At 42.6% G+C, this 72089-nt stretch overlaps 3 protein-coding genes and 1 long non-coding RNA gene across 5 annotated transcripts in view; all 4 read left to right on the top strand.

Moving 5' to 3' along the window:
- Positions 1 to 22493: 22493 nt before the first annotated feature.
- LOC125760732 (uncharacterized) lies at positions 22494 to 28368 on the top strand. The gene is made up of 3 exons (XR_007418036.1): positions 22494 to 23959; positions 24540 to 25008; positions 27380 to 28368. It is a non-coding gene; the product is annotated as an uncharacterized LOC125760732 (long non-coding RNA).
- A 38-nt stretch (positions 28369 to 28406) lies between these two features.
- Positions 28407 to 53197, top strand: LOC125766167 (zinc finger protein 160-like). Of its 2 annotated transcripts, XM_049431868.1 has the most exons (4): positions 28407 to 29554; positions 29645 to 30005; positions 48326 to 49489; positions 49547 to 53197. In XM_049431868.1, the coding sequence occupies exons 1-4, from the start codon at positions 29547 to 29549 to the stop codon at positions 51536 to 51538; spliced, it is 3525 nt and encodes a 1174-aa protein (XP_049287825.1). In that variant the 5' UTR covers positions 28407 to 29546; the 3' UTR covers positions 51539 to 53197. The 2 variants fall into 2 exon arrangements, with proteins under 2 accessions (XP_049287825.1, XP_049287824.1); XM_049431867.1 differs by having other exon boundaries at positions 48326 to 53197.
- A 9939-nt stretch (positions 53198 to 63136) lies between these two features.
- LOC125762816 (ATP-binding cassette sub-family C member 10) lies at positions 63137 to 68470 on the top strand. Its single transcript, XM_049425319.1, has 3 exons — positions 63137 to 63440; positions 63506 to 66708; positions 66770 to 68470. Exons 2-3 carry the CDS (start codon positions 63607 to 63609, stop codon positions 68189 to 68191), a joined length of 4524 nt encoding a protein of 1507 aa, XP_049281276.1. The 5' UTR covers positions 63137 to 63440; positions 63506 to 63606; the 3' UTR covers positions 68192 to 68470.
- Positions 68471 to 68519: 49 nt separating this feature from the next.
- The window catches only part of LOC125762821 (xanthine dehydrogenase-like), a 5356-nt gene continuing 1786 nt past the window's right edge, over positions 68520 to 72089 (top strand). The window contains exons 1-2 of the mRNA XM_049425335.1: positions 68520 to 71501; positions 71559 to 72089. The exon at positions 71559 to 72089 is cut by the window's right edge and continues 783 nt beyond it. Of these exons, the coding sequence (XP_049281292.1) occupies positions 68829 to 71501; positions 71559 to 72089 (3204 nt within the window). The 5' untranslated portion in view covers positions 68520 to 68828. The remainder of the gene's footprint in view (positions 71502 to 71558) is intronic.

The following is a 72089-nucleotide window of genomic DNA, read 5'->3' as shown; positions in this document are numbered from 1 at the left end:
GTCATGCATATTTCGCGGTTTAACGTACGTAGTTAAAGTATGTGTCCTTTACATTCAGCTCAACCTACGTTGGGGTAGCAACAGGACTGCCGGCAAAGTGCGTTACAATTTTTAACATAAAAAACACAGATGTAAACCACCCGTACTGTCTGTCCACCTTACGGCGCAGACGTTCGCTTTGGGCAAAATAAAAAATTCGCTACAAAAAAGTGTCCTTGTTCAGGGAAAAAACCGGCAAAAGAAACATACACATACGAGAGGCCCTTTATTCAAGGTGTGGAAAAGTATTCTTTCGTCCCTTGCCGCGTACATAGTGGAGGTTGTGGAACTTGTTGTTCATGTATTTTTTTTGCTTTCTTTTTTTGCAACATGTTGTTGCGGTCGTGCTCTGGGCTTTGCTTTTGTTCTCTTCATTTTTCCAACCATGACCACCAACCAAAAGAACCACAACAAACCATAAGCAACCTTCTGCAAATCCACCTACCAATCGTACGGAAAACCCTCGGTGGGAAAGATTCGCTCCAGAAGGTGATGGTCAACAGCAACTAAAAAAAAATAAAAGGAAACGCCAAAGCGGGAAAAAATTATCCTTTCCAAGGGCGTCCTTCTGTTGGCGCGATGATGTTCTCAATACGGGAAACAAGATACCTTTTTTTTGTTAGCTTCGTACAGCCAACGGATGGTCACCCCGGATACTCCGTTGAATCGAGTTTGACTGGTGAATAAAATACGTTCCAAGTCGACACCGTTCGGAGTTTCTCTCGGTTTTTTTCTCAATTTTTCCCTTTTTCTCTTTCCCTCTCTCTCTCTCTCAGGTGGTGGTTTTGACTCCTGAGGTTCCGGGAAAGCATCGGATTTATGGTTTTATTTGATTTTAAATAGAAGCAAATGAAGATAAATGCGACTCCGCAGACCACAGTGACCGCAAGCAACGGCAACGAGTGGTAACAAAGTATACACAAGAGCACAAAAAAGAAAATCCGTACAACGTGGTGGGAACGTCTGTTTCGTGATTTTAGTGTTTACATTAGTAAGAGGATTTTTACAGTCCTCTGAAGATAGAAGATCAATTGTTTGTAGTTTCGCGTTTTTTTTTGTGGAAAATGATATTTTATTAATATACTAAGATAAGAATTGAAGCTTGACTGAGCTTGATCAATGTTTTGGAAAGAGTCATTAATATGAATCATCAATGAAAAATTCCTGGATTTAAAAGTTTATAAATCTGATTTGTCCTACACTAGACAATTCATTATTCTCGCCATTGGTTACACAAAATTGGCCACCACAAATTTTTCATCAGACACAAAATTCTGTGACTGATAAAATAAATTTGATAAGAAATGTGGAAGAAGATCATCAGACCTGGTTTTTCATCGCGAGCATAGAACACAAACAAAAACATTTCTTATCATGCCAACAACAGCACGCCACCGTGAGGACACGTGAGACGCACAAAACTACACAACCACATGGCAAAAAAAAAAGAAAAACAGTTTTAAAACTGAAGCACACGGAAGCACCAATCTGTGGTAGTCGCGATCACAAAAATGGCGTATGGGGGGGCGCTTTGAGGCAAAGTTTTGCCAACTTTCGTTCATAAGTTTTGCGTCTCCGCGTCACCACTGTGAAGCCTTTTCGCACACATTCGGGCCCATTTGCTGCTACACCTTTCTTCTCCTACCCCATTTTTAATAGGCACACTCGTTAGCGTCATCGTACGGCAAACGACCCAACCCGTTTGCAGAGGAACTTGCAAAGGGGGCTAACGCTTGAGTTACGATAAAAGTCGTAAAAACTGTAAGTTTAATGAGAAAATTATATATATTTTTCTCGTACCGGGATGGAAAAGTTTCTGCGGCATGTCGAGCAACCGGGATGGGGGGGGGGGGGGGGGGGGGGAAGGAAACTTTGGAAAGAAACACGGTGCACGGCAGTGGGCCACGTGGCGCAACCATGTTCCGTTGGTGGTTTCGTGAATTTTGTATAGTCTCATTTCCATTAACCTACGGGCGAAAGTTTGCGATCAATCCTGCCAAGATGGAAGAACAAGCAAAAGAAAAATAAAACTATGGCTGTTGATTATGTTGCGCTGAAAATGGTTGAAAACTAACCATTAAGGGGTGGAAAATTATAATAAAAAATGCATACCAATAAAATAAAAAAAATAATACAAAACAGAATCTCTTCTGTAAAATATAAACTCCTTCAATGAGGAAAACATATGCTAAAAATCATATTTGTAGTCCACTTACAAGGTAAATAGTGTAATATTTCGTTTCGGGACAGCATAAAAGAGAGAGCGAAACAACAAAAATCCAAAGCGCGAAAGATAATTGAATTGGAAAACGAATATCGCAAACATGAACATTTTCCGGGATGGTAAAAGGCAGAGGAGTAAAAAAAATCTGAAGCGAGAAGCCCGGAAAAGTAATGCTGTGAAAATCTATTTAAACCCTCAAAACTAAAACTCGAAAAAAAGAGAAATTATTACATTTTTTATATTTTTTGTTAATCTTGTACACACAATTTTAACGACTTGATATGAGGAAATTTTTTTGCAAAATATTTTCATAAAAAATATATGACTTTCATGCACGTATACGTATTACACACTGAAGGGTTCGGGTAAAGGTAGTTGTACCTCTCAAGCAACTGTGAGTCTGTGTGCCTGGAACGAGGTATAAATGGCATGCGAAGGAATATTTTATAATTATATAAAAATATGAATAAGAGAAGCATTCCTACAACTTACGGGCCGAGAAAAGGATTCTGTGGACGGGGTTTCACTTTTTAAATTCGGTCTGTAACCACTCAACCCAACCCTGAAGAAAGTGTAGCGTACTGTAGAATTTCGACCCTCGATGTTTCGGATGTTTGGCGGTATGGTATGGGTAGCTGGCGAATGAAATTCTTCTGCACCGTAAAGGAAGTATTTTTCTACCCATCTTCCCCAAAAATACGATTCCCAAATTCGTATCGCATCCAGTAAGACGGGCGGGCGGGGAATGGGGAACTGTAGAATATTGTATTTTTAGGGGAAGAGAAGAAATTTGAGCACGATTACTCACTCAGCCGAAGGAAAGCAAACGGTGAATACAACAAGGTGAAGAACTATGACTTTTTAATGAGCAGATCCCTTTTTCCGTGTTTGATTCGCTGTGCTACAATATGCAGGCTTCCATACGAAACATGAGTGAAAGTGAGTAGTGTTGTGTCAGCTCGCAGCAGGAATGAACTGGACAAGAGCGTTTTACTACTGTAGTAAGCGATCTCTTGTCGCGAGACAGCTCTGCGTAGGTTTTTAATTTTTAATTATGTTTTTTTTGTTGTGTAATTTCATTTTTCTTCTCTATTGTATCGTTTAAATATAATCATTGGGGAGAGATATCATTAGAAAATATTTAATGTTTTCATAGCATCAGAAAAAAATTGTCGTCTTGTCTCAACCGATAAGAGACGAAGCGACGATCGTGATCAAGAAATTCTATCTGTTTCATATCTACCATACAATATGACTAAAAAACCTAGTAGAGTTACTACTATATAGCAAACGTATCCGGGTATGTTCTTAAGACTTATAGAAAGAAATTTCGTCGTTTTAAACATACACAGTAAACGACGATTAGTACCATCAATTCATGTTATGTCAGAAGTTCAACGCTTTTGAACGACATCGCATCATTTAGCATTTGGTCCGAGGATGGGACAGTAATTTGTTATCCAATAGCAAGTGAAATATCATTCCATACCGCTGTACGTTTATGCTTAGTAATCCCCTGCAAACCGCAATCCATCTTTTGAAGTCCTTTCCCCCCCAACACCCATCGGTTGGAAGTGAGCACAGGCGTCATCATCATCATCATGCCAAACATTAGCGACTTCGACCGTTTCAACCGTTTCAGTTCCGCACCGTGTAGATTTACTTTTTACAGCACCAAAAAACCATATCTTTCCTGTATTCGAGTGCCTTGGCTTTCTTACAAGATACTACAGAAGTCGAAAAATCGATAAACAATCTTCCGTGTTAAGTATGCTTGCTCTGCTGATGTTTTGTGCTGGAAGGCGGAGAGTACAAGGGAATGTAGTAGGCACGAAGTACTGCTTGATGTTTCAAAGAATTGTAAATTTATGACTTAAGATTAAGATGAATGATTTTGCGGCACAAATGGCGCTCAAACAAATTGGGGATAAGAAACCTGCTTCCGCCTGCTTCGGTGTAGCGTTCATCTCGAAAAATGGGAAAAGAAACACGAACAGGAGTGGGTTTCTTGACGGAAGATTTTAAAACATGAATAATAGAAGGACTTTGAACCAATAGTTCCATGCTGGCTACTTTTGGGAAGTAAAAGGTAAGTGTGATAAATAATAGAACGTATTAATATTAATTTTAAATAAATAAATATTAAGATTTATATAAACATAAATAAATATGTTTAATCTAACACTTACAACTGTCACGTGTGCCTAACATAAGAAAAAAGATTCAGTAGTATATAGCGCAGCAAATAGTCCAGCGTTTGCTGTGATGTACTTTTCCGTTGTGATAGTAGTTGGGAAATAAAAACGGAACGAGCAAAAAATCCTTTTTCCCGCTATTGGGGGCGATAGGTACATACATATACTCAAACAGGTTTTATAGCTGCCGAGAAAGAAGACAGAGAAAGCGATAGAGAACGGCCATGGCAACAAGCGCGAGCTAGCGAGGTGGATAGCAACAAAAAAACCACCCACCCTAAGGGGTGGAAAAGTATATTCTGACAGGGGTGTGAGAGTTGGGAAAAAAAAGTACACGAGACGATAAAAATTTCTCTATAAAACTCGTCCGTAGCGCAGCACCCGACTGCTTGGATTCCGAAGGACGAACGAAAGGTGACGCCATCGTCTTTGCTGGAAAGCGCCGACGAGCATCCCTTGGCGTGGGGGGTGGGAGGGGTACGCTATTTAAATTGCGCTATCACTATCCCTGACAAGAGCGAGAAACGCACGAAGGGTGGAAATCGTTGCTGCCGGATCTGCCTTTTTTTTCTTCCCCTAACGCCACACCAACCCTTATTTCTCATTTGCCATTTCACTCCCACGCCCTCTTTTCTCAAACGTAAAGCAAAACCGCACCCGGTTCCGCACGCCGACCCGCCCGGTGGCTACTTATTCTTCGCTAGCGAGCAGCGCACTTTCTTCTCATTTGCTCGGGAGTATACTTTCTGCACGGCCATATTGACTGCTGGTGCCGTGGTTGCTGGCGTGTGTGGTTGTGTTTGCCTTGCCTTTTTTCGTACTTCCTTTTCCGCTCGCTATTATCTTCTCCGGACGCAATGGAAAGAAAAAGTTTCATTGAGGAAATTGCTCTATTTCGCTTTGCGCAACGGAGAGAAAACTCCGTAGCACGATCGTTAAACGAACCAACGATAACGAGCTATATTCTCGCAGGCGGGAACCGGGAATTCTTTTTTATATGGCGGGATGAGAACGGTGGAAATGTTAGGAGGGAATGCCGGAGGAAATAAATAGGGTAGGGTACGATAAAACAGGGGGACAAAAAAAAAATAGAACGTAACACAAATGGCCGCCAGTTTTCCAAGAAAACTGTATTGCAGTTTGTAACCCAAAAAAAGTATTATATGATAATTCGCATTAGTTTAATTTTTACATAAAAATTTGTAGATTTTGTAAGGTCTTCTCCTTGAGTGCTTTAGGATTTCCCAACACAACGGATTCAAACGCACACTTCAGTCGCAGGCCGACTGTTTTAAGTCTCCACTGAAAGCCTTCTTATTCGAGATATTTTATTGGCCCTCAAGTACTGGACTTAAAGTACTTTAAAGTGCTTTAAAGTAAATATTTACATGATAACTTAAGCCTAGAATTTTTGTTGATGATTTTGAAAATGCTTTAAACGGCTTTATGAGTGTTTCTGTTGTATGTTTTTTAAAAAGGTTTGCCTTCTCCTAGATGCTTTGTATATCGTCTTCGCAAGCAATATCCCAATATTCGATTTGGAAGTTTATTTGCCTGAACTTCAGGTCAGTTTTTACAAAAAAAAAATATTGTCTTATCCATTTATCCAAGGTTTTTGAACTTGAGTGTCTAACTGAGAACCAAAAGCCATAGATTTCCCTCAATTCTGCATTTTTCTCAATAGATAAAAAAGCCAAACCTAATTAAATTATTTCGATTAAGATGAAATCGACACTGATACAATATTTAAAAAAAACTAATTTAGGCGAAGATCTCCAACAAATATAATCTACTCGTGATTCTAGTGAGAATATTCTCGAATGAAATTCGCAAGGCCCAAGACTATTTGCTGTGTTATCTTATCTTTTCGAAATCATCAACCTCAATTAATTTAAAATGTCTTGCGAAGACGTAGATGAGCGTCAAAGACAAAACGCTGCATATTTTAATGAGCGTTACCTCTGCCCCCTAACCGATGCTGCCTCACAAATCTACATCCTTTTTGCGCGCACACACACAGAGACACACTGAATCTTAGCGAACCGAGTTCTTGCTTTTCTTTTAAAAGCGCAAACGCCCGAAAGATATGCTAATTATTACAAAAACTTCACACCGCGCCTTGTTTTTGCCTGTCACACCGCACCACATTTGTGATGGGTTTCTTTGTAAAATAAAACTCATTCTTCTGTAAGAGCCTATTACGGTAAACCTCCACACAACGGTCCCGGTTGAAGATGGCAGACGAATTTCAAACGATGCCAGGACACAGGCACACACACACATACGCACACGTACGGCAAGGAAGCACTAGCATTAATTTTCTTTTCATTTTTCCTCGCGGTAAAAGGAAAAGCTCCCATGCACACACACACACATACATATAGGAACACATGCTCAGATGGGAACATGCCCGCCAGCATCTTGCCACCATTGGAAGGCTCATTTACATAATTTGATATTACAGAAAATTCCCTCACTCGGTAACAATTCTTCTACAACAGGGTGGTAAAAATAGGGAGGGGGCCCCATTTTCCGCGAGTTCGGGAAACTTTTTACCTACGCGAGCCACACAAGGCACGAATCAGTCCTCTTGTCAGGTTCGGCGCGGTTCCGGCCAAAACACAAGCAGAAGAAAAGCTATCTATTACAGCTTTCTTTTTCGTGGTTTTTAGTCGTTTAAGGGAAATGAGAGCGGTTCTTCAATTATTTCCACAAACCGAATGCTTGAGCATGGTTTTGTTTGGGACGGGCTATAGGCAGGCGTGACGTTTTACGCGTCTAGATGTCCTATTGAAACGATGATAAAAATTGGCTTTTTTTGTTAAGGAAATAATTTAAGTTAAAAGCTCCAAAACAAGATAAGAATTATATTATATCTTAAAAGGAAGACATGTGTGCCAGCGTTCCCTCAGAAACATCCCTTGTTCTTCCCCAAAAACAAAAGTTAAAACACGAACATCAACGCCATTATTATCATCGCATTGGTTGAAAGTTTTTCCTTAGTTTTTTCCCTTTTTCTTTGGTTGAAAATTGCAGCTTTTTTCCGTGCACCAAAAACAAAACAAAAACAAAAACACTAGCGCAAAAGGTAGAGCGCGCGCACTAGCGCACTCAGATGGGCAGAAACTTTTTCCGACGCTATTAATTCCCATTCCCGCGCACTTGAAAGCGCCTTTTGATTCAATTTTGTGGCGAGCAAAACGTACGAAAAACTTTTGCCACCCAAACACCCGCTCTTAAACCGTACTCCGGTGGAGAAGGTTCCTTCAGGGGTTTTTTGAAGGAATGTAGAAAAAACGACGGGGGTGTTGAGGCGAAGGGTAACGGGAGAAAGTTCCATACCCACCTTGCGCCACCATCAAAATCGCTTCTTTTCGCTGGAGAATATGTACTAAAAGAAAGAAAAAAAAGGTTCCCGTAATGTTCTCCTGAGCGTGGCCGGACGGGTGGGAAGATGAAGGAAAATGCGAGAAAATGGGCGGGGGACGGATTCCAGCAGTAGTAAGGGTTTTGCGAACCGAAAGCAACTGCCAACCTTTTCCGCCCATTGAAAGAAGAAGTCCCTGTTGTTTTTTAAACAGCTCTTATATAGCACGAGAAGCACCGGCGTCTTTGCAGTGGACGGCACGGTTCCTGGTTGGTGGCAGGTGAGGGCACGATATCCTCTGCCGTCAGCATCTCTGAGAATTTGTTCGCCCGGAAAATGTAATGAAACCGTCGACTCACCCGAACCCCGAATGAAGTGCATGAAAAAAGGGGTAAATGAGTTACAAAAAAAAAACACACACACATACACACACAAATGTTGCTGCACACAAAAGGATACACTTAGGAAGGATAATGATGGAAGAAGAAAAAACGAGGGATTTCCTTCAAAGAACGTCTACCTACTAGGGGCACAGTGGCGTTAGTGGCGGAGTGGAGGAGTGCTTTCTCGAAAGTGGGTTTTTAGTATCGGGAAGGTTAGAATCCGGGCGCGTCCTTCTCACAGGGTTCATTTTTCGGATGGGGAGATCTTTTCTTGCGTGCTTCACCATTCCATTCCGACATCTCTTTCCACACGCCGTACTGCAAAAAAGGATCGACGAACGAGGACGGTTCAGTGTTTCTACCTTCTCACACCTCCCCACGAAAGAACCGCATTCAATCATTCTTTATCAACATGGTGGTGGTGATGGTGCGTGCGTGTGTGTGTTTACTCTGGAAAAGGAAAGGTTTTACTTTTGACGATGCCCTAAACGAGAACGTCTCCCATTCTCCCACACCCGCACACTTGTACACTTTCTTGTTCTTTCACGAGCAAACAACACATCAGCCATAAGGATTCTTATTATGCTGAGCTCATTCCAGCGTACCGTGCCTCGTCCGCATCCTCAACACAGATCTCATCTCCTTTTCAAATCACCTCCAACTGAACAGGAACTCCCTCACACACACAAAGAGAGAGAGAGAAGCGCAAAAGCTTAGTGGCAATAAAACAACGAAAAAAATGACGCAAAAGCAGTCAAACGGCACTTGAGGCGGAAAAATCATCCCCATCTCACTACCCACTCTGGCTGGTGGAGTTCGTTTCCGGGGAAAAAGCTAAGTTCCAACACCATTCCTTTACTCGGCACGGTTAGTGTTCCGTTCATATATACTTTTTCCTTTTTTTTTGCACTCTAAAACCTTTTGTGAAGGGACATGAAGCCAGTTGCCAATGGTAACCCTAAAACGGATGGACGTATAAAATGGAGTACGGGCCGCAGGATGTGGATAAAAGGAAAGATGAGATGGTTTTATTGCTAGCTATAAAGAAACTGAAGGCAACTGCTCTGTAGTAGATGACGAAGTACCGTCAATGTGGCGCTTTTCCGCCAAACCTCTTGTCTCGGGTGGTGATTTTTTTTTGTTGCTGTTGCTGTCTTCATTCAACGTCACCTTTACCACCCGTTGGGTTTACGTGTTTGATCTATCATGGTGAGACCAATGATGGGGCGTCTCCATTTCTGCTTGTTTGCTAAAGCTCCACCGTAAATCAAATCGTATGAAGGATGACAAAGAAAAAACAAGATTGAGATTGATGGTTGTTCAAAATGGTACAGATGTGACGCAATCGTTACGAAAAGATTACGATTGTAGTATCTAATATATTACAAACAATTAAGGAGTATAAGGCTAGAATAGAAGAATAGAAGAACTGTACCACAAAGGAGCAAATTAGACGCTTTGCTTTACTCAATCTTTTTCTATTATGTACTTTGCCTGGATCATGAATATAGACGATTTTTTTTATATATTTCTTGTCCAAAATCATTGTAATAAATTCTGCCGCTGGCGATTTTAAGATCACTATCCATCATGATCATGATATCCTAGGAGCTTAGTTTTTTTGGATGTGTGTCTTAGCGAGTTGAGTTATCATATCATCAGGAAATTGAAATTTCTTACAGTTCTACTCAAAATGGTTGAAGCTATGAAGCGTGGCAGGGGTCATTTAACACTAGAACTACCGGAACAGTCACTTTGACTGAAACGCTTCGTTTTCATCACATTATTTTTTGGGGTTAAACAATCCTATGGTAGTTGAAGCATTAATTTTACATACATATTCTATAGTAAGATTTCCAATAAACAATAAAATTTACAACAACTCTTCGAAATTGTTTAAAAATTAAACACGAACGAAAAACGCTTAAAACGCTTGATACTTCTAGTGAGTCACATTGAGTCACATGAGTGAGCGAGTCACATTATCAGTCATACGCAAATTCGTTTAGCAAATAAATAACTAAGTAATATTTTCACATTATTATTCCTCGATTCTCGTACTCAAAAATAAAATGGTTGAACTTTGTTCCAGTAAAAAAAACACTACTCTAGTATGCCATTGTAAGCATACATAACCATCGCATAGAAGTGGAAAATAGAAGTGAAAAAAAAGTTCTTCAACTAGTTTTTACTTTTTTATATATCTCTTCACCAGTAGAAGGATTCGTTACCGTTTAGGTTCACTTTTTATTTTTTTGTGGACTCTCTCAAGCATAACTTCGTTATCACTGCAAAAGGCCAGAGCTTAAACTCATTCTCTGGTTCTACCTTTTGCGTTCCAACCTTTTTTTTCCTCCCACTGTTTATGCTGGCTCTAATTTATGCTTCGGTACTTCCACAAACATTTCTTTTTTTTTCTGCTGCCCACCATTTTCCACCAACACCCAGAACACCGGTACAGCCGTGGCAAGCAATCAACGAATCAGCGTTACCGGAAAAGTTTACTTTTACGGGAAAACTCACCACTACTGTACGAAAATGTTAGTGCCGAGAGCTTTCCCGACAAGGGGTAGAAACGAAAAACAAAAAAATGGGGATCTCTCTTTTTCCGAACGTGAAACGTGTTTGGTTTGAATGGATTTTTTTTTGTTGCTTCCCTTTTTGGAGACTATTCTCGAGTGTGAAGTTTAGTTTTGTGTGCCGATGGTGTGCGCTCTTAAATGTGCATTTCTTTTTTTTTTTGTTGCTGCAGGTATCCTTATTTATCTACTACATTATGTATATGCATAATGATTTCTTGTTCTATTCCGGTGTAATGGTAGTTGTGAATCGATAAGGTGGAGAACACTAACACTGGTAAGGAAAATAATTCTAGGTAGGAGAAACATTAAAAATGGCATTTAATATATCTGCCACTCCGGCTCTAGTTTCTTCCTAGAATTAAGAATAAACATAAGATCTTCGAAGATTATGTATAAAATCTTAGTTTGTGTAACAAGTTCTAAACTTTCTTTTCAACCAAACGCATGTCGAATGCGTAATGTACAATTTTACGAAAATACAATGAACCGACCGCCATTGCGACGAACTCATTACTCAGAAACGTATAGAAGTTTCTTTGAAACTTTTCTTCAGCCGTGACAGTTTGAAAGATTACCCCCTGGAAAAACCCTCGGCATTGGTAAGAGGATCGCTTGAGTGGGATGATGATAACAAACAAGCAAACATCCTGAGGCAAATAACGGTACATCTTATTGAAATTCCGTCCCATCGCCCGAAAGGCAGTCTTCTTTTCTGTCTGCAAACATGACACACGGCATACAATTCTGGTCTGGTAGGTTCTTTTTATGAAACCTTCGTAAAGAAATGTTATTTCGGTTTAGCGCTCTCTTTCCGCTTGGGATTGGAATGGGTTGGATGGATTGGGTGTCGAATTTTCCCGCGAGAAGCATCCGTTTTTCCGGGAAATTTATTTTACCTCCTCCGCAGCACAAAACACAGAAGAAACATTTCCAACATTTCATTTCAGCAGCTTGCGCGCATTTTCGAACAGTGATTCATCTTACTACTAAAAAAAAACCAAAATCCCACACGCCGTGAAAAAGTCACCGTTTGCATAAAGTTAATCAAAAATTCGGCAGCTGTTGAATGGAAATGCCTGCTCCAAACATCACCCCACACGCGCGGTGCCGGGAAAGAAATTGCCTAATCAAATACAAAGCTTCAAGATTTTCGAAAGACTCTGTGACGGTAGCACCTGGCAACAATCCAATATGTTGGAAGCTGTTCGAACTTTTGTTCCGATGGCTGAAACGCCGGCAATGTGATAAAGCGTCACGTACACACACACACACACCCATACGCCTTGCCTAATGTAAATCATTGAGCAAAAAAGAGAAAACACAGGCATAGCAGCACCTTCCCGTGTCCCGTTTTCCACAATTCCGATCGAAAAATTTCCACACCGACTTTACCCTGAAACTCCCCTTTTCCATCACTCGTTTTTCGGAGTGTTCGTTTTCTGTAAACAGATTTAAAACTTCTCGAAACTCATTAGAATTTTAATGCAAAGTGACGGCGAAAAGGCGACGGATTGGTGCGGCCCCGTTTTTGCGCACCCAAAAAACCCTGGTAAGGCCAAGTGTGCACCGTGCCAAAAACCCGGTGACGGAAGTGATTAATATTCGATTGTAAAGCGACTGCTGCCTTTGGTTGGTCGCAGAGTAACTTGAAGAGCATAAAGAGCATAAAGAAGCACGGTCGTTGCTCAAAATCTCACCACCGGGACCTTTTGTCGGTGGCTTAGTCAAAACTGGTTGATTGAAAATTTTAAAATTTACAACACAAATTGCAACAAATTCGTAGCAAAGAAGTCGATGTTTTGTGGTGAAGAGATTCGTAGCTGCAGTGAGAGTTGCGTGAGTTTGTGTGGAAAATTCTAATTTCCCATCACCCATCAACAGATGGACAGATGGAGAGACTATGTATAACCTCAACACATATTTAAAAAAACGTATATACATGAAGATTAATGTTTATCGTTCCGGGAAAATCTATACGTTCCGGAGTTGCATACAGGTTGCAGCTATGGCATATTAAAATTAGCCCCAAGCACTGCTGCAACCTGCACTCTAATTGCATCGCTTCACTTCCGTATGTTACCCCTTCGTTGTAAGCCGCATCCACAATCGTAACATCCTGCCATTTGCTGTGAATTACCCGTGAAAGTTAGGAAGCCTAATTGGCTAGTGTTAAACCCCCTGTAACTGAATCACTAGCATCACGATCATCCTGATGATAACGATAATGACGTCGGAATCGGAAATAACTGTTCATTATATTTGCAAGCTACTGCAACATTGTATTTTTGAGGATTTTTCAATAATGATTTTATAAATATTTTATAATTATTCTCTGCATCTTCTTTTTTGGTTCTTCAATTCTTGAGCGTTCGATCGTCCTTTTTAGTGCTGCTAGTCGCACACAAGGCGTACGTAATAATTTAATTTTCCACTGAGAGTACGCAAATTTCATTTAGGCAAATTAATTTCTTACCACCATGCATCGTCTTGCGTCGTTGTGTAAAACCACTACCGGTCGGTTTTGCCGGAGCGCCATGATCCACAAACCGGTAAGGGAATGGAAGCGAATCATGTGCTCGCTCCATCACCGAACACTAAATAGCAGCACGGATTGACGGATGTGTGTGCGCGGTGGATCGGATCAGAGCTCGCTGCTAAATGGTTCATGTTCCGCCGGCAAAAACCATCCCACGGCTACCGGCTTCATCGCTGCCGCATCATCATTGTGTCTAATACTCCTGAGGGGCGTTGGGTTTTCACTGGTATGGGTTGGGGGGAGGGGCGGTTAGTATCTGTTTGGGAAAGCGAAGTAACGATTTTTGGGAAACTTGGTTTATAGGTTAACCGTGTGTTGCTGTCGAACGTCGTCCTTCAACCGAATCGATTCCACCATCGAGATCGATTCGCGGTTCGATTCACCAACACGAATAATGCCGTAAACGATGCTGAAACGGGAAATTCAAAACCGGCCCAAATTCTATCCAGTAAAGGTCACTACTGGATTTGACCCACCGACAGATGGACGTTAGAATTTTGAATATTATTCGTACGTGAGGGATCATCGGTATAGAGAGAGAGAGAGAAAGAAAACTCCGTACGAACACTAGACATTGTCCCCTCAAGGGATGGAAACCTGTATTTCTTGTTTCTTTAATAGCTTCCAGTACCAAAAATTCTACAAAATTGGACGAAAAATGCGTCCCAAAAACCGTTGAAGTCACAAAACAGGACCGAAGTGGAAGAAGCAAAAAAACACCGAATTAGGCTTGGACAGTACCAACTTTTTAAAACCGGGTACATGCAAATAGGGCGATCAAAAAACAACACATGGTTTTGCTACGTATTGGGCCGGTTTTTCCTCAGGACAACCGGACAACGGTCAGTTTCCCTGGATGCCGCTGTCGCCCGGTGTCGATGAAATAAGTCCCCTAATCAAATAAAATCATAAGACAGTAACGGTGGCCGGGTGAAGAGTGTGCTGCATTGCAAGGTCGTGCATTAAAAGGGCCCGGTACCATATGGTCGTGAGACGTGGACGGAACCCTTTTCTTATCCTTTTTTTTCTTCTTGATGTGCTGAAGAATTTCGTTTTGTTTCGAGCAAAAAAAAAAAGATCTTTTTCGATGTCACACATCATTGAATAGTGTTAGAATTTGTATTTTCACTGTTGTGTGTATTATTATGGGTTAAAAACAATTTCCACTGGGAAAACTTTCATCTATTCTCGCAGTAGAAACGCCATCGTAAAACACACTTGGTCGCGGCACATTACGATAACGTGGTAATAGTTTCAATTGTACCACCGTTTCATAGAGCGGCCGTTAAACGGGAAAACCCTGTAAATATTCTATCAAAAAAGCCGTCTGCATTTAATGAGCACTATTATGCTACACCGTAAATATTTCGCAGCACACTCTTTAACCATTAATCACGCATAAAATGCCTACGGGAGTAAGGAACGTCTCCCGTCAGTGCGTCTTCGCGAAAGAACTAGCTTGCGTAACTATAGAAGATGAAGGTTATGGTGTCTCACACAGTCTCGCGTGGATATGAATCAAAAATCGTTTGAAATGCTTTTAAATTTTATGACCATAGAAAGTGAAATTTGCCAAAGCACCTGCACACGAAAACAAAGTGAAGTTTGGGAGAAAAATAAATGCATTATTTGGTTGCGTCATAAAGCGATTAATTCGAAGATTGGGAGGAAGATTGGGAAATTGTAACTTCGACCAGATTCGGTAAAAATAATTCAACATATTTTTCTTTCCATAATTTACAGTATTTTCAAGTATTTGAAGCGAAGATCTTTTTAGAAATTATTTGTTAATTTTTGAATCGTTGCCCCGACCAAAACTGACTGATGAGTCGTTAAAGGTGTGAAAGGTTATATTGGTTTGATTTTTCCTACGAACCCGCCTACCCAACACCTTTGAACCCCTGTGCGATAAAGAACTGAATCTTCGTTCGCCGAAGAAACCAACGTCTGGCAAGATGAGGCAACAAAAACCATTTACAACGCTAGCGACCATTGCAAAAAGGGAAATGTTCGCTTCCAAAGCAAAAGAGAGAAATATATTTCATTTATGCGACTGTACAAAACGGCACAAAATTTATCTCCACACCAAGACCCCGGCAATGATTAACGAGAAAAGGGGATGCCATCGTGAAATATTTCACTTCTTGCCTCCTTGTACTGTGATGGGTGCGCGTTCGTGTGCGCGTTTTCCACGCAGCCGAGTGCGCTTTCGCCATCTTTGTCTGTCTCGGCGTTTCCCCTGGGGGAAAAAGTGGAAGACAGTCGGTGCCACGAAGGTTTTCCCTTGGCTCACACCCAAGGGTGAGTTTCGCTTTATGATGTCTGCGTACAATGTGTTCCGTTTAGCAAATGGGTAAAAATGCTACCACCTTACGGGACACTTTCTGCTAGCAAAGACACCCTCCTTTTAAAAAGCAATGCATGAACTAAAATGCTATGAATTTAGTTTTTACCCCTTTTTTCTCCGTTCTCCAAGCGTGGTAGTAAGATTTTCGTCCTCCATCCACGCACCCAAATGGCCCGGTAAAGGAAAAAGCGGGCTCAGATTCAGTGAGGTTTAAATAACATGTTTATTGATCATTAAAATTTTGACGTTGCTCCTCACCGCGTTACGGGACGGGTGCCCTACGTACTTCGGCATTGCGTACGCAAAACGAGCACCGATAACAAAAATCTGTGCATTGCCCCATGTATCCCATTTTTCATCCAATTTATTTAGAAATATACATAAAAAACGTTGCTTTGCCGAGCAACTTCTGCCATGAAACACAATGGATGGGGGCTTTTGTCCGCTTGTAAGTGCGAATCCATCTTGTCGTAAATCCTACCGAAACCCTTTAAATTTCCTATTGTGAAGTAGGGCCGTACGTTAGTAGAAAGGATTCATTTTTTTTTTGTTGGGAAAACAATCCTTATCTATTTTACATTGCTCTGTAAATAAAGCATATGACCAATGACGTTCCTAATTTTCGTGAGTGTCGAAAGAGATCTGTTGTATGAGTAGAATACTATGTGAGAGAAGAGGGTTGATATTATACGATGTTATTAAAACACACAATTTTGTGTATGACTAAAATGTTGGAATGTTTGTTTGATGAATATGATGCACTAAAAACTCATTTTCATATGACAACTCAAACGAACGTTTAAGCTCAAGCGCACACATAAGTTTTAGGAAAACTAAAGCACTAATTGGATATTTTTTAAATTTTGAATAAATTTGTAGATGGTAGATAGGTAGAATACCAAATCATATTTTTATTGAAAATTATGTTTAATCAACATAAATTACTTTAAATACAAGGAGTGTTTAACGGAAAATGTTCTCTCAGAAACCCGAAAAGAAGGACATTTTTAAGTTTTATTTAAAGCTAAATTGGGAGTATTTCTTGAATATTCAAGAGTATGTGAGAAAAAAAAACCATTAAAATTGTTTGTAAACCTTTGTTCAGTTTTTCTTTGGATCGCTGTAAAAATATCTCGACCAAAAATATTTTGAAATAATATTCAAGTAGAGACTTCAACACTTGACGACGAGGTCGGGTTTTAATCGTCTTGAGAAAATGACGAACGTGTAGAGTGGAAAAGGCTAGTCTCTAAACTGAAAGTTTAACAGTTTTTAGCTATAAAATAAAATAATAAAAGCTTTGAAAAATGCTCTCATGTGTAGAGAATAAATGAAGAAAATTTAAAATCAATCTATTCTCAGTCCTTTGAAGAAATTTTGGTACCGTTTGCCAAAATGTTGTAAGAATTAATTATTAGAAGTTCTCCTGCACGCTGTCTAGGTCTACTTTTAAAATTGCTTGAGGGCTTTTTCAGTTTTTCCACCATGCTGGAATGGATATCTCCTTTTAAAGCTGTTCGGTATTTCGATGAATGAAAACACGAATGTAGCACGGGTTTAAAGTACATCCAGTACAACCGCCCTTGCATCTACTTTTTGGGGGGAAAACGTGCGATTTAAATCCGGAAACATATCTAACTAAAAAAAAAAGAAGTTAACCGATCATAATAATGTAATTAATGCTGCTTGGCCCATCAAACGACTTTCCCCACACACACACGCACTCACACATGCATATAGACACGGTCAACTGCCCACACAATTTAGGGACGGGGAATGCTTACCGTCTGTTTGTCGGCATTGGACCGGTCGATGCCCTTGCCCTAATTTCATCCAAAAACAGCCAACTCGTCCACATATCACATGGTCTCGTGTCCACACCAGCACAATTCGGTTCCCATCCAACAAAACGTTCGCGATTTCCCAACTTTGTCAGGGCCAGATGGATGGGTGGAGGAGGAAGGAAGGAAGGGCGAGGCGGGAAAATTGCCGAAATCACGCGCCAAAATTTTACACACACACACACACCCCAACAAGCGTATGTCCACCACGGCCACGGCCTGCAAAAGGCCTAGAGCACCCCTTTATGGTGGCCCTTTTTGGCAACCGTTCACCCAACTTCACCCACCCTCGAAAAGGGGCATGCATTCTCAGCTACCTTGTCCTACCGCAATCCGACGTACGGTCGAGTTTGGTTGCCGAGTTGGTTTTGCCAAAAACCACCGTACGGGGCGTACCGATCCGACCGGTAACGAATGCCCGTATGCCTGTCATCGTGTAAGGATAATCGGTGGTTGCAGACGACCTTCCCGATTTTCCCATTGCTGAAGGACGTTGTATCGATCCCAAAAACTCTCGCGATGCGTCGTTGTCACGCACGGTAGGGCTCCGTAGGGAGGCACCACAACAGAGATACCAACACACACACACAGGCAGGCAGGCAGGCAGGCAGACAAGGTTTATACGGTTCACTTACGCAAAAGGTGGCAGCACTCACATCAGCTGATACATTCGAAGGACGCAGTCAAAGTGAAAGTCTAGCTTCAGCTTAACCGAAGCACAGTCAACCAACTCCAGGACCTTGGTTTTGCCAGGAGACCAAATCGGCTGCAAAGCTGGCCAATGACCGGACCGAAGCCAACTTTCCAAGAATCGATTGAGGTTGAGAACCCCTTTTATCCTCCGCCCCCAAAACCCCTTTCGTTCCCCCCGTTTTTGCTGTGGTCAGTCTAATCTTTTCCAGCAACACTTCAAATCTACACATTTGCAGTAGCGTGCAAGCAGTACGCCTTGGTACGCCTCGAAAAGTAGGTTACTTTTCCGATAGACCATTGACCAGTGTGCCTCCAGACCAGCAAGTCGGCTGAACCGGCGGTAGATTGAACTCTTCTTTTCGCTTTCGCCAGCCCGGAAGTGGCTTCCGGGCTTCTGCTTGCCGCCCTTGGATCGAACCCGAACCCGATGGGTCAGACTGCCGATGAGCACGATGAGTGTGTTGTACCGGTGTTTCGGTCGGAGCATACAAAACCGGAGCATGTGTCGTCGGTTTTTCACCAAATATCCCTCGTGCACTGCACGAGTCGCCTACACACCGGTACCCGGTACCCGGTGGTCGATGGGCCAACTTTCACTTGTGCCATCGTTCGAACCAAAAACCCGACAGTACCGAGGTTGTTCTGCGGGACGGTAGTATTATATCCCGCAACGGTAACAGGAGGCATGTTTTACAATCGTACACACTTGCTCGCTTGGTGGTGCTATCGTTTATGATATTTGCCTGCAACACATCCTTGAACTTGAGCCTTTTTGCAGTCTGGGGCCCCTCGGTCTGTGCCCCGCCTTTGGGATCGGTGTTTTCACCCGGTGGAGAGGTCTAGGACGAGCTTTGAGGCACCCTTCCCGGCAGTGACGATCCCGGCATCCCGGCACATACCGGAACACCAGAATGAGTCCATCATCATCGTGTCTCAGTGTCGTGAATTTGGGGGGTTTTGCTGGAGATAAAATTCGATGCACACACACACACACGCACACACACATGCACACATACGGATGTCCCGACGGGAGGGCTCATGGTTGCGGCACCATTGCCTTGGATAGTTTCGTACGGATGGCTTCCGAAAACCGATTGAAGTGCAACAGTTGGTGTGCCCCAGTTCGGAAAATTTGGGACACAAACGCATACATCGTTACGGAAGCTTTTTTGAGGAGGAGGGTTGGGTGGATAGTATCGTTTGCCAAAATGCGTTAATGATATGATCAACATGGTCTTGTCGGTGGCTCTGCCGTAGTCTGTGATTCAAACCACCAGAATCGACGTGTAGCCGGCATCGACCAAGACTCACATTCAGTTAGTGTGTGAGTGATGAATTTTAAAGGTAAATTACAGCTGAACGTATTGATTTAACAACGAAATGGGTTTAAAGGTAACCTGAATATCACGAGGTACGTCGAACCCCAAAACGCACAGCAGATCCTGAGGGTGAATGTTAAATGTAGATCTTCAACCATTCGAAACGGATCCAGTCTGGCCACCGTTCAAGCTGTTTTTGGGTTGGGAACGGATTTGCTGCTATCGGACCTTCATCGTTAGTCATCGAATGTTTCCGGCACCAGGCAAAACCACCCCGATGCAAATCTCTGCGTTAATACCTCATTTGCATATTCCCGACAAAGGTCGCCACTTACTGTCAAGGTGTGTCGCCTCTCCGGTTTTTGGCGGTTTTGTAGTATCCTTTTGCGTTTATGCATAGGTGTACATGCCGCTTGTGTGCCCCCCCCCCCCCCCATTCGTCATTAGCGGTCTGTGTCTGTGTGTGTGTGCGGCAAAATGGCTGCAAAATTAGTTGCCCAAATTCACACAACCTGCATTGTTGTGTGTCGCGTGGAAGATGAAGGCAACAAGTGTACGGTTAACTGTGACGTTGATACCATCATTTTAGACGTCATGTTGTGGCGTCATCGAACGAAGGTTGTCCGTGTTGATCTTGCGAACACGTGATGGTGAGCGGTTGTTGGATTAGACAGCAACATATACATTATTTATGGCCTCACTCGATGCATCATTTGCTTCAATTCCTATCGAACGTGAGTCGGGAAGGGGATTCGATACGAAAAAGACGCTCGTTGGGACGATTAGTGCTTGATCTGACAGTACCAAAGGAGCAAGCATTTCGCTATATCGACCCGATTGAAACGTTGAAAGTTTGTATGAATGAACGATGATGACCTTAAGATTGGTACTGACCAACCTTTTCACTTTCACTGCTCCTGTGTCATTCCAAGAAAGGATAATAAATGTTCTACATAATAGATAGCATTAGATATTTTTACTTAAAATAACTTCTTTTTTTTATTCAGGTAGAACGGCCTGGCCGTATTGATAAAATAATATATTTAAATAAGAATGTTTACACATTTTTTCGAGTTAATAAAATAAGGATTAAATCTTGAAATTTAATTTTGAATTTGTTTCATTATAAAACTTGTTTACGCAACCAAATAGCGTTGTCAATCCCCTTTACGCAGTTGTACACGCGTAACTCATTTTATTTGACAAATTTATTGTTTGTCAAAAATTTATGTTAATTCTAAACAAAATCATATTAACCATGATAACCTCTTAACATAAAGTTTTCCAACAAAGTGCACTAAAAAAACCTCATTCCAATAGTTAGCTATTCGTACTGTTAATGTGTATGATTTGGGGGTTTGCTTCATACAGGAATTAGGGGTAGGATAAAACCTCCAGCGAAAAAGAACTATCGGTAATGAACCTAGAAGCTAGAAGAAACGACAAAAAAAGACCTAAGTACACAAAAAAAACACCACCCTTTTCCACCCCATTCCTTTTTCCACCCCAACGCCAAATGCTGGGAAAAGCGTAAAAATAAGCCACGCCTTCATAAAACATTAAAGTGCTTTATATTTTTTTTCCAAATTTATTAACTCAACCCTTCAGCCTATCCCTTTCGTGCACGTTCGTGCCTGCGTTCGAATTTTCTTTCCTATTCGAGTGCCGTTTTTTTTTTCCTCATTTTTATAGCCGCGCTCCTTTTGTTTTTACCACCTCGCAAAAGAATGAGGAACTCCCCTTCCCCCGAGCAGCACACACATCCTGCCCTTCTTTTGCGCATTTTCCCCTCCGACAACTCACCCCCCCCCTCCCCCCCCCTCCCCCCCCCCGGTGTGCTGTGTTTCGGTTTTATGCGAAAGATCCTCCATACCTTGTACCCCACCCCGGTACGCAAGGAGATTTCTTTTCCCGGAAGCGGAAAACGCACCAACACCACTAATGTCGATGACGGCATCAGCGAAGACGCCAAACAGTAAAACGAACGTGCCAGGCGCGTATTCTGCGCCCGACCGGTACATAAAGCATCCCTCCATTCCTATCTACGAACGAAACACCTTCACCACCACCCCGGAACTCCCCGGCCCTCCCACGCCGAGAAACAGTATGGTGGGAGATGAAGTACATATTTCCACTGTTTTCCACTTCCGCTGTTTGTGGCTGAGAATATTTGCCAAGAACTGAGAAAAAGGCGGCACCATCTTGAGCAGACGAAGGCGAAAAAATATCTTAAAATGGGAAAAAATCACACAGACACACACACATTTTCACGAGATTGAATCTGTGTTAGAGAGGGAGAAAGAGTGAGGAAGAACGAGAGAGTTTTCCACCGTGATTAGGAATGGATGGGAGAGAGTGCTGATGTGGAGGCGCTAGTAATTCTTTTTTCTTACACCTTTAGCATCGATCGAGATTAAAGGAAAACGATAAGAGAGCCAGCTTTCCTTGATAAGACGGCTTATGACAATAATTTTTTTGCAAAATATTCAATAAAAAATTCTGCCATAGTTAAGTACTGAGACATCTCCTTAGAATGGAGTTGGAATGGACTCGTAGTAATACCATTTACTTCTTTCCTGCATCAACACAGACAATTCTTTCTTTGTGACCGCCACAAAGACTTCAAAGACTAAAATAAAAAGCACTTAAATCTCGAACAAGCGTAAGCCTAGGATCGATGCAATGGCAGCAAAAAAAAAGCCCCTACTACACCCCTACAAAAATACTAAGACGTCTTCCCTCAACATCATCTACCTCCCTTGTTACATTCCGGGAGCTCGCAAGGCTGATGAACCAACCGCGGGCTCGCTATATTTGTCCTTTTTCGTCCTCCCGTTCGTTCGATGCTCCTTTATTCACATCTTTCACCCGTTTTGCGAAATTCTCACCTCACCGTCTTTGAGTTGGCGCGGTCAGATGGATTTTTTTCCGCTATTCGAGAGCGCATTTCTTCCATTGCCACCGGACCAGGTGTAGCGGAAGGATATTCGTCTCGTAGTGTGCGAAATATTTTTTTGTATAAAAAAAATTAAAATTACGCTCGATGATACCAATAATATAGAGATGAAATTTAGTGTGTGCGTATGAGTTGTACACACAAAAAAAGGCTTCTCCATCTCACCGTTTTCCTTCTCGCTCGCTCTCATCTCACAACGCAACCACGAGAGGGAGATAGTGAGTGCTCGCTAAAGAAAGCAGATCTGTAGCGACTTGAGCGTTTCTCACTTGACGGTCGTCGTCGTCGTCGTCGTCCTTAACCCGGGATTGCCGTCGTCCTTGCGCACGACATTCGTGTTGGTGCACATTTTCTTCCGGAGTTGAACTCTTTCTCATCCAAGCTGTATACGGTCACACACACGGTCTCTCTCTCTCACACACACTCACACTCTCCGCTTCTCCTACTCTCACTTTCTATAACTACTTCTTTATCTTGCATCCTTCCGCCGTGTATGTGTTCTCTCTCTCTCTCTCTTTCTCTTTCGCTCACTCTCTTTCATTCGTTGCGTGTTTCCTTGCTCGAAGGAGATGACAAGACGAGGGAAAGAAAATGGAACATAAATAAAACGACGATCCTGGCAGGCGAAGGATAAGACAGTTTTCACGAGAGAAAAACCATCGTGAGAGTTATCCTTCTTTTTTTTGTTGCCCGTTTTGTTTTGCGCGTTCAGTGTTAAGGTGGTGTGCGTGCGGCTCGGTATGTAGTGTGCGTTACTCTCTTATATAGACACATAGAATGGCAATGGAAAGGGTCGATCCGATCGGTCCTTTCGGCGTAATCCTTTCTCGTCCTTTCACGGGCAGCTGGGCAGGAAGGTGCGTGGTGACGGTTGTAGAGCGACGCGTGTGTATGTAAATATTCTGGAGACGAATGTAATTTTCTTTTGCCTTTTGCTTCTTGCCCTTTTCCACCATGCGTCCCCTCAGTACATTCCTGTCCTATGTACAATTTCTTCTCTCTCTCTCGCGCGCTTTCTCTCCTGCTCTCTCGTGTTCCTTGTTATTTCTGTTTACTTCTACATCGGTGTGGGATACTCCCTTTTGTCCACTGGTTTCGTACGGCCGGCACTAAGCAAGGGTTCAAGGAGATTTTTCTTTTACACAACAGTCTACCACACTACGCGCGAAAGAAGGCCACCATCGCGCACATAAAACGAAAGAATTTGGCACCGCGCACAACACAGATACACAGCCACACGAACACACAGAAACTGGGTGGGCTGAAAGTTCGACTCGATGTCCTTTAGGACGGATCGGCCGGTGACGGCGGCCGAAAGGAAAAATTCGCCAAACCAGTCGATCTCGCGCGCGCTCGCTTGTATATACGGGACAGAGGTAGAAGTGCACGTGTGTCTGTGTTTGTCGTGTACTTCGGTAGTGATAAAGCGCGAGAAAACGCGCCTGCAATTGTGCGTGTGTACAACATCCTTTCGCTGGTAAGGATTCCATTGGAACGGTGCCACATAAAAACGCCCTCCCACTACTGTTGCCGAAGAAAGTATTTGGTTTTTGGAGAGGGATAATTTTTTTTTTCTGTGACCCTCTCCTACATCCTTAAACTCAGGTATTTTTTTATTACATTTTCCTGTCTTCTTTCGTTTTCCCCACTATTTTTTCCTGTTATTGGACAATCTTCCAGCCCGATCTCATGGAAGCTAGGGAAACCACTACTACACAGGCGTGTAAAAACACTTTCACGGGTCCTTTTTTTTGTTATTTGCCCCTCACGAATGGTGTGCCGTTCGTGTTATGTATTCCTTTTTACTCTGCGTGCTTTTTTTTCTCAAGCACACAACGAATCTCTTGCGCTGTAGCCTGCTTCTTGTGTGTGGCAGCTTCCTCGCGAGTAAGAATGGAGGAAGAAACGGTTTCCGCATCCTTAGCGCGTTGCGCGTCTTCGTTTACTTTCGGCCTTCCAGCCGAACGGTGGGTGTATTGGCGATGTATTATTTTTCTTTTGCTCGGTAACCTTTTCTTCGTTACACTCATTATTATTTTGCTTTCGCCGAAAACAAGAACTCGAGACATTTTGCGGACACCTACGAACTCATTCCGTGACGCAACACCGTGACCAACGGATGAAGTCTCTGATGCCGATTTCTTGAGAGTAGTGGCAAAACGGGTTTGTGCAAGATATTGGAAAAAAGGAAATGGACAATAAATTTATGAAAGGAGAAAAAAAAGATCATATGATCTTGAAGAACGGCAATGAAGTTATGTGGTTGAGTAGGTTTTACTAAAAAAATAATAAATTAAGTGGTATTTTCGTGAACATGTATTATTGCCCGAAATTTCAAAGTGTTGTGTGATAAGTTTTATTGGACGAACCCTAGTGAAGTGCTTCAATCAAGATTAGTGAAATTTTGTGCGGAGAAAAAATCGACCTTTAGTGTTTCTATCCCTGTTTCTAATCGTTATGGTGAAATGGCGTTAAAAGTTCTCGTGCAGTGATGAAAAAATGGTCGGATAATGAACTTGAATGAAGGTAATACATGTGTTCATGTTCTATTTTAAACTTAGGATCTTTCCTTTGATAGTTTTAAATGAAAATATAAATCCAAAAACAGTTCTGCTATCAGTGCAGTTCTCTGAGTTAAATTTTTAAATTACAAATTTTATTTTAATGTATTTTTAACTAAGCTCCAAAAACCGAAAAAATGAAGTTTTTTGTTTATACTGAGTTTGATTTCGAATTTTCTATTAGTTGACTGTTAATTTTAGACTATTATTTTGTAATCATTAAGCTATTAAAAAAGAGCATCTATTAACCTTAATCTTTACTTTCACATAAAAAATGAGATTATTGTAATTTTACGTGTTTTTCTGTACTTAATGGTATAATTAATGAACAGCCTCAAAATTGTTCAAAAGAGTGTTGTTTATTAGATATTTTTTTCTAAAACAAATCTACTCCTAATTTAAACAAATGTACATCCCATACATGATGTATCATTTAGTGCCGAATACGCTTTGTTGTGTGCTTAAATTCATTTTTCCCATTTCAAACTGACAACCAACCAGACTGGTCATTCCACACTGATGACAGTAGTGAGAGGAAGTGGACGCTGGTTGGACGAAGGGTGGAAGTTGCTGAACGTTGCATTTTGGTACACCACATTTCGTTGTGATGATTTGTAATGCTAGACAGGAAATGATTAGAAGTGAAAGGATTTCATGATGGTTTAATGAAACAGTGCATCCACCACAGCCTAATATTATTGCCAATATTGCCTTCATTTGCACGTTAGCTTGAATTTTGTACGATTTGAGTTGTAGTGCAATAGATACTGTGTAAAAGTTTGTATCTTGTAAGGCGCCTAATATAAAATGGGAAAATATTTAAACTTCTCTAATCGTGCCAGGAACAAAGGGAGAGAAAATTTAATTATTTTTAAACGCAATTAATACACAAAAAATATATATTTCAAATGCGTTCACAAACTGTAGATGTAGCTAGAAATTTAAAACATTTCTATGCAAATTTTTATGAACATAACACTGCTAGAAAGAGATGGAATGCATGGATGTGATTAGAAGAATTTGATGAAAAGAAAAAGAGAAAAAAGAATTTCGAGATAAAGCAGGAAAGAGACGGTTGTTTGGTGAGAAGAACAAAAAAAATCTTATCCCAAAGTTAGAATCCCCCCCGACCCTCCCTCCCCCTGTTCCAAGTATCAGCGGAGGTCATCGGGTGTACTCCACCTGCATATACCATTAATGCAGCAGCGATACTTGCCGTTGTATATATTTATATATACATAAATACACACACACACCCACACGCGAGCAGCAAAATTGTGGGTGTTGATGGTGGAGTGCACGACAGAAATGCATAAAAGAAAATAGAATGAGATCGATTCACCTAGCGAAATGCGAGAGACGCAAACTAGCCCAAAAAGAGGAGAGTGATGCAAATAAGAGTACAATAATGAGCAAAATGAGGAGAAATGCAACACAGCAACAAAACAAAACACATATGCAAAGGAAGGAAAGAAAGAAAGAAAAAAAAACAACGCACGCACGTTTTCCTCTCAATGCATCCGAATGCATCCGGTAGCGAATAAATTTTCCAAAGATGTGCACAGACGAGATGCACCACCAACGCCGATCGGCTAATGTGCGTACGCACCCACACTGGGATACCAGGCGCGGCAGGGCATGCTGCGTGTGGGAGGAAAAGGGGCTAGGTAGGAGTGGAAAGGGATGGCAGAAAGAACACAAGTGCAACCATGGCAGGATGCAGCAATTGCAGCCTACTGCCGCCGCCAGCGTTGTGTGTTGGGGTGTGTGCTGATCCTTTTGCTTCAGCGCCCTCTTTTGCTTTTTGCAGTCTATTTTTTCTCCGCCAATGCCACGACTTTTTGCTGTCCCATCGTGGCGTGGCGCGGTGGGTTACGTTTGTGCCGGTGATCCACCACGGCGTCAGTGCACAATTACTAGCGACATGGAATGGACCGGAGCGCAGCATCAAGACCAGTAGCAGCAAAGGGATGTGAACAGTGTGGCACAAGATCCTCTCCGGTCCATCCTGTTCCTGGTTGCTGACTCACGTGTGTGTGCGTGTGTGTTTCCGTGTGCTGATGTAAACTGGGAGGCCGTAAAGGGGTTACACGCGAGACAAAAAACCCCGTGGAGCAACCTACTTTACCATACCTTTCGCCTTCACACGCGGTGTTTTTGCCTTCGAGTGTTAACATTATTCGATATTACATCTTTTTTTGGATTCAGCTTGATATATATGGTTAGTTATTTTTTTTCTTTTCAAAGAAACTTGGAGTAAAATTTATAAAAATTACAACATGTTTTAAAAAATCATATTTTAATTTTTTTGTTTTGTTTTCCCCTTTTTTCGGCAGATAACTTTCAACGAAAAAAAAAATCCAACAACGATCATGAACAACCCAACCGTCGAGGCATAATAAACACGAAATAAACAATCACATAGGGCGCACAATTTTGTACGATTTTGTTACAAATAAAAAAACCAACCCCATTCCTGATAGCAAATAACGAGTTCACACTCCACAACGTACGTACGCCGAAAGAGAGCGTAACAGTAGAATGGGTTCGTTCGGTTACCAAAATTTGAATTCTCCCGATATATGTGCACACATATCGACAGAGTTTGAAATCAGCTGCTGCTGCTGGTGGTGAAATCTTGCCTCTTGAAATCTTGTCCCTTTATGTCACGGCGACAAGCAGCAAACGGAGCGAAGATTATATACATTCGGTTACGCTCAACTCACCCCCCCAAAACGGTTCAAAAGTTAATGAAAAGCAAAGCAGTTTTACCGAGAAGCAAGGATACCGATTGGAACGGAAGGACCATCGCTGTCGATGTACGGATACGAAGAAACCGAGAGAACGATCACACACTAGTGCAGAAACTACTACTACCTAACACTAGCACTATTACTACCACCAACACTAGCGATGAATGCCATGGCGACAGGAGCAAGACTCTGAGGCTGTAGATAATAACTACGATGAGAAGCAATTTTGACTCAGTTTCGCAGTCGAAAAGGTACGGCGCTTGAGATGGTCGTCTGGAGGAATACGAAGCAAGCGTCCTAGACGCACGTCTACGGGCGGTATCGACGATGAAGTTCGAATGTATAAAGCACCGTATGTGATGGGCGCACACCGGGTGCAAAACGTTCGGGAAAATACGTCACTTCCGCGTACAAGAAAGGATCGTACTTGATACGACCAAGCAAATGATAACAGTGCAAAGTGCGAAAATTTGAAAGTTCCATATCGTAAGTGTAAAAATACAAGTGATAGAAGAAAGTGTTGTTGTGGCAATCAGCAATAGCAAGTGGAAAGGAAGTTATCGATTAAAACACAAAAAAATACAATGCTGAATTTCTAAAAAAATTTTCTAAGTAAAACATCTACAACCTGTTTACCGTTTCGGTGCAACATCTAGTCGTGCATTAGCGAAATACAAAGTAAAATCAAAAAAATTACATCCTAACACCTCACTCGCATTAAGGGAAATGTTTTAAGTGCTAGACTAGGGTAATGGAAATGAAGTGCAATACGAATACCACCTAAAAAAAATAGCTAAATTTCATCTCTGCATTTTCAACTCCAAATGTTGTGATTTTGATTTACTAAAAAACGAAAACAAAAAATAAATCGAAACGGTGATTTGTGCTTAATACAACAAAAAAAGCCCCAACGGAAAAACGACAAGTTGCGAGTGTAAATCGAACGAGCGCGATAGAATGTAGAGCGAGAACGATTCTTACCCTGCAGCGTACCAACGAAGAAAACGCAACCATTTTCTTGCGCAGCATTTTGATCTTTTGCAAGCAAATCTTCATCTTCACCCTCGACTGCGCGCCCTTCGACGACAGGCGGGGTGGGGCGGGACGGGGGAGGGCAAGAAGTTGAGATGCAAATCGGCTTCAACACAACACCGGCCTGTATAGGTATACCACTACCAACGAGAAAAACGGAACGAATTGGAACTCGCCTCCGTACAACGCACACCATCACAACCGCTCGCAGTTCTTCAAAGAATGCTTGGTGTGGCATTGCGAGAATTACTGCGCGATGTTTTAAGGCGTCGATAAAGTTGTGCTAAAACCTGAGCATTTTATATTTGTTTGCTTTGCTCAACGTTATTTGAAACAAAAGAATGTCCTTTCGGTAAGACATTACGCTAGCAACTCAACGAATGTAGGCAAAACAGAAAAAGATTGTGGGCAAAAAAGTAACAACCGAACACCCATCGGACTGTCTTCACACTTGAGGCAAGTTCGGAAAACTCACACATACAAACCCGTTTGCTGAAGGCGTACCGTTTGCTCTTGAGAAAAAGCGCAGAGATGTACGCAAAGAAAACGGTATGAAAGCAGACCGGTTAGTGAACACAACAGCAACAAAAAATTTCCTCCCAAATAATCGATAACGGCTCAAAAGGAAACATATTTTGGATCCGGAACGTTTTCCTAAATATTCATTAACAATTGGACTGGAACTACCCCGTGCAACGAATAGAAATAAAACAGCAAAATGAAAGAGTAAGTATTCACCCTATTTCAGCTAAATCGGTAACAAAAAATTTAATAAATTTTTTTATGGTTGTTTTCCATTCTACTTTCGCTTCGCAGAGCTCCAATGATCGACGCATTCGATACGGCGGATTTTAATCCGGAACTGATCCTGTCCAGTGTGTTTCTGGATCATGGACTAGATTTCGTTACCAACATCGACGATCTTGGTGACAATATCATTGCTTCCGATCTGCTGCAGCAGTTGGGCAGTTCGGTATTCTACACAGAGTCGCCTATTGCAACGAATGTCAACGGTGGTGGAAGTGTTGGACTCTGTACCACCACTACACAGCACCATGCCCAAAATCAATTACCACCACAACAACAACAACAGCAGCAGCAGCAGCATCATCAACAACAGATTTTATCGCAACCATCACCAGCTCTTCTATCGGCCAAAGCGCGTATGACAATTGAGGTGAGTAAGGAAAGGAATCATTTAAAATTATTTTAAACCAATTGCATAGCGTATATATTCCAACTGGGAACTGAACAATAGAAACAAACAACAATGAACAATAGAACAAAGAAACGAAAATGAAATTATTATGTTCATTCATACATAATTAACAATTCAACCCGACAACTACTAGGCGTCTCCATTGCATTGACCTTAACGGGCCTTAATTATGCTTACTTAAGCAAATCACCGCACCAACTACTAGGCGTCTCCATCGCGTTCACGAAAACTGATTTATCGTTCTGGAGTGTTTTCATTTCATTTTATAAGCTATATTATTTCCTTAGTTAAATTCAGGACACTTTTTTATACTTATTTGGAGCTACTTTAAAGTATTAAATATATTTAATATTTAAATTGAATTTAAAATATTTTTCTTAGTTTTGGTAGTTTTTGTAAGCAATTTTGACGAGATGAATAAAATTAAATTTTTCTTTTTTAATAATTATACAAAAACAATTACATGCTAACTATGGTTAACATTTTTAACCCTCAAAAATTAATGTAATTGAAAAAAAATGACACAGTCAAAATGGCTGGTTCGGTAGTTCTAGTGTCACGCAACTGATTACAGTTTCTTTTACCTTTTTGTAGCTTTTGCTTTGTTGTATCGTGCTACTAGCGCGTAATCTCTTAGATTGACAAAAAAAGCTAGTTTCTTTCTGTTCCGTTTTGCGCTTTCGCCACATCGCAGTCGCTGATACGTTGATGCTACGCGCGTGTGTGTTATTTTTCTGTGAGCATTTTTTTCTCCATTCGCCTTCGCACTTACCGAGCGGGATTGGTTGATTTTGGTTGGGCGTTTACTATTTCTATTTTTCATTTTTCTCAGAAAAACAAAAATCAAACAGCAAAGAATCTATATACATGCAACAATATATTCTAGAAAGTGTTTTTATTTTAGAAAAAAAGCAAAAGTTGAACTCCTCTGTATTGTTGGGAGATTCGAATGAATGAATAAGTAAATGTTTTTTTTTATTTTACAATCTTTTGCGCCTTTGAATTCTAATCGTATTCGCAACTCCACTAGGGGGGAAAGTTTATTTCTTTTCTTCGATGCGGAGTGCTCCACGTGAGCTTCTCCCAAATCATCGAACCCATCGTCCATCGTTACGGTAGCCACAAATACTCACCCAACGAAAACAACACAAAAAAACCAACACATTCCCACCAACCAATACAGCAAAAATCGTGCAAAAAGGCTCGTATATAGCAAAAGTAACAAAAAGCAAACCAAATGCACGTAAAACCGAAGCCCGATTCGATCCGTCCGGAAGCGGAAAATAATGAGAGCTGCCCTGGTACCACGGCAGTGCACGCTAAACACTTGTGCAAGAGCTTAGATCACGGCGAAAGATTCCCGCTCGGTTTGCTCGGTCTTGTGTGCGTGTCTCCACACACCGAGGTACGGCCACTGCAAAGCGATAACACCGAATACATAATGAATATTGGTGCAACAACAAAAGTGCAATGGCGCTGACGTGTGCAATGCACGCGCTGCATCTGCCCCCGACCAGCACCGACCGTTGCCCGGCCCGGTGCGTATACGCAGCAAAAGTGCGTGAGCAGCAAGTGCATCATCCGCTGTCATTGTCAACGCTCTTTTATGTGCATGCTCTTGGAGATTTGAAATTTTCACTCACTCTCCTATTTTATTTGGTCGTTTTGCTAGTGTTTGCACTACTTCCCATCTACCCCTGATGGTGCTCTCGCTCTCTCTTTGTTTCTCTCTTTTTCCCATACAGTCACTGTGATTGTATGTGTGCACGAGCATGCTTCAAAAGCAAAGGACGAAGCAAAGCAAGTGTCAAAAGGGAAACAGGTGAAGATGATTTTTCAAACTGCTGCTATGACCGACCCTCTCCCCCTTCCCTTCTTGGCCCCTTCCCACTAACAAACCCTTTTCGAAGGTCCAGACTTCATTGGGCAGTTGCAGGCTGTGGTGTGTGGTTTTTAGGGGTGGAACGGAAACGGGGCAATGATTATGTTGTAAGTGCGTTGCATTTGCACGCACTCGACGCGTATGCACACCGTGCAGGATGCAACCAACACAGCGATCAGCGTGATTCGCAGTGCCTGCCATGGTCTACATTATGTGCGTAAATGTCCCTATTCGTTAGGGATCAAAAACCTCCACCGTCTTGCCGGTTGGTTGGTGTTTCGGTGGGAAGGGAAAACGGGGCGACTCCATCATCCAAAGCTCCCATCCCATTGTTGCTTCCCTTGGTAACACTTGCTTTAAATACATTTTTGATGCAATTTTTCCCTGCATGTTCCCTCAAATCCGTTCTCGAAACTAAAACGCTTCGTCGGTCACGTTTCAGCGTCATAGTTGAGGGATTTACAAAAGTAACTGCCTGAGTGGGTGGCTCGTCTTCGTCTTCCTGGACACATGTCTTTGTATAATCCTATCATGCCGTGTGCAGCAGCAATGTTGGATGAAAATGTTGGAGACTAATTAGAATGGAAATTAGGTTTTATTATTCTTTTTTTTCACTTACGTCTACAAGTTTGTGGAGCAATAATCTTCCTAATGCAATTAAAACGATTATTGTTTCTTCTCATAAATTTGTAAATTATTTACTATTCTTTAATGCATATAAATAATTTATTGTTTCCTTTAATAGGCATAATATTTTTTTTTAAATTCACGAATCAAAGTAAAGAGAATTTATAAATATTTCCGTAGCATATATCGTCACGCTCTTCATTTTTTCTCCATTAAACATAAAACGCTAAACAGAGAAAGAATGAAACATGTGTGAGCGGAAAAGAAAATCGTTCAATTCGCTAACTGAAGAAGTCGGGTGGAAATAGGCGAGCGAGCGAGTGGTATAGGAAAATAAATAAATTAAATATGCGTACGCAAGTAAAAGTGTGCGTTTGTGCAGGCACATAGCCATTCCCTTTCGTGTCTTGTACGGGCAAGTGCAGCAAGGGATTTAATTTATAGCAAATGCAACCGAACAGGAATGGATGCATCTGCCGATGGAAGGATTACCATAAGTCAATGTAAGCAAAATGTTAGAAAATTTGTAAACTTGGGAGAAATAAGATTTGGAACGATTATGATGCTCGTAATATTTACTCAGATTTCTTTTTTTTATAAAAATTCTTTACAAATAAAATTTGAGTTATTTTTTTGCAATTAAAAAATAATTAAATTTATGATACTCTCAATCACGGCTACAATGGAAATAGACACCATCTAATCTAATAAACATGTCCAGACAGTGTGCTTAAGCCAATGCCAATTGTATTACACACAGGGAAAAAATACGCGAAAAAACATTTTCACATTGACGACACATAAGCGCAGCTTAGTTCTTCATTATCAACACTCAACAATTAAACTCTCGCGTCCTTCCAATTCCATAGCCAAGCTCATGAAAATGGCCCCCCACTTTTTATTCGCGACTCGTGAGCCATACGCTTACGGGTTAGCAGCAATTGACTGCCCGGTGAAGAAAAGGTATGAAAACATAATTTGCTAAAAATATTATTTCAATTGAAAAAAAAGAAGAATATTATCCACTTTCAGACAGCCGTCTCCAGCTTTCCAATGTTTACCAAACAAATAATACACATGTGGAAAAATGCTACTATCTGCTGGGATACCAAATGGGGAAAAAAAGTACATGATTCGGCTCGGTTCCAGGTTTCTCAACGTAGCCACGGACCAGCAACACGTACTAGAGCGGAAAATAAATTTTAAAATATATTTTCCACTCGAAGGAACATGATAGACTTGGCAGTAAGCGAAAACGGAACGCACGTACACACGGTCCCATGGCACAAACATTAGACGCAAAACCCATCTTTCCAACGAGCTACACTTTTGTGCTGGTCCTTTTGAAAGGCACGCTAGCACATCCTAACAGCATCACATCGGTCAAGTCCTACTTATAACACGCTTCACCTTCGGTACCACCTACACATAATAACGGTACGCTCAACACGGAGTGAATTGAAGTGTTTTCTAGTGCAAAAAAAAATGGAACACAACCGTTCGAAAAACAAAAATTTCCCTTCTTTCTCTGTTTCGGGCGTTTTTTTCCCGCTTCTTCATTATTGTACCGTTTCGCTATACTATCAACGTTGGTATTTTTTTGGGGAGGGTTTGATTGGACGAAATTAATTCTATATTTCAACATAAAAACATAAAAAAATCATATAAAAGTTTTTATTGAAATTAAAAGGATTTACCGAAAGATCCAGACTCCGGTTCCCAGCCTCCGATAAATCGTGCAAAAAACATTTAGACAGTCATATGTAGAGAAAAAAAATCACAGATACATACCATAAAACTGGTCCGTTTAGATGGATTTATCCATTCGCTGATGATGTGCTTCCTCTACATTTTTTTTTCGCCCCTTAAACCGGCAGCACACGAGAACACATATCACTCCAAGTAGTATTTACCCGCGTGAAGAAGGTACTACACCCAGTTATAGTGCTCATGTTGTTTCACATAATTTTTATTCAATTTTCTGTATGTTTTTATGAATCTTTTAATTTTACAGAATTAATTGAATTTGCACCAGTCACCAGCAGGATTGGCGACTGAAAGGAATGGACTGGCTGTCGTAGGGACCGTGAATATTTCATACGAAGCGGCATGTAAAATATCCGTTTGCTTTTTTTTCTTCTTCTTTACACTGTGCCCTTGCGGAGGGTAGGATTATTTCCGTACAGTCATGGAATTTCTCGAGAGTTCATTTGCCGTAAATGGTAGAAAACCACCCTCTAACGAACACGTACCGGAAAATCGCAAACAAAAAAAGTAAAGACATGTAAATCTCAACGAACCACAGCATTGCACGGACATGTGGACTGTGGAATGTGTGTAGAGACATTTTATTATCAAGCTGTTTTAGACCATCCTCTTCATGGTTCAAGCTTGGCAGTATGGGACGTATTTTTTTGTTTTATTCTTTCCATCTTTTATTATCATCGTTAATACAAGGTGGATGAGGTATTTGTTGGGGTTTACGGAAGTGAATCTATCGAAGCAGAATGTGTCTGAATAATAAATCGATATTAAAGCCAATCGTCAAACTTAATACTAAATCGATCCGACTTTTCCTGAATCGAGGGTACTTTACCTGAAAGACGATTCTAACGACCAGAAACATATTGTACCAACTTTCACTTTTGATGATTCTTTAGCCGACAAGTTTTCTATTGCTTCTATTTAGCAACGAAACTTGCAACATACATCTTTGATAGACAGGAGCAAATTTTAGGGTTATGTGACTGCAGATGCAGTAAGAGAGGTTATCCACCAAGACCTATCAGAAAAGGAGAATCAAAGAAACATATGTAGCACAGCCGTCAGTTGTACTCCTCCGAAGTTGTGTAGTGTTACATCGAACTGTTCTATTGGATGACCTCAGGATACAGTCAGATAAAACGAAATATCAATTAGACATCAAATTCCTGGTATTGTCAATATATTGAACTTCCAGCTAATGTGATTTACGTCAAACCTGATCTCGTGTTATAGCTTTATCAAGATTCCTATAATGCATTGCAACGACGCCTCTTCTATTTTTTTTTTGTTTAGCTTACACACATGAGATACTGAAGAACAACTTCATGAGTAATTACTAAGAACTCTAATGTGCTTATCCTAAGGAATTACCGTTGCGAATACTCATAGTTCAAGGATTATAACTTCTTTTGGAAATCAAATCGTAATTTGAATATCTCTTCACTGAAAATTTTGAAGAATAACTCTTCTCGTAAGATTCATCAAGTACAGCACTAGAAATTTCAACAAGTTACTGCTCTAATGTACAAAGAACAACTTGTGTAGCTCTCTGCGTGTATCTACGTCTCCAAACAAGTCTCATATGATATCAGACATATCTAGCTTTCCAGCTCCACGACAAGCAATCAGTCAGTTATGGTTTGTCCTCGGTGACTTGAATTACCCAAAGTCCTGCCCCTATAGCACACTAACTATTGCATTATCAATAGAAATTTTGAACCGATCCAGTTACTTGGACAATGTTACCCATTACTCGCGAAAAATTTCCTTGACCTAATTTACAACATGGCTCACTGGAGCTCACGCCAATTAACTACCAAACGGCGCCAAATGGTTACAAAATATCCTCCCCAAAAATTAAATCTACAAGTATAATACCACCGGTTACCATAGGGCAGGGCATGGCATTCGCACAGTGAGCACATGCATATAGCCAAATTTGTATGGCTGACCGCCTACGCGTGGGAAACGATACGTACCATATCCCGGCTACAAAAACCGTCGCCGTGCAGGGATGGGCACACGATGCACGTGCATTTCAATTGCCCAAAAAACGACAAACGGAAGCAAAGGTAAAACTCATCACAGTCCGGTACGCTGCTTACAAACGCCCTGCTGCCAGCAGGAACGAATTCAACCAACGAAGAACCGAAATCGGCCCATGTGTCATCAACATCACTCAAACCCCTGATGTCGCGAAAATGCATGTTTTTGCATCGGGCACGGCATGCAACAGAATTACGGGAACAAAACAAAACTACCGAAAAAAAACCATAACCCATTGCCTGAAAAAGTAAACGAAATGAAATGGGCCGTACGTCCCGGCTTTCACTTGACTGCCCGACTAGCCCTGGTGACCACGTGCCCACGTGTTACGGTTCGAACGGTTCGCGCGCCAAAATGTTGAAGCGCCTCAAACAGTGAGCCAGGTTGAAGCATGACTTCCTGCTTCTTGCCAACCGTTCGTGCCACGAGACCATAAGAACAGGGGCCATGGCCTCTCGTGCCCGGTCGATCGTCTCGACACTTTCTCTTGGATTTTCTCTTCCTGACGTCGAACGGACGGACGGAACAGCGTGCACGGGACACGTTCGCTGGTGTCGGGTTTTCCGGTGGCGTAGCATTTGGCAAGCAGAAACAGGCGGGTCAGGTCACACAACCAATGGTTTTGTGCTGTCTGGAGAAAAGTGTGTCACCGATCAACCACTTCCCGCGTGGTTTGCTGTTTTCGAAAGTTCTCGACAAAACCGGCCCCCGGTCGACGAGGGTCAATAAAACTGGAGAGGAAAATGGGAGTGAGTCGAGGGTGGGGGGAGAAGTCGGTTAATCCTTTTACCGAAATTTCCCATCGAATTCTCTCCCCCAAAAAATTGGCAACAAGTAAAGCGTGTCTGCGTAACTACATCGCATATCCTGCAATGCAGTGGATTTGGGAGCGTTTTTTAAACTTTGTTTACAGTTTTTTTTGGTTGCTATTTTTCGTCTCTTAATTGCATTGTTACGGTACACTTCCGGCACCGTGGGTAGGGCATATGTGAAGCAGAATGCCACAACGTGCACATGGTCGGGATGGTATAACCATCCGTGGATGAATCGCCGAACGGGTTACATTGTAGGCAGCGCAACAGTGCAGGAGGAGAACATCGTGTAATTTAATTGATCTCCCTTTGTATATGGATGCGGGTCAATTTCGTTAACGGCTTTCTTCTGCCTAACCGGTACCTGAGTGCCAATATCTGATTAAATCTTTCCATCTGTCAAAATGTTGAATTATCACTCACAATTGGGTGACGTATTTAGTTCACTACAGGTGTCGATAGAAAGATGTTCTCCGTGTCTCTGTCCTATATATTTTTCCTTCTTTCCACAACCGTAACTAAATTACGCGCCAAATGACGCCTTCACACCTTTTCTGTTTTTTTTTTGTTGGTTTTTGTCCACATCGCTTCAGTGTGGAAATGGGCAACATCTCCTCCTAGGAAGTTCGGAACAAAAAAAACCCGTCACAATCCGGAAGGATCCGAAAGCAAACGAGGGAACACTCTAAAAGGGAATGAAATTAACTCATTCAAAGCCATAAAATAAACCACCGCCGGTTTTGAGGACGTTGGAAGCGTTGGATGCAAAATGTAAAAAAAACGAACATTCTGTGATAAGTCGGGTACTTTGCTGGATACAGTGTCAGGCCAGAAATTGGGACATGGATGAAAAAATGAAATTAACTAAAAGCGTAAAAATACTGGACAAGGATAAAATACCATTCGAAAGCGAATGTAGCTAAAACGCCATCATCCGCCGGATGGGGTTCTTCCGACAAGATGTGTCCGGAAGAGAGAATTTTTCTTTGCCGGTCGGAAAAGAGACCTATATTTACCATACGGTGCTTATTCTTTTCCTAACATTATTTCTGCTTAAAGTTTTGGTCCCAATTTTGCCTCAAATTAGATTAATAATATTTTTGACCACTTTAAATGCACTCCACTGAGGTTATGTTGGGGATTCTATAATCAATAGCCGACTGTTTTGCTTCTTCACTAACATGCAAATGCTCTTTTCATCAGCAGTGTCCTTTACTAGAATTTGTCAAAGTATTTGGAACAAGTTGGTCAACTTAGAGTATTTTTTTGTTACACTTTGCTTTCCTCTGGTCCAGTGAAGTCGAAAGATCTGTTTTGGTCTGTTGGGGGAGATGTTTACGGTTTAAACGATAACGGACGATGTGTATAAGGGTAAAGGATCTCTCGATTCTCTCGGACCATATTTCCAGTCCCAAACCATACATCATAGAATCGCTACAGTGCGGTATGAACGATGGTTTAAGAGTTGCCAGTGATTATGCTTTTGTTTTTTCATTCGCGCCCAAGCTACACGTTCCCTTTTTATGCAGGTGAATACCATTTTATACTTAGGCAAGAACCTAATGGATAGTAAAGTGTGGATTAAACAATTTTGTTGCCATTGTACTAAAAATGAAATGAAGTATGAAGTCTTCAATGCTATGTGCTAGGGATGTTTTTGGGAAATATGACGGTTTTGTGTGAAGGTTTGGTGAATAATTCATTTTAGATCCCTTTATGCTGGGTTCTACAGACTTAAAGTTGTTGGGGAAGTAACAAAATAGCATTATTTCTTAGTATGGTGAATGCTATATGAGATAAATATATCATTCATAACAACGGTTCCCAGCCTTACAGAGGCTAATGATGAGCTCTAGGTATTAGACTCGCCAGCCTTCCATAGGTTGCGCATGTCATTAGAATGATACCGGACGATCCGGTCCGTATAGTCTTTCTAGGATGGCCAGAAGGACTCATAAGGCTATTGATGCATCCGTCAGAAATAAAGTATAATAATAAGGATATCATCCGTAAGAGCGGTTCGAACCTTACTGAGGCTAATGATGAGCTCTACCTATTAGACTAGCAAGTCTTCAATGGGTTGGGTATGTCATTAGAATGACACCGGACGACCCAGTCCTTATAATATTTCTAGGATGTCAAATTAAAAAAAATTTTGAACTTCTTTTAGGAAAATATATATCTCGATATCACATATAGGGTACTTCACGGAAATGTACTTCACGAAGGAAGAAGGCGTACCCCACGTCTACATGTACATATCTGCGATTTTCACAACTTTTATTTTCCTTTTACATTCCATTCCAAGCCTATCGTAAAAATGTGCTTCTTGCATCCTCACGGGACAAAGTGGCATTATATGCTGCTGGAGCCACCATTCTGTTCTGCGTCCACGTGTCGATACTTTATTCCCCCTAAGTTTATGCGCGCTGGTAAAAACTCTTTACTACCTCATCCTCGTCGATAGTTTTGTACTGTTTCGCTCTCTCTCTTTCTTTTCCCGCATTTTGCATGTGCGTTTGTGTCTGTTTTGTTCGTCTGATACTATCGCCACTGCCGAAACGAACATTATCTGAATGTTTCCTAGCGTCCCATCCGGGAATGCCGACTGTACCGAGCGAAATAGTCACAAAAACTCTAGAAAGACCAGCCCCTTTTATTGTGCGCAAACGGTGGAAACGGTTCGACGGTGAACCCTTACTGTTCGGGCCCCTTTTTTCGGCAACGTTTCCCTTCGCCTATATATATGTGGCCGGCACCTATCGTCATTGGATCTAACAAGCTCTTCGGTGCGTTGGACTTTTTTTTAAATGAAAAAAACCCCTCCAAAACTATAACACACCTCAATCAGGCAAAAAGCTGGCTAAAAACTCGAAGCTCGATAGAGGATGCGCCAACATTTGCCCACGACAGTTTGAGGTATGTGAGTGTAACAAAAACTATTGCGAACGAATACAAAAAAAAAGCAAGCAAAACTGCAGCCACACGCACACACGCCGTTTTTGGTGGGTAGCTCAAATCCAAGCGAGAATTGTTGGCGTAGCGAAAAAACGACTCCTCCAGCCCAGATCCAGAGCAAATCGGACGGCCGATTTGTGCAAAAGTGCGTATCGTTAGAGTGAGTGAAATAAAAAGCAAGGCGAGAAATGGAGGCTGCTGCTGACGGCCGGTCGGTTTCGAAGCCTTTTTCCCGGGTGTATTTTCTAGTTCGCAGCACGCGCACTAACACAATAGAACCGCGAACGAACATGAATCCACCGTGTTTGGTGCGTGTATGCGTGGCAAATATAAAAACAAAAAAAAAAAGAAAGAAAAACACACACACACACAGCCTCACAAATGACTTAGCGGGTTGCAGTTGCATCTGCACACTCATGTGCAATTGTAGCCACCCAGGACACCACCGGGAGGCTTTTCGATGGGTTTTATCCACCCACCATCCAAACCTCAACTCCCGAGTTGGGAAGCATTGGGTTGTGTTGGGAAATGTTGTTTCATGGTAGCGAATCATCAGGCGAGCAGGCGATGGCCAGAGATGCCAGATCCTCATCCCATCAATTTTCCCCCTCCTCCCCCACACCCCCTCCCGTCATCTCATCCCATCCACTGCACGTCCAATCAATGCATCGCAAAAAAGATGGCTGATGGAAAAATCGACAGCCTTTCCGCAAGCAAGGCACCGGCGCAGGCTTTTCCTTCGGGCTTTTGCCCTTTTTACCCGCAAACCCAGCACTGCACACATTAGCGGGAGGCAAAAACATGTCTACATTTTTCCCGTCACGCCGTGTGCGCCAGCGCGCAGTCAACGCGAGACTCCCCGATGTCCCGGCGTAAATTTTTCCTGCCGTTTTTTTCTCTTCGGTTGTTGTTGCTTTTTTTGCTTTTGTTTCAACGGCCCTGGTACTCCCAAGTGGGTTTTCACCAATCATGTGTCTGGTGCAAACGGGGGGGGGGGGGGGGGCGATGCATTTGTAGCCCTCCCAGGCGCTATGTTTAGAATCGCATATATGTTGCACTTACCTTGCCACACGGATGCTGTGCATCAGCGCTGGAACGGTTTCACGCACTGCCCAGTTGCCTCTTCGTATGCGCCAGGGGTTTTCGCGAATATAAAAGAGAAGAAAAATCAATTATTGTACATTTTTGGCTGAGCCCCTGGACCATCGATCGATCGGTCGGTCAACAGAGAATGTTTCCATTTCAAAACAGAGTGCTTGCTTGTTTAGAATTTGTGGTTTTAACTACTTTATAATTGAAGCTGCTGCAAGCAAATAAATTTATAGAAAAAACCACTAATGGACAATCAAAGCAGATTATTTGAAAAGTTCGAATAAGTCGAAATACTTATCATATTTAATATTTTTTAGCTTGTTTCACAATTGTTTTATAATATTAATCAGTAGCATTAATATTGTAATGCAGAGTTGTTTTATATTATTTTTTAATATATTTTTATAATTTTTTTCCACAAAAAGTAAATACTCACATATTAGACTATTTTTTAGAGCGTTACAGATGAGTTCTAATGAGACATGAATATTGATATATTGCTGAATCAAACAGTTTTGGAGACCATTTATTAGTATGTGTAGTATGATAAAATTTCTTTTGATAATAATTTTGATAATTTTCATTCGAAGCTAAGAAACACTCAATTAAAGTTCGTTTTATCCTCTTTATCTAGAATATTGATGACGGTAACCAATTTAATTATAAGTGGTTTCTCTTTATTCCAATTTTAAATCCTTCATCGACACATAACAAAACCACCAATTCTGTTTGCAAGATTTTCGGATGCCACTCCAGAAGCAATACACTCACCAAACCCAACCCATACCAATGGAAAGCGGAAAATGTTTGATATAGGTTTAATTTAAACGAACAAAAAAAAAGGAAAGAACTACACACCCAAAACCATTGCTCTATTCAACTAGCTTCTCGTCTTGTGATTTTAAATTTTCCACTTCCTCTACTTTTTATGTGTTGAGAAGCAGATGGATGGTGTCTGATTTTAATTTCGCCTTCATCTCATCCTTCATACTGCTTGGTAAATTTTTGAATATTATGTAGTACAAAGGCAGACAATGCTAATGTTCTGCCCAAAAGACATACAGTCGCACACATACAAGTAAGCATTTTTTTTTTGGGTGCTTGTTGTTGACCGACCGGTACGACGGACCGGATTTTCCGGTACTCTGGCATATCGAACGGAAGGGAGTAAGAAGCCGCTAGCGACGTAACGCTACCATTTACTGTACTGGAAGAATAGCAAAGAATTCGTTTTTACAGCAGACCACCACACAATCAAACACACTCGATCTGACACCAGCACCACCGAAGGGTTACAAAGGGTTACCGTCTCGTTATTTTAATTTCAACCGAAACTAGTTTCCCTTAGCTGCCATTTTCTACACGCGATACCAGAACTTATTGCCAAAAACATTCCTCGAATCGTTGCAGTATTCGGCATTGAAAGCAGATTCCGCACGACCTTCTGCATGACCAGAACGGCAACAAAAAAAAACCCCGTAACCCATCAACATTACAAAAAAGGATGGGATAGAGAAGAGTTTTTCACAAAACAAAACTAACCCCGCGCCGTGCCGTAAGGGTTTGTAATATCTTCCCGGCACAAAAATTCCAATACGAAGCGTTGTAATGAAAAACTGGTCACCACCGGACATCGACAAAGTTGACCGATCATCCGAAAACTGGTTTACATGGGTTGAGTTTGGAAAACTAAAAAAAAGGCATAAGCGAAAACTGTACGAATTCATTGTACAATCCCTTTTTCATTACTTGTTTCGATCGTATCTGTAACGGTGTTGCTTTATGTGACAGCTTAAGTTTGCTTCAATTTAGAACTGATTTTAATTGCAAATAATGTTTTCACAATTGTTGTACGGAAAACCACGGAAATACTGTTCTTGCTGTTTGTTGATTTATTTTGAAAGAACTTTTCTTTAAATTTCCACGTTTTATAAAAACGTCTATCCTTCTTCGTTTTGATTCATCGCATGTCAAATTTTAACTGTTATCGCAAACTTTCTTGCCGTTTTTTAACTTTTCGTTTCGCGTAAATAATCCATTCAAAACGACCAGGACCAGACGAGATGAAAATGCCTTTTTCTCCTGTGACTGATTTCTTCAAATTTCAAGCGAACTTTGAACTTTTCTTAGAATTTCAACGAAAGCACTACTTCCAGCACGACGCCAAGCTAAGCGAAGTATAGCGAAGCGTTTCGAAAAATTCATCAAAGTTTTCGATGAGTTTTAATTATGTTTCAACGTACGGTGAAATGAACCCTTCGTCTCGACTGTTCAAAAGCTCGACGGGTTTTGCTGGTACTGCCAACGAAGCAGAGCATAATGCACGAAGCTGCTCACGATCATGCTTCAGCTGGGTTCGAGATGTACCGTCTGATGTGCTCCTGCATAAAGGGCCAGCTGGTAATTAGCTTCTTGGGGATCCTTCGGGCATTCGTCTAACTCAAAAACTCACACATAGTTAACGTTACAGCTGATGGTGGATATAGAAAGAGGAGAATCTCCTAGTTCTGATAAGTGCTGTTGCAATAAGAGATGCGATATATAAAATATTAAAGCAACAAGAAGTGATTGTTCAAGAGATATTGTAACACTAACATCACAATCGAACACCAACATGTTATTCACTTTTCTGTTGAGTTTTTTTTTGAGGATGTTTGCAATAATTTAAATCGGTAAGTTGTTAATAACACAGAAAGAAGCCACTCATCAAATTAATGTAAAATGTTAAGAAACAACTGAAGAAATTTGCAAGTAAATCGGTTTCCAAGGTTTTCGGAAAATTCCCAAATTCTCAACGTTGTGGAGCGTATTATCGAAATATGGATTTAAATGTTAAAAAATATCGATTTAACTACAATTTTATTTCCCATGCCAATTTTGTGTTGTCTTATTGCTAATACGTTTGCATGTTCTTTTATTTTCCCAACACACTCAAATTAATTCGTTAAGTTAACACCATTTCAATTACCGAATTGCTCATGTTACAACATGACAAAAAAAAAACCATTCCCCCCGCCATGCCAATGCTTTTCAATTAGTGGCGCAAAACGTCATCGAATTAATCGCTCTTCACACTTTCATAATCACTTTAGCTCCCGATTTTTTTTTGTTTTGTTTTTGGCGTTTATTTTGCCCACCCGCGGTTCTGTTTCCGGTATCATCAACGCGAATTAAAAACAGCGAAACATCAACAGCAAAAAAGTGACTTTTCACATTTCATTTGGTCGACCAAAAAAAAAAGAAGGGAAAAGAAAAAGGTAGACACATAAATGAGAAAGGAAAACAAATAATAAAACGTGCAAACAGCTAAATACCATCGCTAAAGCTATCACCGCCCTACGGTCATTTGGCCACAAAAACCTTTCCAATTTAACAACCTTGCGAATGTGTGTATTTCGGGGTGTTTTTTTAAGTGGCCCAAATTGTGAGGAAATCGCTTCAAAAAAAAAGACACAAAACAACAAACCCAAACACACAGTTGAAATGCGAAAAATCATCCTCCGAGTTTGCTGGTGACCGTACGGCACCGGCCAATCGCACTCCGGGATCCATGGTGGTTGTGATTTCAATGCTAATTGAATATCTCCCGTGTGTGCCGACAGTAGTTTTTCGCCTCCTCTTTTTTTTTTTGATGACGTACATTTTCAGTTTAGCACCTCGCATACAAAATCCGGAAATCGGTCAAATTAAAACACCTCGCGAAGTGGCAATCCCCCCCCCAAAAAAAAGCCGAACACAAATGCAAGAGAGAAAAAAGAGAACAAAGACTTGGGGGTAAAAAAAATTTTTAGCGCACATTAATAAAAAGACAAAAACGCACCAAGCAGAGCATTGTGTTTCTACTTTGCACAAAAACAAATGCTGTTTGTAAAAGGCAACATGAAATGGCATGCAAAGGAAAGGACCAGAGGGACGGCTCGTTCGTCACCATTCGCGTCCATTAGCTGCGGAATGTATGAAATGCCAAAGGAAAAGTAACGAAAAGAAAAAAAACAGCAAACGATCATCAAAAGGACACACAGTGATTGTGCCGAACGGTCATGCCGTGGCACGGTTTACGTGTATGGAACAGAATAGAACGGAACAAGCGATGTAACAGAACCAAACCGACTGCCAATCTCCCCAATGGCCACGTTGGCCACGTGCCATTATATGTGCCGCACAAAAAAAAAACAAGAAACAACAGAAAAAACAAATGCCAACAGGAAAAGAACGAACATAACAAACGAAATAAAAAAAAGTGGTGAACTCCACTGAATTGAGCATATTTGATGGTTACGTGTTTTCCGTCGTCCGTTGTTCCCCCAAACCATCCTTACCATGTGGCCAATATCTCGTTCTCCGGTGTAGAAGAGCATGCAACAAGTGAAGCGTTTTGCTGTTTTTTTTTTTGATGAAGTTTATTTTTTTGTCTCGCTGTTGCTGAACTGCAATGCAATACACACGCTTTAGCAGATGCTAATTTTGGCAACTCTGTTTTTGGGCCATGTGTATACGCTTGTTACGGGATGGGCCAAACCTAACCGTCATCATCGCTGTGGCCGGGGCCCCCGGGTGGTAATGACCAATCAACCACCCCAAAAACGCTGACCAAATTTGGGGAAACGCTCGACGGCTTTACACAGTTCCCATGATGATGCTGTTGTTTCGGCGCTAAAGCAAAAAAAAATCCACGCAAATGCCCAAATAAAAATACATTCCAACTCACCACAAAAAGGGTGGCCAACCACCACCAACACACAGTGGAGCGGGATAATTGTTTAACTCTTCCGTGTTGGTTTTTCTTTTATTTCTTCACGGCACACGGTGGCAATATAAATCGGTCGCTTTTTAAAACGTGAAATCCTGCATACGCGAAACGTTCAGGGATGACCGATCCATCGAAATCCACCGGCTATTGGGGACTATGGGTCCACACCGTGTATCTACCTAGGCGATGATTGCTTTTTACGAAACCGGGGGAAAGTGTACTTTTTTTTGTTTTATTCTGAGATGCCCTTTTTTTGTAGCGTCGTTTATTTTTTCGTCACCTTCAAAAGTGGTCCTGCCCGGACTGCAAACAGTCGTCGGTAAACGGCTGTCTACAAGTCGGGGAGGAAACAAAAAATCCCCCACAGGGCGTTAATCCACCAAAAAGGGGATATCGTTCGCTGGTGGATTTTTGCTTTACGGTGACTTTCGCCAGTATTTGATGTTGGAAATGGTAAGGACAGCAGCCACTAAATGCCGTCACAGTACCGTAGAGCAATATAATGGGAAGTTGATTATTTGCTCTGGTTTTTTTTTGGTACTGCACCACATCATTCTGCGCTCACTTCGAAACTGTATTGACGACAACTGGCCGGAAGCTGAACTTAGCTTGCTGTTGCCTTTCCCTGTTGATTCGTTCTGCTTTGCTTTTTGCACTGATTGTGGCTGAAGCAACCTGTTAACGTCCGTGTGGTGTATGGTGTTGTAAAGGAAGAGGACATAACAGCAAAAATGGAAAAAAAGGAAACACATAAAACGTTTTCCATTCGTTTTCACACATTGATGTTACACTTCATTTGACCTCCATTTGGGGGAAATTCGAGATTGTGTTTTGCTCGTTATTATCGTTTTTTTTTTGTTTTGCTGTGGCAGAGGATAAATGTTCTTTAGCTCATATGGGAATCATACAATAAACGAGGATAAAGTAGCTGTCGTTTCATTCCAGTTTTCCATCGGTATCGATGATTGATTGAATTTTCATAAAATATTTGTAGTTTTTATTTTTTTTAAAGATTTGTGAAAGCGTTTTATGCAGATACTTCTCGAGCTATCAGAGACATTTGAGTGGAGCTAAAAAAATTTTAAATTCGTTTCTATTTATAAAAAATTGGCATGCGGTATATGGGGTGTTCCCGTCAAAAAAACTCTTCTTTCTCCATTCGTGTAAATTTCTGTTAGATTGGTAAATTTGAAGTCTCGGATAAGCGGATCGCCTCACAAATAAGGATCGTGAATAGAACAGTAGTTCTTGTTAGTAAATAAATCGCACAATCCACTCTCCTAAAGGCAAACAACTGCGAAAACCATTTAAAAAATTGTATTTGAAACATCTTCAAAAGTGCAACATGCTGTCATTGATCTCCAACTGGATCACCAATCAATCTCATCAGTGTTTTACGAGTCTATCAAAAAGTTGTACTATAGTTGGCAGTAGTCATGGGTACATTATAAATTTCACCGGAGTCGGATCGGTCTGAATCCGCCGCCACCTGGAGACGGAGTCGAAATTACTCCGGCTGAAGTTACCGGGGGGTAGTGGATCGACTACTCCAAAATTTAAAGTTTACCCATCATCAGTGCGTATCGTCCCTGCCTTCGTTCGCATTTTCCATTTCTACTCCTTTCAAGGACTCCATCGGACTCATCCGAACCCATCCGGAATCGATCGGACCCGATCGGACCCATTCGGACTCATCCGGACTCGTTCGAACTCACAATCAAACGGACTCGCCGGAGTCAATTTTGATTTTTAGTAGGAGTCGGAATCAATTTTCCATACGCGGAGTCGGAGTGGATCTTATCCAATACATACATCTCTCCTTCATGGATATTCCCCTAGTATCCAACACGATGAAATAGATGTTTGAAGATATTGTTTTTACTGTTTAGACATTTGGAGAAAGGTCGTTTCTTGGAGACGCAACTTGTGGGAATCTCAACGAATTGATTTTTTTTCCTTCCCTCAGTTACTTACACTTGTTGGAGTAACTTTGTTATGTTACACTTAATCCATTATTAAAAGGTGCACACACGTGTAAATTACACGCTGTTGGTGAGAATTTTCCCTTTCCAAATCGCTTTCACCTACAAATTGTTGCAAGTTCGTTTGTCACGTTTCTGTACGCCACAGTGTGGAACAGTGTCAAGATGGAATCGATTCACAACACACATACACTCTTTTCCTCGTTACTCTTCACGTGCATCGTTACTGGCGCTACATCGCCATCAAACCGATCGAACGATCCGTCGGCACAATCCGTTACACTTGAATTACCATTTTTCAATCGTTTCAAGTCATGCTCAATAGAAATTGACGGTTTCATCTGCTTCCCTTCCCGTTCACACAGAAACCCACCGACGAGATGCGCTACGACACATTCGGAAGTGATTATGCAAAGCCACAACTTGTGCCGGCTGTGCCACTTCCGATGCCGATGGTGCAACAAATTCAACAGCAGCAGCAGCAGCAACAACAAACAGCACCGGTGGCTACACAGCAACAACAACCGTGCAAATGCGAATTCTGCGAGTATCTGCAAGCCAACCGGATATCGCTTACCGGCGATCACTCGTTTCAGTGCGAGTTCTGTGGAGAAGGCTTCTCCAATCAGACCAGCTTCAATCGGCATCGGTGTGGTAGTACGGATATACAGATATACCGGTGTGAAAACTGTCGTCAGGAGTATGGCAGCTCCCGTGCCGTTTCTAGCATTGGTAATTGTGAGCCAAGGGATAAATGCGATATCTGCAATCGGAACATTGTACAATCGTTGCCAGAAGAACAGGCCGCCTACGGGCCTGCAATGGTAGCGGGCAGTTCTTCGATATCCTCACAAACTACACCGGCATCGATGTCGGATGTAACGATCGATGGAACGGTTTCCCTGCTTGTTACTTCTCCAGAGGTGTCAAACGAAAGCGTCAGTGATCTCAGCGTTAACGTCCACGTAAGATCTATAGTGAACAGTCCCATCGAGCAGCACGATCTGAGTAGCATTGATCCGTTCGGATCAGACAGTGAATGTTTAGGTCAGTTCTTTACTACCGAAGCGTCCTCAACTTCACCCTGTACGGCAAATACTACCAACAACATACAGTGTACACCAATGCCAACGAGTGCCAACATCGGGAGTCTTCTTCCAGCCACTACGCTGAACCATCCAGAGTCGGCGAAGACATACTTTGTGCTAGGAAACGTGGAACAACTGCAACAATTCCATGCAGCAGCAGCAGCAGCAGCAGCGTCATCAGCAACGGCACAACAACAGCAACCCACTAACAATCTTCCAACACTTCCGAATAGCTTCCATCCGCTTCATCTGCCACCTCCAGGACCTGGAGCTCATCAGCAACAGCAGCAACAGCTACCTCTCTCACTGCAGCACACTGTACCGGTTACGACCGCGTCACATCTGCCCAGTGAGCACGAGGTCACTAGTCTGCAGCAGTACGATCAGTACGATGATGAGGACTACTCGTCCATGTCCGAAGATGAAGCTATTGTTCCAATAGTAAATATATTGCGCTCTCGTTCGCGACAGTTGCTAATTGGTGTCTTTCAATTACAGGAACCCTATGCCAAATCACCTAATCAGGATCACGCCAAGACGGAACTTCCAATACAGGAGACAATCGTTGACACGAGCACCGGCATCAGTACGGTCATTCCGTTGCCGCCGTTCGGTTCTGGAGGATTGCCAAGAGATGATGCTTCACTCAGCCGAGCACTGTTGGTGGCGCATGTCGGTGGTCAGCATCTGCAGCTGCAGCAACAATCACAACAACAGCAACACCATCATCTCCACTCGTCCAGTGTATCACAGCTTAAGCCACATCTGGATGACGACGAAGAAGGCAAATGTGACTCCTCATCTCCATCCCTTGGTATATTCATCAACAGGTCCTCTGGAGTCTCGGAGAATGGAGTAGAGAAAGGGTCACAAAAAGCGCAGTCCTCCCTTGCAACCGGTTCCAATGTGGATCGGCCGTACAAGTGTCACATCTGCGAACGTTCGTACCGCAATCAGAAGAATCTGAAATCACATCTTAAAGTGCACGAAGGCATTCGGGCGTATCAATGTGAGATTTGTGGTAAGAATTTCTCCGGCTCGAGCTACCTGGTGATCCACCGACGGCGTCACACCGGTGAGCGACCATTTAAATGTGTCACCTGCGGCAAAGCGTTTGTGGACTCGCGTGCACTAGCGGTGCACGCGCGCTTACACAGCGGCGAACGGCTCAAGTGTGAAAAGTGTGAGAAAACTTTCTCCAGCGTGAGTGCCCTAACCGTGCACAACCGGCTGCACACCGGCATCCACCCGTACAAATGCGAACTGTGCGGTAAAACGTTTCCGCAGTACAACAACCTGAAGCACCACATGAAAAAGCACGAGCAACCGAATGGTGCGGAAAATCAGTCACAAGTTTCAGCGACGAACTCCCCATGTGCGCCGGCAATGTCGAACGGGGTAAGCACAACGAGCGGTTCCGGCACTGTGTCGGGCCGGTTACGATCGCCGCCCGAAACGAAACTTCACGGTGCCGCACATATGGTGGCAAGTTCGACCACCGGATCACCGTTCGAGTACAAATGCCACATCTGCAGCAAGCTGTACAAATCCGCTGACGATCTGCAGGAGCATCTGTCCCAGCACGGCAAAGATCGTCCGAATCAGTGCGAGTTTTGTTCGAAGGTGTTTCCCCGCTCGTCCCATCTCATCATTCACCGGCGGCGGCATACGGGCGAGCGACCCTTCAAATGCAAATACTGCGACAAAGCGTTCGTCGACTCGCGGGCGCTCTCCGTCCACACGCGGCTCCACACGGGCGAACGGGTAAAGTGTGAGATCTGCGAGAAAACGTTCGCCAGTTCCAGCGGGCTCATAGTGCACCGGCGCATACACACCGGGGTGCATCCGTACAAGTGTGACTACTGTGACAAGTCTTTCGCCCAATCGACGGCACTCAAGTATCATCTGAAAAAGCATGATACAGCGCTGCTACCCACCACGACGACGCCGGAAAGTGTCGACTCACGGCTTTCAACGCGACCCCAGCACGGTACGGCCGATCTAGGCCAGTGTTCCGCGTACGGCGATGATCCACCGGTGGACGGGAACGATCGGTACAAGTGCACCGTCTGCAGCAAGGTGTTCCGTTCGTCCGAGTACCTGGTGCGTCATCGGCGGACGCACAGCGGGGAACGCCCGTACCAGTGTGAGATTTGTGGCAAAAACTTCTCCACCATGAGTTACCTGGTGATCCACCGGCGCCGGCACACGTCCGAACGGCCGTACAAGTGTACTTCCTGCGAGAAAGCATTCGTCGATTCGCGCGCACTGCAGGAACACGCCCGGCTACATACGGGCGATCGGGTCCGGTGCGAGATTTGCCAAAAGACCTACTCGAGCGTTAGCAACCTGATCGTGCACCGGCGCATCCACAGCGGCATCCATCCGTTCGAGTGTGACAGCTGCGGGAAATCGTTTGCCCAAAAAAATGCCCTCAAGTATCACCTCAAGAAGCACAGCAAACAGGATCAAACAGAGCCAATCGGTTAGTTCGCGAGGTTGAGATCTCGTTCCGGTCGAAAACAGTTTCCTTCTGTTTCCACTTACTTTCACGTAGCAGCGAGACGCTGCTGGACGCTGGAATGTCCATTCTTACTTATTTCTCCAATATATTTCTTTATCACGGCATTAAGCGATGTCGTTTGCATGTCCACAGAGTGCATGAGTGAATTCGATGTACATCCAAACCATTTACACAAAGAAACACACAAACAACCCTCAATACACTACTTCTTCCACAATTAAATAATAGTCACTCAATACCCTTCAATCATTTCACTCCGCCGGTTCTGGTGTTACGTTACGTAGTCGAGTAGTGTGTTAGTATTGAGGAGCAAAAAAGTATTGTGTTAGTATTGAGGAGCAAAAAAACAACTCTTTAACCAGTCAGTTTCTGGCGATTCGGTTACAACGAAAAATGTATAATTTAGGTAAACGGTTTTAGGGTTGTAAAATTTATATTTTGGAATATTTGAATTTTTTTCAAGTATCAAAATAACAAAAAAAAACAAAAATAAACGACACACTATCACACAACTCCCTTGCAGCGTTACACCACAAAAAACCATCATCAACATAACAAGCATCAATAGCCATAAGCCAACTACAACTTCAATACAGAATATATAAATATAGAAACAGAATCATTGTAATGTAATAGTACCGTGTGCAAATAATTCCAAGTTTGTAACTTCAACAACCCTCCAACAACAACAACAACAGCAACATCAACATGTTCATCATAACAAAAAAAACCAACCACATTTGATCACCATACTATAATAGCGTACCAATAGGCGTACATGCGCAGCATAAACCAGACCATCACACCCCAGAAAAAAACAAAACACAACACAGCATCAGTGAAATATATTACAATCTCCGTAAGCAAAAAAGAAAATTCATACCAGACAGGAAAAACCTCCCCCGGGATCGATCCATACAAATACAGTTAAATGTTCGTCATCACGCCATGTCTCTGAGTAGGTGCCCGGTTAAGAACGGTAGGCGTTTACCAAATATTGTGGAAATTTTATTTTTATCTTTTACTTTGAAATCAAAAAAACAAAAAATAAACAAAAGAAAACTCTTTTACTCACTAAAACAACTACAATTTGGCTCCAATGAAAGTGATAGGAGAAAAAAAGATTTAATAACGAAAAAGAAAACTAGTGTTTTGTACAGAAAAATGAAAACAAAATAAAACGAAAGCCGAATAGAAAAATAGGACGAGAAGATTTAAGACATACATGTGCAAAAGAAAAATCGTTTTTTTAAACAACAACAAAAACTGATGTGCAAAAATCGAAAATAGGTGCGTTTATGTTGATATTTTCCCGCGAAGAAAACAAAAAAAAACATCAGACAAGAAGGATAAGACGAATTTCTTCACGATGTGCATGTGTCCTTCCCAAAAGAAGAAAAGAAGGAAAGGGAATGTGTAGCAAAAAGTATGGCATATAATAAAAAAACAAACCCAAAAACAAATGCAAATGAAAAACTTGTTTCTGTTGTGCTTTATGTACATCATCCATTAAAGCGGAAATTCCACCTGTGATAAATCAGTGGCTCTTTAGTTTAGTAAAGACAACTAACGGACGCCATTCGCTTGAAGTGAACGAAGCGTTAAAGCATCTGCCCAACACCTGTGGATCGAGTGAAGGATACTGCAACATTACGTTGTACAGTTCATGGTGGAGTGACCATAAATCAATCAATTACATCCTTATATCTCTCTTTTTCGAACTACATTTACTTGCTTATACCATTTTGATCTTAATCTTCACTGTATTTTAAAAAGCATATTCTTATTGCAGGATCCTTCTTTTTTGTTTCCTAAGAAAACATCGAATTTACAGCAGGAAACGTACCAACGCTCCCTGCGGCTATTGAAGATTGTATTTGCAGGAAATAATTGAATGTTGTGCCGGATCCCGATAGATCAGTGCGACCGTTTATCTGTCGGGAAATCGGGAATTATTTAAACCAAGTTGTATTTTTTTTTGCAATTCAATTGCGTACTTTCAGCTGTTCGGAGTTTTGTATTTATAAAGATTGCAGATAGCGCGTATAAAAGTAGAAGTACTTTTTAACAACTACTCCCTTCTTTTGGCAAGTTTCTGTTTCTGCCTACATAATTGCTTCATTTCAACATCTCCAACGCTTCAGGCAACGAGTTTTGACTGTGTGTGTGCTGGAGTCCGACCGAACCGCCATGTATAAATCATCGGATCCACACTGTTACTTCGAGCTGCACCAAATGCTACACCAAATTAAAAAAAGAAAAACTTCGTTCTAAAGTACTTGCGATACGCTGGCCATTCTCGGTGAAACATGTACGTTTGCGCAACGGGATCATAATTGGTTGCGTAACTGTTCTACGGAATTTTTCTACTTAGAACGCACGCTCTATTTGATTGCTACCCGAACAGAAGATGCGCGAAGATCATCAATTTAGGTCAGTAATAGAAGAACGGCTTGTGGCCGAAATTTAATTTGATACATATTTTTGGCTATCCAAAGTGCTTCTTCTTTTGGTTTATTTTGCTCGTAACGATAAGGTTGCTTTGCTCAACTTCCTTTCCAGGGCCGTCAACGGTCAAGCACGGAATAATGAACAACGGTCAGCAACGGTTAAAAGCGTGTGAACTTTTCCAGATTAGTTGTAGCTACACGGCCAAAGGATGGATTCCCTACCGTTCCCGGGTTTTCCACGCTAATTGGACATCCTTATGATGGGACGCAAAAAAACGAGAGGATTAATTTAGAAGTCCGTAAAAATAGGATGACAAAAGTGCCTTTCTATTTTCGGACATTCGGTGACCGGTCCCAGGAAAAAAAGAGGTGCCAAATTGTTTGCCCCTTTAATCACTGGAACCAGCTGGAAGTTTGTATTTTCCCACGAATTCCAATACGCCCTAACGGTCAATCTTGGCCATCCCAAACGTACAAACTGACCAACTGATTCGCCCCAAGGAAACTAGCCTTCTTTTCGATTCATTTCTCTCGTAACGTCTTGTCTGATATCGAATGTCCACAGGATACCGGTAACCACATGGAACGGAGAAAGGGTTGTATACCCTTTCCGAAGATGCAACCGGGTTGAATGGAAGAAAAAAAAGGTACACCGTTCAAGGGACTGCATCATAATAGAGAGGGGACTGTCTAACTAAGGAACACGACCAACAAAAAAAATATCTGAAGAATGCGTAACGCAAGAAAGGACCAGGAGAAGAAAAATCCTCCCAAAAAGGACGACGACAGTTGTCATTTGTTTGCGCGGAAGAAATTGATTTACAAACACACGCTCCTTGGTCCCCTAAATCCTCCGGCGGTCCGTTCGTTTCCGTTTGTCCATACAGGTCACTAGCGTAAATATATGCTAAAGGGTTCTTTGCGTATTGTATGTTTTTTTTTTGTGTGTTAACTGAGTGACGAGAACCAGTTTTTGTTTCTTTTGGTTTAGGTTTTTTTTGTGCTTACTTTCCATGCGCCTCATTGCAATCGTTTTAAAGGGATCGGTTTTTTTTCTGGAACTGGACAAATGAATATTGATATCCTATTTCGATGACCAGCTAGCCATGACCTCTCGTGGCATCTGTGTGGCATATCAAAACCCGAAACATAATATCGGCCCGTCCATTGAACTTTCTACCAGACATGGCTGAAACGGACATTAAATGTTGCATCGTTGCCGTACGACATGTGCTTCTGTGCTCGCCTGCACGGGAGTCGCTGTCCCACGAGAAATAGAAGGGAATTTATTGAATCTATTGTTTCTTTTTTTCGTTGTTGCTATCCATTGCAATGAAAGCGAAAAAAAACCACACACCTTTAATGAGCACGTTTTGTTTTCTAAATGGACAGAACAGGAATTACGGGTTTTTTGTTGTTGTTTTTTGGGGATTGTGTGTCAGCTTTCTCAGTTACTCGAAATTTTTGGTCAATTCCACCAACTGTTTACAATCACACACACACAAAGCACGCGTGCATTTAATGATCCGTTTAATCGCTTCGGTAAGTTCCATTTCCAAAACAGCCGATTAAGCAGTAGAAGTAGAAGACGAAGTAGAAGAGAAAAAAAAATCTCCAACCGATGTAACGATCTCCAAAACAAAGCGAAATGAAAAACAAAATCCCAAGTGGACCGGGAAAAGGTTAACGTTTTTAGCGCTGGTCCGCACTGGATCGCCTCCGCTTCTGCCCGCGGTTTGGTCATGGTTGGGAAGAATGAATTATTACCACTTTCTACCGGAATACGCCCCAAAAAGGGAAACGCGAAAAAAAAACTCCAATTACCACACTGCAACAAAACGGTGCCTACAACAACTGCCTCCTTCTTGTGCCCTTCCCCCCTCGTCCTCCGATCGTTGGCATTCGTTGACGCAACATGCCATGGAGCCATGTGTTTTCGGCATCCGTCATGTTGGGCTAATGCGGTAGCATTTGTTGTTTTTTTTTTTTGGGTGGAAGTTTGCGCGGTTTTATTAAGATATTATAGAGCGCAAAGTTTTAGGACGCACACACACACGAGACACGGTTTATTTGGCCCTCCCCGAAAACTTTATGACCTTCTGCTTTTTGTCTTACCGGCGATGCTGTCGAACACTGTGGCGAGAAAATTGCGACATTAAACTTCGACATGCACACCGAAACGCGGGAAACGGGAAAATACCCAGGTACGGTTGTTGCCTTCCGTTCAGATTTGAGAGTTGCGTTCAGAAGCAACTGATCTCATTATTGCATTTGTTTATTCGATACTATAGTGTTTTTCTTTTCTTCCTTTTTTAAGTTTGCTTTCTTGAAGAAGGCAAAAAGTGAAGAAAGAGATCAGAAAATTTATTATTGTTCGAAAGCTTCCTATGCAGCTGTTTTTTTTTGTTACTGGCAAATGGTTAAAGATTTCTCGCTTCAACGAGCAACAAAATAAAAACCCCATTCTGTCTCCAATTTGGCATGCAAATACATTTCTTCTGCACTAGAAAACAACGTGGTGCCCTTAATCATTTTTCATAATAGATTTTTCTTTTATTTGTGCCGATATTGAGCACGCGATGTGTTTCCTGTGTAATTAGTGCAAAACCACATTCAGGCTGGTTTTTTGGTGAAAATCGCTCGATGAGTGAGTGCTTAGCACCGTTTAAATGATTTAAAATAAAAATAAAATATTTTAAATAATAAATATATTATTTAAAATGTTAAAAATGCGCTAGCACAGATTGCATTGTGGTTGAGAGAAAAAATTGAGCTCGAAAAAAATGGTGACTTCAACGATGGTACAAGCGAGGAACGCCGAACGCATAAACCAATAATATAATTTTTCAAGCATTACATTTACATTACATCAGAAAAAGTATCATAATTAGATGATAGAAATTTTCCTTTGATAAAAAAAACAAATCCAATCCATTTTCAAACATAAAGAGAAAGAACAATACCCAAACGACATAGTGCTGAATTCTCTTACGCGATTGCCCTGCTTCCTTTTCTCGGTCGTGCTCAATTTAGATCGTTTTTTTTACTGCTGCTGCTGCCCCGTAACACTCTGCTAGGGACCCGAAACGGAAGACCCGTAAAAATCACGTCACGTACCCTCCGGGTGGAAGGCCAATAAGATCTCTCTCCGAATGCAAAAGCAAACAATACCAGTGCCGAACGCCAAAAGCTCCTGCATTGGCCGAATGCCGAAGTATGATGCGGAGATACATATGTTGCTTCATCAATCTTCACTATGCTCCATCTTTCTAATGCTCCACACCTTGGGGTGTATCTATTTCTCTCCAATTTTGCCGTTTCCATTGTTGCTTTCATTCAGTTTCGCAGCCCGCGCGATTGTTGCTTCGACGCTTTCGGTGCCAGTGCCACGGGCTGTAGCATTCATTCCACTTCCAGATTGCAAAGAACGCAGACATTTAGCATCAGGTGCTCTGGTGTGGTTTAAAAACATTCGCGTAGCGTAATCGATTATCGGTTCAGTGTTGTCGGGGCTTGTAGACGATCCTCTTTAAAAACTACTTCGTGATCGTGTATGTGCCCTTTGGTGGGAAATGATATCGAACAAAAGTGTAAAAGTGTGTGAATAAAAAAAATACACAAAAAAAGGATTTATTACTGTGAACAAAAAATGGTACCCTATCAGATAAAGTTCGTGTGCTGTTTCTTTACGGCTTTGCTGACGTTAACATCGTCGCAACATCCGGCACAGCAAGGATGTCCGGAGGCAACGCGTCCCCATACTGTACGCTGCGATCAGTACTTCCGCTGCGCACTGTTGCCATCGAAAAGAGCGGTCTGGATAACGACCCAGTGCAAGAAAGGATTAGTTTATCGACATAATCTGAGTGGCTGCGTTGTGCCAGGTGAGTTACAAGGAAGTGGAAATAAAAAGGAAAAAGGTCTTATTTCTATAAAATGATTTGTGCAAGTCTGATAGAGAAGAGTTTGCTTGATTTAAATAATTTTAGTTAAAAATTTCATTTCATCCTTCTTGAAAAAAAGTGTGCCATTGATTTAAGAATTGAAATTTAATCAATCAGCAAGTTAAAAATATAAATCTATATTTGATAACGGGAAATTTTGAGCGTTGTACGAAACGGCCCCAAACAAATACGGATGATCCAAAACCGCTTCATTGACCTCCGCGAGTTGCTTATTGGTGAAGTTGTAAAATGATTGAATTTTTATGATTTACCCCTCGGGGTAACAGATTTTTTTAGGCTTCTCTCTCCTCAATCCAAACTATTCAACAAACACGTTGATAGGGCCCCGTCTATCGTATTCGCACTATTTTATAGCACCATAGGCAACTTCCACAAAACCCATTCGTCCATTCGCGCTAGAATCGTTCATTCATTAACGAACTTTGCTTTTTCATTCTTTCTTTCTTTTCCCCCTCGCAATCTGGTTACGGCACAGATAACGATTGGGAGTGCGATTTATCGACGGAATTCGTACGCAACCGCAGTGAAGAAAACATTTATGGCATCGACAATCCACATCAGCAGGCTTTCCCTCCCAGCCGTACGCCGTCTGTGACGATGCCAAATTTCCAACCGAAACTGACCGATAACAAACGCGAAACCCAGTACCAGCTTCCCTCCATTGCCGGAGACGATCGGCGAGGGATTCTCATTCGGGTCGATCAGGAGCTAAACAATCGGACGCGTATTAGGAGTGCGGAAACGCTGGCGGAGGAACCGGATACCGCAGCGACGGGTGACGATAGCTTAGAGCGTGTTACGGAAGACGCCGATACAAATGTGCTGACAGCGGACAATGGTACGATCGTTAAGCCATATTTGCCACAATCCTTTCAGCAAACCCTGGAACGGGACGCATTCGCCAACAATGAACAACCACCGCCAAAACCTTTGACCCATTTGGGTACATTTCAAACAGTAAACCCCTCTGGTGGGGTGGAGTTCCCCACACAGGGTGGTGGTCCGAGCCATAAAACAAAGTTACCATTGCCACCGAACGGGAAAATTCATCCGGAGCATCTCACACAAATTATTAATCAGCAGAAGCAATTAAATCGAATTGCCACTCAGATGAAGCAACGGGTAGATCCGATCGGTGCGCCCGGGGGGTTTTCTGCCTTTACCAACAATATGATTTTTTCACGGAATCCAATCGTTCTTAACGATTACCTGCACAATGTGGCGGCCCAAAAGCAACAGTCGTACGGAGCTGAGGGTGATAAAATGTTTAAAGGGAAAGAACCGTATGTATCGGAGGATATTATCAAGAGTATACTTCAAATTTCGCAACAAATGATTGCTAATCAACAAAAAACAACAGCAGTCGGTACAAAACCAGTACAGGAATCATCATTGTTGAAACCGATATATCTACCAATTTCGGTTGGATCTTCCAGCTCTGCTGATGCTGGTTCTGGCGCAATGGAGTATGGAGTACCAGTAAAGCCGAAGATCACTAGCACCTTTAATACGAAACCGATCGGAATTAGTTTTACCAATCCGTATTCGTTGAGTCATACAGCCGTGTATGATAACCTTAGACAACAGCCGTTAAACGAATCGACGTATTATAATTCTTATCTACCGACGCTGTACGATATTTACGGCAATCGATTCGTACCGAAGGATCAATACGTGCAAATGATGTCTCAGAACTATCCGCAGTACAATACGTACTTGGGAGCTGGTCCATCACGGCCACTCCTTCAGCCCATTCCAACGTATCCGAGCGTTGTCTCACCATACGTTTCTCCACCTCAGGGTCCGGTGATTAATGAGCCTTCGTTCGTGTACTCCCACCACACCGCTTCTCCATCTTTGCTGCAGTTACAAAATAATGTGGCAAACGGTTACAGCGTTACAAGCAATGCAATTGATCGCTTTGAGCCATTAGATTTTGCGGATTCGAACGAAAGTGATGGTAACGATAGTTCGGATAGTGATCCAACATTCCTATCTGGTGAAACATCCAACGAATTGGATCCGATGGACGGGAACGATCCAAATGTATCACTCAAACAACAATTCTATGCACTCGGCGAAACGGCACTCGATTACAGCCAGTATAAGGACAGCATCATGCCGCTTCTTGATGCCCATCCGAGCGATGTACGCATTTCGGTCGTTACATGTACGCTCGGTAGTCGCGAACCGAACAAGACGGATTGTTTCAAGTACTTTGTCTGCAATCCCCATAATGGAGCATTCCAATCGTTCACCTGTCCATCGTTTACGGCATTCAACAAGGAAACGCGGCTGTGTGATACGGCATCATACCATGCTTGCAAGGACCAACAAATGCCAACGACGACGCCCGTGTCCGTGATACGCTACAAAGGTCCCACCGGTCAGTCGAACGTGCATCTGATGAAGAACGATCTGCTGACCGCCCAAAAGTATGTGGAATTGATGCGCCAGGAGGCGAACAAATTGCTGACGCGAAATAACGCGCCACTGCCGGCAGAGCAAACGATCGTACTTCCCGCCCTGGACACGGTAAACGCGACCATCTTCCATACCGTTAAACCGTCCGTAAAAATGCGCCGAAAGTCATCCTCGAGACTTCCTGCGAAGATCGCGACATCAACACCAACAACGACGACGACGACGACCACCACCACAACAAATGCTCCCAAAACGAAACGATCGAAAACGACACGCAAAGGTCCACGGTGCCGTGCTGAAGGGCGTATTGCTAATCCACTCGATCACCACAGCTACTACGTCTGTCATCGGAAAAGCCAGAAGAAGTTTGTCAAAATGAAAATGACTTGTCCATCTGGATTGAAATATTGCGCCACATCGCAATACTGTTCTGCACATTGTTGAGCAGCTTCGAACGGAATGTTTTTTAATATATAAAACTATTTATTTAATTATTATTTTACTCTCTTTTTTCGAGGCGTTAGAATTATCAATCGTTATTTATTTTGCAGCTTATTGCTCCGTATTTTACTTGTTACGTGATAAGTGTTGTTGTGTCATGATCGCTAGCTAGATCGTTTATTCCACTGAGCTTATGAAGAAGCTAGTAGCAGCTCAGGGGAAGCATTTTGATTGTATTTTGTGTTTTATTCAGTAAAAATAAGAAAACGCTCTATAGCTGTAAAGAAATAACATGTGTTTATGTTAATCTTCAATTTTACTATGTTATGCTAATTCCCCAAAAAATGTCTCTTTCCCATCGTTGAAATCTCCGTTGTTTGTGACAAAATCGTTCAGAAAGGATCAGTGGCGGATCAAGTCCCTAGGAGACTCTAGGCGGAACAGCTATTGCGAGGGAGGGAGGCTGGGAGGAAGGGAAGGAGGGAGGGAAAAAGAGGGGGAGGGGGCAAGCGGAGCGCATTTTCTTGATCTTTGAGCAAACTTTTTTTTAGCCTTGCACGAAATGCACGACATTTTGCATAGCCGTCTAATGGCCACGGTTGTCAGAAAATGTCCTATAAATTGCTTCTAGTAAAAATCATACTTTCTCATTGAATATGGTTTACTTACCCAGTTCAACGATAGTTTGTACGCAGAACACTTCACATTCAAAGACCACAGGAATTAATTCACTTCGATAGACAAAGCTGCTTCTTCGCGGACCCTTTGCTTTTACACACTGGATTTTTCCTTTTTTTGATATACTCACTCACACATATATACACCACATTCGGCGCCAATGGCCACATTTTTCAATACACTTTTTAATAAAATAAGCAATAAGCTCATTGACAAACTTTTCTTTCACCAAAAAAACAACCAACACACAAACTTCGATGCGCTTTGGCGCATTTAAAATACTACACTCGCCTACAATGGCCACATTTTAAAATACACTAATTCACGCAATAAGCAATTAGCTAATTGTGAAATAGACATCTACACAATAGACACTTTTTTCACCAAAAATACAAAAAACTCTTGTGTTTTTTTCAAATTACACACACAAATACACGACACAAATTCAATTAATTTATTAGCTTAGTGCACGCATAGTACACGCACTGATTTTAAATATCCTTACTCACACATACACGTACCCTCCGTCGTAGCGTGCAGCAAACTGCGCTGTCAACAATGATAACTTAAACGTTGGAGCAAAAAGCAGTAAGAGCAAGATAGAACAAATCTCTTTATCACTTAACCACGCGCAACACGATACAATTAGATCCGAAACAGCATTGACAAGTTATACAATCCCAAAAGAATTAATCAGGAGGCACACACACTACCTCAACACAGCTTCCTCAACAGCGTCTTTCACATTGCTTGCTTCATCGTTTTTTCAAGCTTTGTACGATCCTTTCGTTATAAAAAATAGATTTAAATTTATTTAAAACACCAAGAGCGAATAAAATCTTACATTTGCTTTGGTAGATAATACCGTTTTTTGATGTTTTGGCCCTTTTCACAAGCGCATTCATCTTTCACTTACACCTACTAACAAGTATCGCGCGAGCATCGACACACGCTGACACAACGGAAAACGACGCTGCTAACGATTAGAACGCGTGCTTAACAAATTTCACTTTATAACATCAAATCGACGCACAAATTGACTTATATTCATTCTTTTTATATAGAATATGATGCTGGGAAAATGACACCACTTTTTAGGGCACCACAAAAAACTTAGAAACACGTGCAAAAGTGTCTAAGTACCGAGAGCTTTTTTCGCAACTCATACGTATTACCGTCCGATAGCTACTGATCGCAATCCCTCGTTATCCCATGATCATTATCTCATGCGCTTCGTTATCACGACACACCTACACAACTATAATTGCCGAAGCTGCCGCCCGATCTCATCTTTCGCACACACTTGGCTCATCCTTGGGAGACGAATGAAAAAAGCCTCGTAAAAAAACAAGTATTTAATTTGACTGAATGTGGAAGTTTTGTTTTTAATAAAATTAAAGTATGTTTTTAATATTCGAAAAACATAAAAGAAACATTTTATATTGGCCTTCAACATTTCAAATTTTCATGCGTTCTCAACGGATGAATTAAAATTTTCTTTTTTGCGCAATTTTGAATTCGACGCTCCACAATCATTTGAATGTTTGAAGCGGTCGAACTAACGTTATAAACTAGTTTGACTCCGTACGAAAAGCAACAACATTACATTGTTTACCATATGATTGTCATTGTGCGATTGTTTTGGTTTTACTGTTCTTCACATACTGCCGTTTTTTGTGCATAGTACGATTATACAGCTAGTTATTGATAGTTCCACTAGTCCGCTCAACAGACGGTACACCTAATCATACGCATACTGTAACAAGTACTTGTGTTTTTTTTCTTTAACTTAGCCAGAACGTTGATGACGTTGTGTGTTTCAAGATTTTGATAAGCGATGATGAATAATAAGCTGGAGAATGTGGTGTAGAGATGTGTCATCTTCACATAATAGAGTTTTACATCACACGGTACGCTAGGTGCAACATAAAGGTTTCGTTCGAGTGCAATGTTTATTTCTGCTTGTTATCTTCAGCTATCCGGTGCTGTGATCTCTGATACGTAAATCAACCGGTAAACGAAAACAGAGTGCATCTTGGATGGTGATAAGAGCAGGAAGCTCGCAAAAGAAGAAAAATGTTCATCTGGGACCAATTCTGGAGCGACATATGCCCAACCGGATTAAGGCCGTGGGTGCAGACTAATAATGATCTTGCACCATGCTTCCAGGAGCTCGTACTGCAGCTGCCCATACTAGCGCTATTCGCCACCTTTTCAGCTTTCTACTATGGGACCCATTGGCGTACGGTGTCCCGCAATGAAACACAACTGCGAGCATTGCGGTGCCGGATTTGGGCATCGTTATTTTTAATATTCGTGCCAGCTGCAAAAGTGTACTACATTTTCCGCATGCAGAAGGAATTGTATCCAGTTGACATATTGCTCGCATGTGTACAGCTCATAGCATGGTCAATTCACTGCTGCTTTTTACTGTCCTCAGTGCGAAAAGGTTCTCTTAGTCACCGTGGTCCACTAGCACTTATTGTTTTATGGACTTCACTATTGGCACTACATGCCATATGGCTTCATACAAACCTTTACACGGAGTATTGGTTATGGTACGCGTGTCAACTATCGCTGTATCTCATCTATGGTGCAACACTTGTTGCGCCAGGGAATGCTCATTACGTGCGTCTCCGAAGGACGGAGGACGAAGAACGACAAGCGTTGTTATCCCAATCATATACGCGTTTCTTCGAGGACCTGGAAGAAACAGCACTTGGCCCAATTGAAGACGACGCGAATCTTTTTTCAAAAATAGTTTTCTACTGGGTCCGGCCACTAATCGCAAAAGGAGTCAGTGGGAAATTAAAACGCAGCGACGACCTGTTCGATTTGCCCGAAGCTCTAACACTGCATCGAGTTACGGAGAAACTTCAATCGGCACTGAATACAACGACCTCCTTGCTGAAAGCGCTGCACAGATGCTTCGGATGGGAATTTTATCTGGTCGGACTGTTGCGACTGTTTGGCGATCTTTCCGGATTTGCTGGTCCAATCTTACTCGGTGGTCTGTTACGTACGGAGGACAATGGAAACGGCACTACAATAACAGATCCAACGGATCCTAACGCAATGGTGGATTATCGTGCATATTACTACGCTCTGGGATTATTCATTTCGGCTCTGGTTAGTGCTTTCTCGGCAGTACATTTTAACTGGCGTATGACGTTTGTCAGCAGCAAAATGCGAATGTCCATCGTTACGGCCATATATCAAAAATCTCTTACCGCGAAGCAACTGCAGACAGCCCGTCCCGAAATACTGAACTTAATGTCAACCGACACGGATCGTATCGTAAACTCATGTATCAGCTTCCATTCGTTCTGGAGCATCCCATTCCAGCTGTTTACCACGCTATATTTACTCTACACCCAGCTCGGTGTCGCTTTTGTTGCTGGCGTTTTGTTCGCGGTGTTACTGATCCCGATCAATCGCAAGATCGCACAGAAAATTGGACAACTTTCGCAGGGCCTGATGTCGGCGAAGGATGGTCGCGTTACAATCACCACAGAAGCCATCAGTGGGGCGAAAGACATCAAGCTTAATGCCTGGGAGGATGTTTTCATCGGTAAGATCCATAACCGGCGTGAAGAGGAAATGCATTTCCTTGCGAGAAGGAAATATCTGGACGCTTTATGTGTGTACTTTTGGGCCACAACCCCGGTATTGATGTGTCTGTTCACCTTTGGTACTTCGATTTTGCTCGGCAAACCGTTAACTGCGGCTACGACCTACACCAGCGTAGCATTGCTGAACATGCTCATTGGTCCCTTGAATGCGTTTCCGTGGGTACTGAATGGTTTGACCGAGGCGTGGGTATCTTTAAAGCGCGTGCAGGAACTGTTTGACCTACCGGACGTTAATCTGCAGGAATGCTATCGCCCACTCAGCGCTACCGATGCATCGTTTTCCAATTCTTCGAAGCGTCCCGTCGTGCTAGCCATCAAGGATGGCAACTTTGAGTTTGAAATCAAGCGCAGTCGCAATGATTTGAAGTTGGTGCAGGAAGACATCATTGATTTCGCTTTCCGCGATCTAACGCTGCAGGTGCGCCAAGGAGAGCTCGTTTGTCTGGAAGGTCCTGTTGGTGGTGGCAAATCCTCGCTATTGCAGGTGATAATGGGCTACTTTAAATGCGTTGCCGGTGCCGTAGCAATCTCGACGGACATAAACGAAGGCTTTGGTTACGTTGCACAGACTGCCTGGCTGCAGCAAGGAACCATCCGGGACAATATTCTTTGGGGCGAAATCTACGATGAAGCACGTTATAAAGCGGTCATTCATGCCTGCGCATTGCAGTATGATTTGGATGCATTACGCGGTGATAGTACGGGCGTTGGCGAGCAAGGCCGCACCTTGTCCGGTGGGCAAAAAGCACGAGTAGCGCTGGCACGTGCAGTTTATCAGAACAAGAGCATCTATCTGTTGGATGACATTCTATCAGCGTTGGATGCACACGTCGCATCGCATATCATTCGTCACTGTTTGTTCGGGCTGCTGAAGGACAAGACACGCATCGTCGTTACCCAGCACGCGATGGTATTGAATCGAGCCTCGCAAATCCTTCACGTGGAAGCGGGCCAAGTTTCGCAGAGTGACGCACCGAACGTTGGTTCGCTGCTGAGTGATTATGATGATTACGACGAGGATACGAGTACCACACTGTCCTTGGCCAATGGTACATCGCCGTACGTAGCAGTGCGCCAGGAAGAGGACCAACGAAGCACCGACAGCGTGCTGATGGAAGAATCGCGTGAATTCGGTCATCTCGATCGAAGAGTACTCGGAGCTTACTGGCAAGCCACAGGACGTAGCCTTGGGCTGTGGGTTGTCATTGCCGTACTGATGATGCAAATATCTCGTAATCTTACTGATGCGTGGTTAGCGTACTGGGTTGGGACAACCAATCAAACACCCGGCAATAATACAACGCTGGCGGAAAGTCCTACCGTACTCGAACAAAAATCTTCCGAAGGATTGCTTGCAATGGTTGATCACCTTCTCGTACCAACAGTTACCAACGGAACAGCATCGTCTTTCTACTACCTGGGAGTTTACGCAACTTTGGCGATCAGTAACAGTCTGCTTACGCTAGTGCGAGCATTCCTGTTTGCGTATGCTGGTTTAAAAGCGGCCAAATGCATACACGATCGTTTGCTGCACAGCGTTCTATATGTTAGTACAAACTATGATCACCTTGTATTCGCCAGTTAATACAATACCCTTTCTTTTCCAGACTAAGCTGCAGTTCTTCGACATAGTTCCGCTTGGAAGAATCCTCAACCGCTTCTCTTCAGACGTCTACACAGTAGACGATACCCTACCATTTATAATGAACATTTTTTTGGCACAGTTTTTTGGGCTGCTGGGAGCACTGTTGATAAGTCTGTATGCTATGCCTTGGCTGGGATTGCTGATCGTGCCACTCGTGCCAATATATCTGTCCTTGCAAAACAAATATCGCTACGCTTCACGTGACATAAAGCGGCTTTCGAGCAACGCCCTTTCACCGCTGTATGCTCACTTTACCGAAACATTGCAAGGACTTACCACGATTCGTGCATTGCGAGGGGAGAAACGGTTCCAACGAGATTTTCTGTACAAGCTTGGTGAAAGCATAAAAGCACAACTATCTGCAGCAGCTACACAGCAATGGCTGGGACTGAGGCTACAGCTGTTGGGCGCTTTTCTCGTTGGAGGATCTGGATTACTAGCTGCCATAACATCTGCACATATGACATCCCCCGAGCTAGTAGGACTGGCCATTTCCTATGCGTTGTCCATCACCGGTCTACTGTCGGGGTTGTTATATGCAGTCGCTGAAACGGAACAGGAGCTTGTCGCAGTCGAACGTATCGATCAATACTGTCAACTGGAACCAGAAGTAAATGCAGATGGATCTGCCGATCCACCATTTGGTTGGCCTTCCCAGGGAGTGGTAGTTTTCGATAATGTACATATGCGCTACCGGGAACATTTACCATACTCCATACGCTCGATCAACATTAATGTGAAGCCGTGTGAACGTATCAGCATTGTCGGGCGGACTGGATCGGGAAAAACCTCCGTAGTCGCTGCACTGCTTCGTGTTGCACCCTTAGACAAAGGCACTATAGCAGTGGACTTTGTAAATATATCTACCTTACCTTTGGACGTACTGAGAAGCCGCATTGCGCTGATATCCCAAGATCCGTTCCTGTTCAACGGTACCATCCGTGACAATCTCGATCCGCGCGCAGTACACGTTGATTCTGAAATTTGGGAAGCCATCACCTGCTGTTTGGCAAGTCCGCTTGTGCAAGCGCTTGGGGGTTTGTACGCTCAGCTGGACGTTAGTGGAGCAAACCTTTCCGCGGGACAAAAGCAATTGCTCTGCCTTACCCGGGCACTGCTCAAGAAGTCAAAAATCGTGCTGATTGATGAAGGAACATCCAATCTAGACTTTGAATCGGAATCAGCCATTCAGTTAGTGCTTAAAAATGCCTTCCGCGGCCGTACGGTCATCGTGGTGGCTCATCGATTGCGAGGAATTCTTGACACCGATCAAGTGTTCGTCATGCAGGATGGGACCGTCATTGAGCAGGGTGTACCCCGCGATCTTGCCGAGCAACCAAATTCCGTGTTATATTCTTTACTGCAGGAACAGCAGAACGCTTAGCGAAACATACGTAGCATGTAACATAACCGCCTGATCGGTGTAATATTAGAAACTAGAAACAAAGAAAGAATGAAATAGAATACAAGAATGAAATATTAAAAATGTAATGTTTCCCGTACCATATTAACTAGTGTTAAGTATGTATGTATATTTAGTGTATTTTTTAAAACACCATGTTAAATTGTATTTTCAGTTTAAATGGAGTCTTACCTTTTATCACCTACAACTTATTGGTAACGAAATAAATTTGTTGGAGTGGTCAAGCTCCTTTTAGCCATATTTTTGCTCGGTGTTTATCTAACAGCGTTCTACACACGACGCAACGCAACCAATCTCATCTTTACTGTCAGCATGACAATAGACTTCAACGATTACAATCTCACACTCTGAATCGGCCCCACTCTCTGTTCAGGTTTCCGTCGTTCAACTCACACATGGTGCGCGTGTGCAAGGTGTTTTGCCGTATTATCTTATCGAACAGGTTCCTTTTTTTTATTTCCACCTGACCACTGCCGCTCAGTGATAGGCATATTCGTGAATTTACATATTATTTTCGGCAAACACCTATTCCGTATTGGATCAGCAAGGTCGTGTAAAAAGTGCAATTATAAAGGGCGTTTCCTCTCAACTGTTGGCAATGGAAAGCTTAGCTCAATTCAACCCAAATTTGCCTTTAGTGTTGTTTGTCAACGGAAAAAAGGTTATCGATGCAGCACCTGATCCCGAGTGTACTCTGCTGGTGTATTTGCGTGATAAATTGCGTCTCTGTGGCACGAAGCTCGGATGCGCTGAGGGAGGATGCGGTGCGTGCACGGTGATGGTGTCCAAGGTTGATCGCAACACGGGCTTACTTCAGCATCTCGCGATCAACGCATGCCTTACACCTGTGTGCGCCGTTCACGGAATGGCCGTGACCACGGTCGAGGGCATCGGAAGTACTCGCACGCGCCTCCATCCGGTTCAGGAGCGCATTGCCAAGGCACACGGTTCGCAGTGCGGTTTCTGCACTCCTGGAATCGTTATGTCGATGTACTCGTTGCTGCGCAGCTCTCCTGTTCCTTCAATGAAAGAGCTGGAGGTGGCCTTCCAAGGCAATTTGTGTCGCTGTACAGGCTATCGACCGATCCTGGAAGGATACAAAACGTTCACCAAGGAATTCGGCACCAACTGTGCTATGGGAGAGAAATGCTGTCGAAATGGAGGAAATGGTCATGGATGTGGACAGAACGGTAACGGAGAGATAGACACCGAGCTGTTTCAACCGAATGAATTCATTCCCTACGATCCCTCTCAAGAGCCTATTTTCCCTCCGGAATTGAAGCTCTCCAACAAATTCGACTCTGAATCGCTGGTTTTCCGTAACTCCCGAACTGCATGGTATCGGCCAACGAAACTCGACGATTTGTTGGCTTTGAAAAAGGCCCATCCGGAGACGAAGATCATTGTCGGTAACACGGAAGTAGGGGTGGAAGTGAAGTTCAAACACTTTGAGTATCCGGTCCTTGCGAATCCCACCCAAATAAAGGAATTGACGGAGATCGAGCGCCACGAGCATGGCATCAAAGTTGGGTCCGCCGTCACGCTGATGGAAATGGAAAATGTGCTCCGGAAGGAAATTGAAACCGGTCCTGAGACTGAGACACGCTTGTTTCAAGCTATCGTCGACATGCTGCACTGGTTTGCAGGCAAGCAAATCCGCAATGTTGCCTCGGTGGGAGGAAACATAATGACGGGAAGTCCTATTTCGGATTTGAATCCCATCTTTACGGCTGCTGCAATCGAGCTGGATGTCGCGAGTCTTGACGGTGGGCTTCGTAAAGTGCGTATGGGCGATGGATTCTTCACTGGCTATCGAAAGAATGTGATTCAACCACAGGAAGTACTCCTGTCTCTGTTTATCCCCCGTACTACCAAAGATCAATTCTTCATTGCGCATAAACAGGCCAAACGACGGGATGACGATATTGCCATCGTGAATGGCGCGTTCAATGTTCGTTTCCAACCGGGCACAGATATCGTGCAACAGATTCATCTGGCATTCGGTGGAATGGCGCACACGACAGTTCTTGCCAAGAAGACGGCCAACGCACTCGTTGGAGCTCGATGGGATGCACAACTTGTGGAACGTTGCAATGATTTGCTTGTGGAAGAGCTTCCACTCAGTCCATCGGCTCCGGGTGGAATGATCGTTTATCGTCGATCTCTAACATTGAGCCTCTTTTTCAAGGCATACCTAGCGATAGCCCAGTCTCTCGATAAGCAAGACATCCCGCATAGGACACCTGTTGGTGATCGCGAGAAAAGTGGTGCTAACACGTTCCATACATTAGTGCCAAAGAGTAGTCAACTGTTTGAGAAGGTTTCAGGCGATCAACCAATTACCGATCCAATCCGTCGGCCGCAGGTGCATGCTTCGGCTTACAAGCAGGTCACCGGAGAAGCAGTCTATTGTGACGACATTCCCAAGTTTGAAAATGAGTTATATCTGGCCTTCGTATACAGCACGAAAGCGCACGCCAAAATTGTATCGATCGATCCATCGGAAGCACTCAACCTGGAAGGTGTTCATCGATTCTTCAGTGCGGATGATTTAACAGAAGAGCAAAACCGCCTCGGCCCAATAGTCGAAGACGAGCGGGTATTTGCAAAAGATATTGTTACCAGTCATGGCCAAATAATTGGAGCAATTGTAGCGGAGCATGAGTCGATAGCAAAAAAGGCCGCTAAGAAGGTACGGATCGTGTACGAGGACATCTCACCAATTATAGTATCCTTGGAAGATGCAGTCGCCAGAAAGTCTTTCTTTCCTGAAGGGTCATTACGATTAGAATTCGGCGATGTGGACGCAGCATTCCAATCAGCAAGCACCATTGTGGAGGGAGAGTGTCGTACGGGCGCTCAGGAACACTTTTATCTTGAGCCCATCGCTTGCATTGCTTTCCCACGTGACTCGGACGAGTTGGAAATCATCAGCTGTAGTCAACATCCGGCCGAAGCACAGCGCAAAGTGGCCAACGCATTAAATCTGCCTTGTCATAAGATAGTATCCCGGGTGAAGCGTCTCGGAGGAGGGTTTGGCGGTAAAGAAACAAAGGTTGACCTTTTGGTCACACCCGTCGCACTAGCCGCTTATCGCCTGCGGCGGCCAGTTCGGTGCGTGTTGGATCGATGCGATGACATGGCTGTTACTGGAACTAGACATCCATTTTTGGTACAGTATCGCGTAGCTGTATCGGACGATGGATTGCTTCTAGCCGGTGAATATAAAGCATATTGCAACGCGGGATACTCCAGGGATTTATCCTACTCAGTAAGTAAATTGAAAAAAAACCGTCATAACTATACTATACGAAGTATTTCTTAACAGGTAATGCAGCGAGCACTGCTACACATTCAAAACGCATACAAAATTCCAAACCTCCGTATTGAGGGCTGGGTTTGTAAAACCAATCTACCGTCCTGTACAGCATTTAGAGGATTCGGATCTCCACAGGCAATGCTCGTAGCGGAAACTGTTATACGACATGTAGCACAACAGTTGAAACTTGATCATGTCGGTTTGATTGAGCGAAACTTGTATAACAATAATGGCGATCGTACACATTACCACAAGCTGATAGACAACTGTACTGTGCGCCGATGTTGGGATGAGCTATTGAACTCCTCCGAATTTCGTAAACGACAAACCGAGGTGGACTGCTTCAACCAAGCTAATCGATGGCGCAAACGTGGAATTGATGCAGTCCCAACGATGTACGGCATTGCTTTCAACGTACCCGGTCTCGACCAATCGGGAGCGTTGGTGCATGTCTATCAGGATGGAACCGTGCTGATAGCACACGGTGGTGTTGAAATGGGACAAGGATTGCATACAAAAATGATTCAGGTGGCAGCAACT

This window comes from Anopheles funestus, chromosome 2RL (genome assembly GCF_943734845.2).
Source record: "Anopheles funestus chromosome 2RL, idAnoFuneDA-416_04, whole genome shotgun sequence".
Classification (NCBI taxonomy): domain Eukaryota; kingdom Metazoa; phylum Arthropoda; class Insecta; order Diptera; family Culicidae; genus Anopheles; species Anopheles funestus.
The sequence above is the reverse complement of the archived record's forward strand: the minus strand, read 5'-3'. Positions and strand labels throughout refer to the sequence as shown.

Excerpts from the sequence above, each read along its gene's own strand:
- LOC125766167 (XM_049431867.1), top strand. Across the intron at positions 30,006-48,325 it reads AAGCGCGTATGACAATTGAG|AAACCCACCGACGAGATGCG; the intron begins GTGAGTAAGGAA and ends CCGTTCACACAG.
- LOC125762816 (XM_049425319.1), top strand. The coding sequence starts at position 63,607 with ATGTTCATCTGGGACCAATTCTGGAGCGACATATGCCCAACCGGATTA. Across the intron at positions 66,709-66,769 it reads TGCTGCACAGCGTTCTATAT|ACTAAGCTGCAGTTCTTCGA; the intron begins GTTAGTACAAAC and ends TTTCTTTTCCAG.